Source organism: Pogona vitticeps, chromosome 6 (genome assembly GCF_051106095.1).
Source record: "Pogona vitticeps strain Pit_001003342236 chromosome 6, PviZW2.1, whole genome shotgun sequence".
Taxonomy (NCBI): domain Eukaryota; kingdom Metazoa; phylum Chordata; class Lepidosauria; order Squamata; family Agamidae; genus Pogona; species Pogona vitticeps.
Genome location: NC_135788.1, coordinates 4,557,891 through 4,614,134, shown reverse-complemented (window position 1 = coordinate 4,614,134; position 56,244 = coordinate 4,557,891). Strand labels below are relative to the sequence as shown.

Here is a 56,244-nt window from a genome sequence, read left to right as displayed (position 1 = left end):
AATACCATGGAGGGGAGTATGCTCATATCAACAAACGAACAGATTATCAAACCAGATGCATAGAATGACAGAAATCCTTTCTCTTTGGAAGTCCTCATGGTGTGTGCATCTGGGTTCATTTGTCTGATTGGCTACACCTACTGAAATGCCATCTTCTGTACCATTAAAGCTGTTGGTACCCTGTAGAATGCTTCAGAAATAAATAAACGTAGTGACGGAACAAGAAGGCTGTCCCTAGAGAGTCCGCTGACAGCCAGTGTGGTGTAGTGGGCAATATGTTAGGGTAGAATTCAGGACCCCTGAGTTTGAATCCTTGTTGGCTTGTTACTTTGCATTAAGGAACGATGCCATTTCCACTATACTACAGTGGGGTCTTGACTTAAGAACGGCTCGAGTTAAGAACATTTTGACTTACGAACCACTCTCATAGGAAAATATTGACTTGACTTACATACTTACAGTAGATTTGAGTTAAGAACTGAAAAAAACCCACATGAGAGGCAGGGAAAGTGCAAAAAGTGAACTTTCAGTTAACTGTTTGCCAGTGAAAAGGGTGCCTGTCTGCTTCCTCACTCCTCCCAGCGTTTAAAGAGTGGATTGGGAGACAGTCTTCGGACTGCCTGGTACTGGACTGCCTGGACTGTATTTTCCCTGCCTTCCCTGAACCTTTCTTGACCTAAGAAAAAAAGAAACAAAATATCCCCCTCTAGTGGCCGAAGGCAGAATAGCAGCTTCCCATTAGTTTCTATGGACGGAAAAGAGCAGATACGGATCAAATGGTTCTCAATGCATTCCTATGGGAAATGCAGATTTGACCTGAGAACTTTTTGACTTGAGAACTGCCTTCCAATACAGATTAAGTTCTCAAGTCAAGACCCCACTGTATTTCAGGACAGAATGTACTGCATTGTGCATTAAATGCTCTTTGGGGCCCTCTAGTGGCCAATTCTGACATTGCGTTGTACCACTTGAAAAATATAAAGGGCGTAGCAAACTGAAATTTCTTTTGCCGTTTAGGATGCGTTAAACAGTGGCCTTAGAGTGGAAACATTCCTGTCTCAGCGTCTTCTAACGATAACAAGAAAATATTGCTTGCATTCTCCCAAAACCCAGTAACACATTCAAGTAGGGTCAAACCCCACCCCATTAACAGTGTTCTCATCAACGCAATCCAACATTTTTGGGAAGGTCACCAATAAACTTTGGTCCAAAGACCAAAGAAAAATTCTTGCCCTTTCTTTCAAAGAGAAACTCCAAAGTAACCAAATATTTACTCCTTTCACCGGATCTGGGAGGAAAAAAAGGGTGAGCCCTGCCAAACGAAGTGTTAATTGCCCAGCAGTGTCCTGCTTTCTTTGAGATTTACTCCAGTTACTTTTGAGAAGAGGCATCTTTTATTACGCACACAGACAATGCAAATGCAGAAGACCTCTCTGGAGGCTTAAGGGCAGGAGGAATTGAACTGCACAGATTTTTCTTTGGAGCCGAGAAAGCTCAGTGCTTCCCGGGGAGTTCCTGGATGCCTTCAAGGGAGTGGGGGAGACGTTTCTTTTTTGAAGCCTGAAGAGTTGTCAACTCTTGCCTTTTCGAAAGTCCTTCACAGTGTCTATTTTGGGAGATAACCATGGGGTTTAAAATCATGGAACCATAGAATAATTGAGTTGGGAAGGACCATTAAATAGACGGCGATCAACTGATAAAGTAACAGCGAACTGGTGGTCTCTCCTATTAGTGCCAGGGCATTTTGCTAAACACCCATGCCTGATCCAATATCTGGGATGGACAAGGCAAAATTCTGTGCGGAGCTTCGTCAAATGCACCTGATGGCCAGTTTACCATGGCGGTATGTGGCCCCCGTGCCATGCATCTGTGCGCTCTCTCTGTGTTACTAATTCATATCACCGTATTTTTCCATGTATAAGATGCCCTGAGCTATAAGATGACCCCCACTTTTCTACCCCCAAATTAGAAAATTTATTGCTGCTTTTCCCCACCACTCCCTAAGCCCTGCAAAAATAGAATCAAAGGGCTGCGGAAGTGGAGGGGGAAAGCCGTGATCGAAGGGCTGCGGGATCAAAGGTCTGCGATCCTGCAGCCCTTTGCTCGCTGCTTATGTACTTCCGTGTATAAGATGACCCTCAATTTTTAGTCTAAAGATTTTAGACAAAAGTATTGTCTTATACCCGGAAAAATACAGTAATTAGATTTCAGGTAGGGCTGTGGATGGGTCTTCTCTGATCTGATTTGGAGGCCATGTTTGCACTTTGGAATGTACCCTAATTTGGTCCAGGGTGCCCCCTCGAGTTGGCTTTGTGCCCTGTATCCAAATTTCATGCTAGGCATCTTGTTGACCTGCAAGGCGAAAATGGGCATAGCATTTTTGATTATATACAGATACCTGTGAAATTGGGAGCTATGATTGATCCCAGAGAGGGGAATAATCCTGAGAAATTTCAGGCATGTACGTTTGTGGGTTTGTGGATTAGACACAGCTTCAAAGTTTACTTCCTTAGGAAAAAGCTGACATGACTTGTACTCCACTTGATTTCATCTGGATCTTTGGACACAAACTAGTTGGTCAATTCAGTTCACTCTGCTCTGAAACTGAATCTAGCCATCCCGCTTCAATTCAGACTTCATATCAATCAATTTGAATAGGACCAATTTGGTGAGTGAGTCAGGATTTCTTTGTGTCTCTTGCACCATCTGAGTTTGAAGGCAGTCCCAAATCACTAAGTTAAGCCTCTTACATTTGCTGAAGGTCTGAAACGAGCTTATACATGTGTGTAAACCTGCAATGCATCACCCCAGGTTTGCATCATTCGAGTTCTATGTTCATCAGTACAAGGAACTGGTTACCTGTAAGGAAACATCATAGAATCATAGAAAAGTGAAGTTGGAAGGGGGCCTACAAGGCCATCAAGTCCAACCCCATGCTCAGGGCAGAAATACAATCAAAGCATTTCTGCCAGGTGATTATCTAAGTTTTTCTTGAATGCCTCCAGTGTTGGAGCACTCACCAACTCCCAAGGTCACTGTTTCCTCTGTAGTACTGCTCTAACAGTTAGGAAGTTTTTCCTGAGATTCAACCGAAATCTGGCTTCTTGTGACTTGAGCCTGTTACTTGCACTCTAAGAGGATATCTGTAATTCATTCCTTTTGCAATAACAAAGGTAAAACTGAGTAATGTTACTATTGTAATTTAAGGAGGAATAGTTACATCCCTTTCACAATGTAACTGTAACTTGATTTACATTGATAGTTACAAGGTCTTACTATCATGATGGAGGTAAGATCTCACATTTTGAAGTATTGTCTCATGCTTTACTGTGGGTGTTGAGTGGTAACGAGGTGGACAGTAAAACAGCCTGTAGCATTCAGATTTTTTTTAAAAAAAGTCCCTAAACACAACTACTTTTATTTCGAGAGACAGGAAATCAAGAATTATCTCCAAAAGTTGGCAGCTATCACGAAAACGAATCAGTTGTTTGATTTTGGACTGAGGACTGTGGATAATTCCTTTCGAAAAGCCTCTTATATTTTGTTGACAGATTATTACAGCACTTCTCTCCGTTGATCGTGGATGTAAAATCCTGTTACATCGTTATCCCAATGACAGAAGGGGTCGTAACGGCCTACATGAAGCTGGATATTGACTCTAAAACCTCAGGGTGAACCCGTTGCTTCCTGAGCAAAATGTTCAGAATTTACTCAGAATTCAGCTTCCAATGTTGGGAACGGCTGCTTTTGTTTCCGCTGAAGTCCGATCATGATCTGGGTTGGGGTTATCAACTTTGCTTTCCCCTCATTGTCATAGTCTTTGGCTTGACATTGAACTGGCGGTCTGCTTCGTACTTGAGACTAAACAAGAAGAGGAAGTATCCTTTTTATCCTGCTTAAAAAATACAATCTCTGTGTCTGAAACAGTCCGGTTGATTTCTGGACAGTGATGAGGAGAAAATGGGTATTTGGGTTTCTGATCGTGTAAGCAAGCAAGCAAGTAACATTTTCATTACGGTTTGGAGACTGCTGCAAACATACAATATATTGCAATAACAGTCTAATCACAACATTGCATCGACTGTATATGTTCACCAGGAAAGAACTGTGACAAGCACTAACATTTATGCTGAAAGTTAATTTCAGCTCCATTCCAATCTCCAAGCACTAATTTCCTGTTTCCAATGAGGAGTCAAGGGATTACCATATTTTTCCATGTCTAAGACTATACTTTTGTTTAAACCTTTAGACTAAAACTTGAGGGTCATCGTATACATGGAAGTAAGCTGAGGAGAGAACAAAAACAAGTGGAGGGGAAATCAGGGATCAAAGTGATCCTGTAGTGCTTTGATCCCTTTCCTCCTATACTTGCTAAGCCCCACTTATTTTTCTTAATTTTGGATTACAAAAGTGGGGGGTGTCTTATTCATGGGTGTGTCTTATACATGGAAAAATACGGTAAATCAACATGGCAGCCACCATTAGACCTAATTTGGCCCTTGCTGGCAGAGCTGGTTCCTGACTTATAAACAATGTCAGATCTGAATGAATGCTGTTCCAAAGGTCAACCAAAACGAACGTCGGATCCACGACTGAATTAAAGCTGAACGGGTAGGGAAATACTTCTGCCTCCTCTGCTTGGTCTGACTGTCCTGCCTCAAAGGGAGGATTTTCTCTTGTTTATTTTGGATGCTGGACCTGTTGGTGTAGTCGGGTGGGCAAATCCAGAGAAAACGCAGCCAGTTTGAGATTCGTTTTTATTGGCCTGAGAGTCAAAGCAAGAAACAGCCCCTGAAGCAGAGTGGGAGATGGGTGAACGGTATATCCTAGTCTTGGCAGCTAATCATCATGGCCATGATCCTGCTTCAGCCTTTCACATGAGGTGGATGCTAACCATCCGTCCTTTGCAAAAAATAACATAATGTGACAGCTAGCTTCTCCTGGGAAGTAAAGTTACAGGGGATTATCTCATCCCCAACAGACTGCATTAAGGATATAACCGACAGTCGCATGTAGTCTTCCTCTTGGTAACAACAAGAAAAGGTTGACGGCAGCAAGACTGTTCGCTCTTGCAAAAAGACAACCGCTTTCTTTGACATCAGCAGCCTTCACGCAAAAACCTGTTTTTGTGTGGGTGTGGAAAAGCTTGCATGACATAAACACTTTGCCTTTTGCAGGAGTCACAAAGTTTTCTGTGCAAGATACAAAGGATTTTGCAAAAGAAAGAAAATCACATCCACGATTTTTTTTTCCGCCCAAAGTGCCGAAAGGTGAAAAATGAGCAACAGATACTTATTACATCAGCTGGCCAGGAAAATGAGTGCTTTGCCAGTGAAAACATGTGAATTGTTTTCATTCTCACTGGCGAGGATGAAGTAAGATTTGCACCCCTCCGCTGAGTAGACGGAAGTCTGGCGAGTGCTACCGACACCCAGATTCTCCTAGCCTGCAGGGCTGATGTGTGGATGAGAGGAACATGGGCATTGTAGCCCAAAAAAAGATAAGCTCTAGTTCAGGGAAGACACATGGTCCTTAGTTACAATCGTTGTGTATAGCATCAAAAAAAGGTCTTCCTTCTGAACACGATGTGAACGTTTTGTTTAATCGTCAAGACTGTAAAAAAACACAACAACTCCATAGTCTAGATTTCAAATCTTGTGCATGGGGAAGCTCAAATACATGTGCCGAAAAGACCAAGCATGTGGGAAAGAAATAAAGAGCTGGTGTGTGTGTGTGTGTGTGTGTGTGTGTGTGTGTTTTGTCTTTGTCTAAATGAAATAATGCACAGAAGGCAGGATTTGATGGACTGTCTCAGTCAATAAGAGAAGATGGAGCGATGGGTTTAGAAAGGAGCAAGGAGACATTAGATTAGGCGCACGGACATAAGAGGGAAGGCCCATCGTAATTCTGGAGACATTACGCCATGGATCCGGCCCACCAGGAACGGAAATGAATCGGCGCCAGGGCAAATGTTCTGCAGTTTGACAAGGTGTCCGTCAACAAGTGATCAAATTGGCTGCAGCTGCAAAGAAGGAAGAAGAATGAGCCAGTTGGCGTTTCGTCCAAACCGAACAATGAGCTTTGGGGATTGTTATGGCGACGGGGTCTACTGTTGAATCGACACCCACCACCCTTGGCTGCGTAATTTGTAGGATATTTTGGTTGGGATATTGGGTTTGCCAGAGCAAACCGACTCAGAAAACAGCATCCTTGAAAACGACCATGGTGTGAGCCACCCTGTATATTCCAGGGACGAGGATTTATGAGTTAAAGGAATCTAATTACCTGTACTGAGTTTTTCCTGTTGTTGTTTTTAATCGCAAGGAAGGTTGTTGTTGTTTTCCTTCAAAACTAATGTACTGAGTACAGCCTTTGCTGTTTGGCTATAAGGCAGAATGTAAACGGTCACTGCTTTTCCCTCTACAAGCAAGGGCCAGCAATTTCAGACTACGGAACTCACCACCACAAGATGTACCACCGTCCCCATTCCAAACATTGCAACACATCTAGCCGGAAAGTTGTTAACCCGGACCTCTTTAAATGTGTGATTGCATAAATCCAGGGAGGTTAGGACCACCGGTGTTCACTAGCCAGGGTGGCTTATGCCCCCCCCCAGGCGGTGTATATTTTGCACACCAGTCTCCGAGCAGCCCAGATGAAAAGGGGTTGTGGTGCTAATGTTCTGCTTGTGCATTTCCCCTTGTAGCCTAGGGTTTCCCTTGCCTGGAACCAGGTCAGATCCAGCACTCTCTTCCCATAATCTTCTATACTGCAGATTTCTGCCAGTGAAGCTTGAATGGGAAGCCGGAGAGTGAAGCTCCTGGACATTTTGCATTGTCCTGGTCACGCCGTGCTAGAAAAAGCATACCTTGTGCTTAGGTGGATTTGTTCCTTAAAAAAGAAGGGCCTTCGTGCTGCTTTTTCTGAGAAACGAATAGCCGTGTATTTTGATTAGACCTTAATTAGTCCAGATTGAACTGGCCCCGTTCTCAGCACGCAAATTCTCTAGGTCATTGTCGGCTTCAGCTTTTTATTCGTGTAAACAAAAATAAGCATTTCCTCTAGGAAATCCTAATATGCTTTGAATTGCTCCATTATTCCCAATGCTATTCGGGAGGCTTGTAAGTCTCTCAGGAACAAACAGATGCAATTTGGACAAAAAAGGAGAGAGACCTATTAATGGAGCAGGTACAGCTCAGGCGTTTTAGAAGGGTTCTCCAACATGGTGCTTTCTAAAGATGCAGGACTACACATCCCATCAATTCAGTGATTGTCATGTTGGAGGGGTTTTTTTTGCAACTGCACCTGCTTCCTTGAGTTCGTTTGTCTGGGTGGGACTTTTCTGTGCTGGGCTGCCTGTCAATCTAGACAGCCTTGACCAATTGTTTCTTCCATGCTTCTGAATTCAAAGAGAGCCCCGCCTCTCTGCTCTGTGTCTCTTTCTCTCTCTTCCGTCTGTTGGAAGCACTGTGAGTGACCACCAACTCCCGAGGTCACGGGTTCCACTGTCGGACTGCTCTAACAATTAGGAAGTTTTTCCTGAGATTCAACCGAAATCTGGCTTCCTTTAACTTGAGCGCATGGTTGCGTGTCCTGCACCCTGATCAAGAACAAATACTGCTCCTCCTCTGTAGGATCACCATTCAAGTCTTTGAAAAGTGTTATCATAACACCCCTCTGTCCTCTCAAGGTTCATCAATAGATATCTAAGAAAGCAAATAATGCCACAGAACCTAAAAGTATTGCACTAGAATCAATCCGGTCTTTAGGAGTTAAACTTTGCGAGTGTGTGCTCCGAACGGGAAAATATAATCCTGCCATTGGCTGACGCCAAGAAAAATTGCGATGACTTTGTGCCAGGAAAGAGCATGCTCTGCTCGTCTGTGGGATTGAGCTGTTGATGTGCTTCTCCCAGAGTCCGTTGTAATTGGCTGCAAAAAGTCTCTGTGTCAAAATTATCCAAAGTTAAGACTAGTTGGTGGCCTCACTTTCTCTTATCCCACAACCAAAAACTCAAGGCAGTTCTTGAGTTAGGGGCATTCATTGTGGGTTTCTGAAACTACAAATCCCATCATTCTCCACCTTTGAGACTCAGACCTTCCTGACACCTTCATCAGGGTCAACAGGAAATAAGGCTCAATTGGATGGCTTCATGCCTTGGCTGGGCCTAACTTCCTGTCTTAAAAAGAGCCGGTCCCAATGGCTGCTGGGAAACTTCCTTTTCAAACAGGAAGTTAGGCCTTTCCAAGGCTGTGAAGCTTGGTAGCTGACCTTTCTCTCCAGGTGAGCACAATTTAGGTGTCTATAAAGTCCGGCTCCAGCAGGTTGAACTCCCAGAAAGGAGAATTATGGGATTTGTAGGCAACCCCCCCAAACACAAAACAAAAACTGAAATGCACATCCTTGATTTTGACCATTATCTAAGCAAGGAAGCAAAGCCCTACAGGATTGTATCACCGATTGCTGTGCATTTGTGTGAAACCTGGACATTGAAGGAATCTGACAGGGGAAAAAAGAGAGATTCCTTTGGAATGGGGTGCTGGACGAGAACTTTGCAGATATTCTGGACTGCCAGAAAGACCAACGAGTGGGTCCTAGATCAAATCAAGGCTGAACTTTCCCTGGGAAGCAAAAGTCATGAACCTGAGGCTGCCCGCCTTTGGGCACATCATAAGGAGGCAGGGTTCTCTGGAAAAGACAGTAATGCCAGGAAAGATAGAGGGCCGCAGGAAAAGAGGAAGGCCAAATACGAGATGGATGAACCTCCTAAAGGAAGCCATAGGCTTGAGTTTACAAGAGGCGAGAAGAGCCGTTAAAGACAGATGTTTATTTTTGGGGGGGGGTTCACTCATTCAGAACTTGGGGCAAGTTGGAGTTGACCTGACATTAAACAGCAACTCCTTATTTGTATTTCTGGTGGTCCATAGCATCTGTGAAGCTTTCCTGCAGCATCGTACTTCCCAAAGAGTGCCACTGGTCAGCTTTTCTCCACTAAAATCCAGGCTTCACATGCAATTGGGGGTACAGTCGTAAGAATGATCTCAGCTTTGGTCTCCAGGAACGCAACCTTTACTCTTCAGGATGAGAGACGGGCATGAAGCGGAAAGCTGGGTAGTTCGGGATGGTTCGTAATTCGTGGCTAACCACGAACCCCCACGAATCCCCAGAAAAGCAAACTCTTTTCCGGTTGGTTTTTCTGGTTCGTGCCTGGGGGGGACCTACTTCTTCCTGCCCACCCCCACATCCTGGACTGCCCACCCCCCCTTTCCAATTGCCCCCATCACCTCTTCTGTTCCAAAAGCCAGGCTGGCGGCTTTTGCCCATGTGCCCACCTATCTTCTGGGTGGTGGGCGCATGCGCAGAGGCATCAGGCTCAGCTCCTCGGGGGTGGGGGGAGCCAGACCCCGCTGTCTCTGGGGATGGCAGTGCCAGTGGAGGAAGAGGTGGGGATGAAGGTGGACCACCACCTAAGGATGAGTCGGCCGCGTGCTGCAGCTGCCAAGAAAGCCCACGCCATCCTAGGCTGCAGCAACAGGGGAACAGCATCAAGATCATGGGAAGTGATAGACCCACTCTATACCACGCTGGTGGCGTCGCACTTGAAGTGCTGGGTCCAATTCTGGTCACCAAAATACAAGAAAAAGAGACACCAAGGCCTTGGAAGGGGTTGCAGAGAAGAGCAACAAAGACGATAAGGGGACAGGAGGCTAACTCCTAGGAAGGACTAGAAGAACTAGGTCTGTTTAGCTTAACGAAGGGAAGACGGAGGGGAGATATAAGAGCTGTCTTCCAAGATCTGAAGGGTTGCCCCAGGGAAGAGGGCATCGTTGGATTCTCCCTTATGCCTGAGGGTAGGACAAGAACCAATGGGTGGAAACTGTCAGAGGGAGATCCAACCTGGAAATAAGGAGGAATTTCTTGGCTGTGAGAGAACCATGAAGAAGTGGAACAGCTTGCCTCCTGAGGTGGTGGGTGCCCCATTGCTGGAGGCTTTGGACAGCTAAGGTCTGAGGTCTCCTGCCTTAGGCAGAGGGTCAGACTAGAAGACCTCCAAGGTCCCTTCCAACCCTAGGACGATTCTCTGAATCTCTGAGGTGGTGATGGTAGCAGCTGCAAGACCAGGTAGGAAGGCATGGGAAGGGGATCAGTGGGCATCTTTTTTGGCAAAACAAATTGATGCGCTGAGGGCAAAAAAATTGTTGGCGCTCTGTTTTGGTTTGGCAAAACGAGATCCCTGAACCAGGTCACAAACCGAACCTCAAATCAGCCTGGATGGTCTTTCACCCTCTCCTGATTCAGAGTTTTACTCATGCCCCTCTCTATCTATAAGGGTCTAGGATCTAGATGTTTGTTTGCTGTTAATCTGTTTGGTTGGTTGCTGATCTAGATCATAGATCATAGCTGCCCTTCTGAGCCTCCGTTTCCTTCGGATCCCTTGGCTACCGTCTCCCTTTTGCCTGATGATTGAACCAAGCTTAGAAATCAAGCTTTATTCATTGAATGCTCTGCTTCTCTGCCCAAAAGATGCTGAAAAATAGCAAGTAAACAAGCCAATTTGAGTTTGGAGAGAGAGAGAAAGACCATTGACCCATAAGGGAACATACGAGAACATATGACCCAGAGAACATACGACCCAGCTGTGCTGGAGTGAAAAATATTGCCAACCGCAGCACAGTCTCACAGACCCTCTCAATATGGAAATCAGCACTGCCAACACGAAACGGCCCTGTTTATAAGAACATCCGCGCAAACGGAACATTTTTGCATAGACAGAAGTGGCCCAAAGAATCCACGCCAGCCTTCAGCCAGGACGAAAACAAGCACAATCAATGCGCTGCGACAGGGCTGGCCAAAGGTATACACAAGTCCGCTCCTCCATGGAGTCTTTTAAAAATAACTAACTAATAGCTAACCAGGTAATTTGAATCCATTTCATGGCTGGCAGAGTAAATCTGTCCCGGTTCTGTTGCTGCATACCAAACAGATCTTTAAGATTCCTTGCGGCTCGCAAACTTCAATCAAGGGCCTGGGCGTCTTTTCAAAAGTGACGGCTGACATTTTTCATGCGCAACTCAGGGCAGTTGACGATCTTGGATTTCAGCAGAGGGCTGCATGTGGGCGTTCGTACCCCGTGTAAGCAGCCATAGCTGTCTTGTCTTTCTTGGTTACTCTCACACAAGCAGATATCTGCATGTGTACACACACACACACACACACAGAGAGAGAGAGAGAGAGAGAGAGGCAAAGAGTCAGCGTACTCAAAGTCTGACATGGGGTACCGATAGGGGCAGAGTTTTGAATTTCTGATAAAATTCTTTGTGCTGTAGCGTAGAAGTACAGAGATCCACCACTAAGCCTTGCTAACTGGCTCCGAGACATTTGTAGGAGAAAGAATAAAAACATTTCGATACTTACTGCAACGTCCACCATCCTCACCAATGGAACAGAAACGGTAGCCCAAGCCATGCGCTGGGCACTAGTCTGGGTAAGTCTGTTGTTGCCAGGATCTGGGTGTGAAGTTAGTCACCCCTCACTTAAGGACAACCACCATCTCTTTCTTCGTGACCTTCTCCTGACATCCTCTCTTGGCTAACTTCTCCTCTTCCTTAGATTCTCTCTGCCCCTTTCCTTCATCATGACGGCTTCCCTCCTTCCATGTTTGCGGCTTCCATTTCAAACCAGACTTTGCCCCAGTCCTCCTTCCTGAACCAGTCTTTCCATCTCTAAGCCATCATTCCACTTTAAATTTCACTCTCTGTTCTGGTCTCTTCTCTCTCATCTTCCAACATTCGTTAGTTCGTTCATTCGTTTGCTTATTCATTCGTTCATCCATCCATCCATCCATTCTTTCTCCCTCTTCCTCCCTCTCTCTTTCTCTCTGATGGGGTCAAATTAGATATCAAGAGGCTGCTATTGTACTCTCCCTTCAGGCATGTACAGTAGGACCACGTTATCCACTGGGAATAGGTTCCAAGCTTCCCAACGGATGCTGGCAAACACAGAAGTATCAAATGCTATACACTGCATCGTCTCTGGCTCCTTCTAGTGGCCCTTTCTGGTAATACAATATTACGGCAGCAGATGTGAACCAGTGGATACTGATCCCGCGGATAGGAAGGGTCCTACTGTAACGCTTTCCCAGTTTAATCAGATTTCTGAATGAAGCCCACGTTCCTTACGACCAGTCATGAGACCATTTGCGAGGCAAAAGCAAGTTAATTGGCAAGAGGCAAGAGGAGGCCAGGCCAGGCGCTATGCACCTCTCAGGGAGTTTTTCTTTTACTGACATGCTTCTCCAGGGGCCTGTATCCCTCCTTCTTCTAATGTTAGAAGCTCTTCAAATACCTTTTTTCCAGCTCACTGCTGTCTTGAAAAGCCACCACGCTCATGGACCTGCGAGGCAGGCCAGGGAGTAGCCAGCAGGAACCATTCATCATCATGCTTTTTGGAGTAACTGGTCCAGCATCTTCCTAAAGCGAGTCCTTCAGCAAGACAAGAAAGCAACACCAGCAGTCCACCACAACAGGAATGGGGACTCTTGAGTCCTCGTTGAGTTGGAATTAAGACACAGCCATCACTTGACTTAGACTCAACTCGGTGGTGTTTTTTTGGGGGGAGCAGAAGGACTTGGGACTTGACTTACAACCTGGGCTCATTGGTACAAGTGGTGTTGTTGAGTCCCTATAGGCCTGCCCCTGCCTCCCCCGCCCCTACCGCTAGCACCACTGCCATCAGCCTACTGTTGCCACCATGGCCACCATCTTCCGAAACAGGCAGCTGATGGGACTGCATATGCGCAGAGATGGCCTTCTGTTCCCGGAGCTGGCCCGCTATGTGCCAGATTATGAGCCAGCTGGTGCATGTGTGGGCAGAGAGGTCGGGGGAGGCCTGAGTCTTTGGTACCAAGTCATGAGTCCCAAAACTTGGACTTGGTACCAAAGATACACGCTCGGATTTGGAACGCAGGTCCCAAGACTTGGCCTGCATCCCTTCACCCCCATCATTGGCAAACAACACAAGGCAATGTCGCTGTGACCTGGATGTGACTCTGAAAAGGGATTGAACCAAGGTTCCCTGTAAAACTCATGGTTTCCTGAAGCTTGGAAAAATTACTTTTTTGGCCCTCAACTCCCAGAAGCCACCAACTGCCACAACCGCTTGCCCATCCTGGCTGTGGGATTTGGTGACTTATCTTTTTTTTTAAAAAGGTAACTTTTCTAATCTTTGGAACCACCCACTCTGTCTTCAACGCTCTCAACTACACGATGAGCTTCGTTCGGTTCCTTTCGCCTGTATCAGGTTCTTCTTGGGAGTTGCTCCAAAGTTGGAGATGCCAGTTTGACCCCCCCCCTCTCTTCCCCTTCTCTCAGAAACCAGAAAACTAAGCAAAGTAAATGAATTTGCTCTAGAATCGACATTAGACCTGGAATGATTATTTTTTTAAAAAAATTAACTTACAGAGTTTTAAATCTTGCAAATTTGTTTTTAAGCTTGAAACAGGTTTAATGGTTTTTTAAAAATAGTATTCATAATGGTTTGTTTTATAGTTTTAGTTTCAGTGGTTGTGAGCCACCTTGGGTCCCCTATGGGGAGAAAAGGCTCATAAAATAATAGGAAGGAAGGAAGGAAGGAAGGAAGGAAGGAAGGAAGGAAGGAAGGAAGGAAGGAAGGAAGGAAGGAAGGAAGGAAGGAAGGAAGGAAGGAAGGAAGGAAGGAAGGAAGAAAGAAAGAAAGAAAGAAAGAAAGAAAGAAAGAAAGAAAGAAAGAAAGAAAGAAAGAAAATGTGTAAAACTCAGAGAAATCGGTTCATCCTGAGATATAATGCTGGAAGTCTGACATGAAAGATAGCAAAAGACTGTTGAGGTCTCCAGTCAATCAGGATGTGAACCACAGTGTTGGCAGTTCAAGCCTAACACGGCTACATCGAAAAGACCCTCAGGTAGCCAGAACAAACAGCTGCCTACTCCCCTTGCGCCCTGCGCATGCCTCATGCAGGTTTGCCTTGATTTCAGGGAGCTCGGTTCTCTCACCCCGCTCTGCCCATCCCACATGTGAGCATTATTCATCATGCTGCTTCGGAGGGACGAACTGGTTCTCTTTAGCAGCTCCTGGCAGATTTCTGGGAACATCGCTCCAGCCCAGGCGCACAGGTGGGAGACGAGGCAATCACAGCCTCGAGACCTGTTTATACAGGATTGAACCTCTCCCAGTGCAATACAGAGACTCTCCTGTCCAGCAAGAGTGTTGGCTCTGTGTCTGCCGGGAAGCCAGTGCTTTCGATCAGCCGCCGAGAGGAGGACCAAGATCAATTTTCCAAGTAGGATGTTACTCTACCTTTGTACCATGAGTTCCTGGAGTCTGCGGGACTACCGGCTCTTCCTTTGGCTGGCTTTGCCATCCCTCGTAAGTAAACACTTCATCCGATTCACCTGCGTTGCTTTTGCACATCTGTCCACTTTGGCTAAGCGGGAGGCGGTTGTGTATGTCATCTTTCTAGTAGGCATGCTGGTTTCTCCAAAGATGCTCAGGCAGGGGCTGAGCGGTCCGGTCTGCGACCAGCTTTCTTTTCAAATCAAGCCGCTCGGTAGCGAACGTTTTCGCTGTATGAAAGCTAGGCAGCCGTGGCCGCCGGTTGCGTTTCTCGGAAGTGCTTGTGAAAAGAGAGACAAATGGAAATGTGGAAAAAGAAAGGGGGGAGAGGCAGGACCCCTTAACAGCTTGTTCTGGATTAATGATCAGATAGGGCGATTATATTGGGATAGAGCGTATGGTGCTTGAGCACCTAGCTTGGTTGAGTGTTGCTTATAAAATACTGCCTGTAAAGTAAAATTAGGGACATGGTGGCAATAGGGACGTGGTGGTGCTGCAGGTTAAACCGCAGAAGCCTCTGTGCTGCAAGGTCAGAAGACCAAGCAATTGTAAGATCGAATCCACGCAACGGAGGGAGCTCCCGTCACTTGTCCCAGCTCCTGCCAACCTAGCCGTTCGAAAGCATATAAATGCGAGTCGATAAATAGGTACCACCTTGGTGGGAAGGTCATGGCGTTCCATGTCTAGTTGTGCTGGCCACATGACCATGGAAACTGTCTTTCGGACAAATGCTGGCTCTACGGCTTGGAGACGGGAATGAGCACCGCACCCTAGAGTCGGACATGACTGGTCTAAATGTCAAGGGGAACCTTTACCTTTACTAAGAGAAGATTAAGTGGTAGAATGTGTGTTTTGTAGGCAGAAAAATCCAAATTTGATCATGAGAATTTCCACCTAAGACCAGGAACAATTTGCACCTCCAATTTTGGATCTTTGCTTCTATTTGGCCACAACACCCTGCAGGATTGATGGACTGTCTGACTCTCCACAAGAACGATTCTGGTGCCAGCAAAGGTAGACGGTATCTCAGAAATTAATGCAAGGGTTGGAAACATGATCAAACTTCTCTACAGAATTTGCCTCTCTTTTGGGCTCCAGAAGAATGATCTTTTGTCCCAATTTGGGAGGACGCAATCCTTGAGCACATGAGTTCGGCGAAATGCAAAAACAGAACCCTCCTCTTGCTTCAGTTTCATCCCAGGAGCTGTGACAGTGCTGGGAAATTCATGGCTCAACACTTTCTTCTAGAATGTCCCCCAGATAAATCTGAGAGGCAGATTTGCAGAGGATAAAATTGGGAACAGGTCAGAGTCTATGTATCTCATTTTGACATTCTGACAAATGTTGGAGGCATTTTTTGTTCTAACTTGGCTTTCCATGGGAACAACTAAAATCAAGAAGCCTTTGCATTTTCGGCTCTGATTTTAACTTGAATCTAGAAATTTTGGTAGAATAGGAACTTCTGAAAAAAACACAAACTTTTGGAATGTGTCAGCTTCAGTGTGGTTTAGCACTGTGTCATGCTTGGATTTTTTCCTTGTTTGAGATCCCTGGTTCTTTCGGCTGCTCCTTTGGCTGAGGGTTTGATCTGGACATCAGTCTTGGGCCATCAATAGATGAAATGGACAATGCAAGAGAGATTTAAAGAGAGGTGGAATCCAAAAAACAGTTGGGTGGGGAAAGACCTTGTTACCAAAGAATCTCCTGAGAAAATATATTCTTCTTGGTTCTCCTCTTATGTGTCCCCCAAACCAGGAATTCTTTCTTTCCAGACATCAAAAATCAATCAAAACAAAATGTATTAAGTCTCGTTTTCCACCGTTGACTGGGGATACGGATAAGCTAATGATTTCCTGCTTGCACCCTGCAGGAACTTCGCTTCCGTATAAGAGAAGTATACAAACCTTTGGCCCCATCGTGATCTGATTTTTGAAGTAGAGCATGATTCCCTTGCCAGAGGCAAAGACCTTTCCCTTCTAAATAACATTTTTGACAACAGGGCAACTTCTGAACCGAAAAGCCTGTATTGGGGATGCAGGCATTTTTAAAAAACACTTTACTAGTTTTAAGTGAGTGGCTGTTGTTATTATCTTTTAACATTCCAAGCATTTGAAGTCAGACTGTATGTCTTCTTTTCATGCAATAGGACTTAATTCTCAGTGGTTAGGTGCTGTCGAGTCACCTCTGACTTCTGGCGACCCCGTGGAGGAGCGATCTCCCCCATGTCCTGATTTCAACAGACCTGACCAGCTCTTGCTATTTTACAGTGCAACATTTTGTTGCAGATCCTCTCTGCTCCTCTTCTGCTTCCACCACTGCCCGGTTTTGAGACCTCTCTGAGGCTTCTGACCGCTTTGTAAACAACCCCCCCCGACAATACAGGGCGCGGGGATGGAGTCGCCCGCCAAGCAGCCGGTCAATTGGTCAGGAGGGGATGTTAATAAGTCTTCCACAGCTGGAAAATGCAGCCTTTCGGGGGGGGGGGCTGCCTACGTGCATGTACATGGGAAAACATGACCTGCAGAACTGATGCAGGGGTACACGTCTTGTTCCATTTGCTGTTTAGGGTAAAGGGCAGGGGAGGAAATCGAAGGAAAGGTCATGTGGATGTCCCAGCCTGGAGGGAAGAAACTAGAACAGATCTGAGCCACTTTGGCGGCTTGATACCTTGTTTTAAAGGGGGCTTGTGGGAGCTTTCCCAGAGTGTGAAGGTGCGATCATATGGAAACAGATCGCAGTTTGGGCTGCTGGTGGAGCCATCCGGAGCGGTCCATTTCCTGGTGATCACATGGATGTATGGGGGACATCAGGAAGGGGTACACGAGTCACGCGGCCCGCTGTCCAGGCGGACCGGCAGCTCGACTTCTTGGATTCAATTTTTTTTTTTTTAATATAGCGATTCGGTTTTGACTTGTGATTCTTTTCAAGTGGGGGAAAAGTTTGCTTTTAATAGGGACTTGAGACTTGGGACTTGGTAGCAAAAACCAGGTCTCGGACCCAAAGACGTGCCACATCCTTGGGGAAAATCCACAACAGCCTGACCCTGATTTTTGCCCAAGCTGGATTTTTGGGTCCACCATTTTTTTTTTTTTTAGAAAGCTAGCATGCAAATCTCACCACCCTTCCTGTAGAAAGCTTGCGCGGTCAGCATGACCTTGTCTGTGGTTTGCGGAATAAGGAAGTAAAACATGGAAAGAAAAGGAAATTAATGGAGGGGACATTGGAAGTACAGCAGCCTTAAGCAGGAGAGGGTGGAAGAGAGTTATGGAATCAAAGAATTACAGGATAATGGAGTTGGAAGGGGTCTAGAAGGCCATCGCGTCCAGCCGCCTGCTCAGGGCAGGAATCCCAAGTCAAAGCAGATCTGACAGAGGGTGGTCCCATGTTCTCTTGAATGCCTCCCGCGCTGGAGCGCTCAACACCTCTTGAGGTGGTTGGTTCCACTGTCGTACTGCTCTAACACTTAGGAAGTTTTTTCCCCTGATATTCAACCATAATCTGATTTCCTGTAACTTGAGTCGATTGTTGCATGTCCTGAACTCTGGGATGATCGAGAACAGATCCTGCCCCTCCTCTGTAGGATGGCCTTTCAGGTGCTCTCCTATCTCTCCACAGTTTTCTTTCGCAATGCTAAACATGCCCAGTCTTAGGGCTTAGTTTCCAACCCCCTGATCCTCCTGGTTGCCCTCTTCTGAACTTACTCCAGTTTGTTGGCCTCCTTCTTGAAGTGTGGTGTCCAGAACTGGACACAGTCATCTAGATGAGGACTTGTTGTTGTTGTTTAGTCATTAAGTCATGTCCGACTCTTCGTGACCCCACGGACCAGAGCACGGCAGGCCCTCCTGACTTTCACTGCCTCCCAGAGTTTGGTCAGATTCATGTTGTTCGCTTTGATGGCACTGTCCAACCATCTTGTCCTCGGTCGTCCCCTTCTCCCCTTGCCTTCACACTTTCCCAACATCAGGGTCTTTTCCAGGGAGTCTTCTCTTCTCATGAGATGGCCAAAGTCTTGGAGCCTCAGCTTCAGGATCTGTCCTTCCAGGGAGCACTCAGGGTTGATTTCCTTCAGAACGGATAGGTTTGTTCTCCTTGCAGTCCAGGGGACTCTCAAGAGTCGCCTCCAGCACCACAATGAGGTGGTGCTGGAGGTTAGTTGAGGCCTAACCAGTGCTAAAAAGAACGGGAGTAGCACCTCACAGGACATGGAGATGGTGCTTCTGTTAATGCAGCCTAAAATAGCATTTTTTTGGGGGGGGGGGGTAGCTGCATTGTACTGTTGGGTCATATTTACCTTGTCGATCAGAAATTCAAAGGAATCAGGGTCCGGGTGTAAGCTTACCAAATGACATTTGGTGTTATGTACTCTTACATAAAATAACATGCTCATGATGCAGGGTGCTGGAAGGCCGTGCGTATGAATGGTGTGGGGAATATCCATGTGCAAGGCTTGCCTTCTGCTGACGGTGCGACTCCAAGATAAACAAGGAAACGATTTTGAAACTTTTGCTGAATATTTATACTTTCGGTGTGGAGATCATCTGAGCGGAATAACCTGGCCACCTGTTTTATTTTGCCATGTTTTGATCTCTCCGGGCTTGTTTTGTTTTTCCCCTCCCTTAAATAGTGCAGATCCACAGGTGGTGATACCCTGCCGTAAACAGGTACGAGAAGAAGAGGAGAGCGTAGAGACGGAAAGGAGGATTTAGCACTATATTCATCTCTGCTATTTATACAGGGCTTATTTTGAAACAGACTAGCAGAGGCGGAAATTATGTTCCTTTCCAAGAAAGTGTTGTCTTTAAATGCAGATTTATGCATTTCTGAAGGGATAGTTCATCTGATCACAAGGGAGCAGCTGTGTTGGAAATGCTTCGATGCAAGGGAATAATCGGGAGAAGTCACCGCGAGGTTTTATTTTACTGCGTTATGGTTCTTGTACATAAGATTTCCAGAAATGTTTCTTCTTTGTAATTAGACGAATATTATTTGAGGGGGAGAAGTGTATCTCATATAGATCAAAAAAAGAGCATTTTATGTAACACATCAACAAAGATTTTATCTATCTATCCTGTTTTCCTGAAAATAAGACGTAAACTGAAAATAAGCCCTAGAATGATTTTTCAGGATGGTCGTCATATAAGCCCTATCCCCCAAATAAGTACCAGTTAAGTGAAACTGTGTCCTAAGCACACTCCTGTACCGCCGTGAGTCCTGGACCCTTTGTGCACGGCAGGAGAGGAAGCTGAACACCTTCCATATGCGTTCCAAATAGAGTAGACCTAGAACGAGCTGGAATATTCAGCATGTATACATTACTGAAACAGCGACGTCTACGTTGGCTTGGGCACGTTGTGAGAATGGCTGATGGTCGGATTCCAAAGAATCTCCTGTATGGAGAATTAGTGCAGGGAAATCGCCCCAGAGGGAGACCACAGCTGCGATACAAGGAGATCTGCAAGCAGGATCTGAAGGCCTTAGGAATGGACCTCAAGAGATGGGAAACCTTGACCTCTGAGCGTTCAGCCTGGAGGCAGGCGGTGCATCACGGCCTCTCCCAATTTGAAGAGACCCTTGTCCAGCAGGCTGAGGCAAAGAGGAAGTCACAAAAGCAGCAAAACCAGGGAGCCGGACAGAGGACAGATTGTCTTTGTCTTCAGTGTGGAAGAGATTGTCATTCTCGAATTGGCCTCCTCAGCCACACTAGACGCTGTTCCAAGTCCTCCATACAGAGCACATTACCATAGTCTTTCGAGACTGAAGGATGCCTAACTAACTAAGTGAAACCCCACCCTACACCCTTGTGCAGCAACCAGAAGATGATATGACTGTCTTTGAATCAACGTAGTTGGTTGTGCATGAAAAAAAGAATTCCCAGAAAATAAGTCCTAATGCGTTTTTGGGAGCAAAAATTAATATAAGTCCCTGTCTTAGTTTTGGGGAAACACGTTATCTATCTATCTATCTATCTATCTATCTATCTATCTATCTATCTATCTATCTATCTATCTATCTATCTATCTATCTATCTATCTATCTATCTATCTATCTATCTATCTATCTATCTATCTATCTATCTATCTATCTATCTATCTATCTATCTATCTATCTAAAAACCGTGTTGATTTATTACACAAAATGTTCTTTTCTGATATATCTTTTCTTATAGCTAGCTAGATAAATAGATAGAAATGAAGAATTTTTTTTGATGTGTTACTTAAAATGCTCTTTTTTGATATCTCTTTTGTTGCAAATATGGGGCATAATGTCGCTTATCTCTTGATTGTGTGAAGTACACAAGCCAAAGAAATGTAAGCTGTCTCCAGGCTCTTGATCCCTTTCTGGTTCCAGGTGCTTGGACAATCTCATCCGGAATGTGATTCCCTGATAGAATGGAAGAAAAACGAAACGGATTGTCTAAGGCAGATTCACCAGCACGGCAATGAAACTGCAGGTACCCCAGGAACGCTGAAGGGTCAAGAGAGAGGGGTGGCTAAACACTGATGGATCTGTAGAGGTCTACATGCACACTTGTGTCCACACACACCCACTTACACACACAGAGCCTTCATTTCCATACCCAGTAGGACTGTGGTATCTGCAGGGGATTGGTTTCAAGCACACAACAGATTCATATATGTACTGTAGGCAAATGCAGCCTTTAAAACCTCTACGCTGTGTAGGGGTTTACACATCATGAAGTCGAATAGCTGGCAGAGCTGTTGTGACAAAGGAGTCAGGTGGAAATCGGAACTCAGCGTCTGGCAATTGTCTTCTCATATCAGGTTGCAAGAGAATATGGGACCGGTTACTGTGCTGGCCTGAGACGAGTCCGGGACAAACGCTCACTTTTACCTGCCCGGGGATTCTCCTCCACTTCACAAAGCAGCCAGGTGAGGAGGGTTGTGCTTGCGGTCGGCCCTTGTCGTGATGTCCGGGCAATACGCTACACTGATGGAACGCAGAAAGCACTGCAGAGTTTTGAATTTCTGGTCTAATTCCTCTGTACTGTGCAGTAAACGTACAGGAACTCACAGGGAATAATAGCTACCAGTTCCCCATGTAGTCCAACCCTTTTCATTCACTGGCGCTTAGGGTCTCAATGACTCACTCTGAGACATTTGTAGGAAAAAGAATGAAATGTTTCAATACTTACGGTTGCGAACAGATCAACAGCAAATGAACAAGCGTGACTGACTTCAACAGAGGAGGAAAAGAGGGAAAGGCACAATGGTCAGCTAAGAGGAGGGGCTGGTCTTTGAAACCAGAGGTGGTTTGTGCTGAACAGATGGACAACCACCCCGGCTCAGAAAGGTCCCTCCCTAGCTGTTTGGGGGATTTTGGGAACTGTAGTCCAAAATGTACCTTTCCCAGGCTCTCAGAATCTGCATGAAGATACGTATGCAGTGGGACACAGAACATCCGTGTACTGCTATTCCATTATGCATTGCTTCCCCCTTTCATTACGTTATTTAAAAAGGAAAAGAAAAATCCATGCCCCGAATCACAGTGACAAAAACAAAAAAACAGCTATCTGGAAATCAGAAATTAATTTGATCTGTTGACTCTTCCCTCCCCCCCCCCAAAAACTAGGCACGATTAAGAGAAGCTGCACAGCTCAAGGCTGGTCCGAGCCATTTCCACCGTATGCCATCGCTTGCCCAATGGAAGATGAGGTGACTCTCAGTGAAGTGAGTAGAGCTACATGAGTGATGAAAACAACAAGGGATAGGAATTTGGGGTTTTCCTGACTGCAAATACTGTAATTCTCTGTTCTGGGAGTTCTACCTGCTGTACAGGCTACTTTACAAACACCTAAATGCGATGCACCTGGAAGGAAGGCCTAAATCGGAAGATTCTGAGGTTTAGCTAGTTCTAGTGCCCCCTAAGCATCGAGTTCCTGCCCCCGGGGCTAGCCGGGAGCTTTCTTCCTGAGCCCAACGCTTGGGCAACCCTAGGCCTAGCTAAGATTCCATATTTTCTAGGTGGATCGTGTTTAGGTATTCCAAGTTGTCTCCAAGGTAGCTAGAACTCCCATGAAGGAGAAGTATGGTCTCTGTCGTTCAGAAAATCCAAAACCCCCGTTCCTATAAACACCCCACCTTGAGATTAGAGGAAGGAGGCCGAAAGAGGACTCTCTTCGTCTGGCGATCAAAGGGCACGACATTTGGTGGCTAAGCGTTGTGCCCCCAAAGGTGAGGTCTTGAGGGCTCATTACCATTGACCAGTTGTGCATTGGGCTGGCATGTTTGGGGTGAGTGAAGGAATCATCTCCCCACTTATTCGGGGAACATACACCATTTGATGGTGGGTTGAGATTTAAAAAAAGGAAGCGAGAGACAGAGAGAAAAAAAGAAGAGAGAGGACGTCTCGTGGGAAGACATGCCTTTGAAGGGCCACAGAGCAATGTTCTCTGGGTCACTAGATGGCCATCTTGGTTTCCAAAGGTGTGGTGGACCACATTGGCTACCCTGCAAGTGAGCAACATGGATGTTGTTTTGGCTTCTAAGAGAGGCCGTGCTCCGGCGCGTTCCTATCTTGGAACCTCTGACCTATTCTATACAGGCTTTCAAGAGCGCCTTGGTCTAGAGGGGCGGGGTATAAATAAATAAATAAATAAATAAATAAATAAATAAATAAATAAATAAATAAATAAATAAATTGTTGGCTATTCAGAGTACGATAAAATAATGGAGTTGGAAGGGGCCTCTAAGGCCATCGAGTCCAGCCCCCTACTCAAGGTGAGAATCTACGGTCTGCTTGCTAGGTCCCAATGTTGTGGAGTCATGTTATTTCTGACTTACGTCAACTCTGACTTACGCCCAAAAGTCCTGTTGCTAATAACCCAACTATGGTCTTGCAAGCTCAATGGCCATAGCATATGGAGTCAATGAATTTTTTTTTCCTGCTGCCTTCTTAGTTCATGGGCTTATTCTGTGTCTGTTGCAGCTCTCCTACTGGTCCACCATCAAAACCATCTACACGGTGGGTTACAGCATCTCTACTACCTCTCTTGCAATGGCCATCACAATCCTTGTCGCGTTCAGGTAGGTTCGTAAGAGCCTAAAAGCAGAATTGTGGGAGGGGGAGACAATTCAGTGAGAAGTAGATGAGGCTTTTAGTAGATGTGATGAAGTTCCTTAGCCTGATAGAACGACTAATGGAGGTTGTTTTTGAGAGGGCTTAATGTTTTCATCTTCCCCATCTCCTTCTTCCTCTTCGGAGCCTCCTTTCCCCCAAATAATTTCCATTCTGCCTGAAACAGACGTGCAAATCGTCACTTCTTTCATTTTCACCGATGAGAAAGAGAAATTACTAACATTTTCTCCCTGTTGGGGAAGATGATGCAATTTTTTGTGTCTTCCCCCCCCCCCCCGGCATTTCAGGAATTTTTAATTGTTTTTTGGTGAAGAATCTCTGAAAATAGTTCCTTTTCCATTTTTTCTTGCAAATGTTGTTGCTGATTAAAGAAATACTGCTGGTCTTTTTGCTCTTGCATTAAGCAGGGAAAATCTCTCAGCAGTTGCTCTTTTTTTAAAAAATGAAGTATCTTGTAGTCCTAAGATATCCTTTCTTGTCAAGGATGAGAAATCTGCAGTTATACCCTGTTTCCCTGAAAAAAAAGCCCTAGTAGGATTTTTCAGGATTGCTCATCATATGAGCCCTACCCCAAAAATAAGCCCTAGTTAAGTGAAACCCTGCCCTTCACCCTTGTGCAGCAACCAGAAGAAGAGGACAGGACTGTCTTTGAATAAACGTAGATTGTTGTACACACAAAAAAATAAAGCATCTCCTGAAAATGAGCCCTAATGTGTTTTTGGAGCAAAAATTAATATAAGACTCTGTCTTATTTTGGGGAAAATATGGTATGTTTCTTTACTTATTATGATTTTTATCCCACCTTCGTCCTACAGCAGGGCCTCAGGCAGTACAGAAAAGCATCTAAAAGCCACACATCATTAAAAGCATCCCAATGAAATATTTACAATAGACCGGTTTTTGAAACTATAAATCAGATGTTTAAAAATAACCACCACCACCCGTCTTGACTGATTGCTGATTTTCAGAAAGCTTATCCAGAGTGGTTTGTCTTCAGAAGGAAGGGAGGGAAGGAAGGGAGGAACTGGAAAAGTCCACCCCTGTCACCCATTCCCCTCGGATCATGCTCCCTGAGGTTGCCACACCAAAAAAGGCCAGGAGGTCATTAACCAGAAACGGGGCCTTCTCAGTTTGGCCCCATCCCGTTCGAATGGGCTCCCAATGGAGCTACACCTGGCCTCTTCCCTCACACCCATCAAGAGGATGCTCAAAACAAGGCTCTTTCCCAAAGCCTTTGAGAGCATCCGCCCCTAAAAGTCGTATGACTAACTATCATCAGATTGCCTTTTTCGCTGGTCATTGGGATTTTAATTTATTGGAAAGCTGCTTGTGGGGTTTGTCACTTACTACCTTTATGATTTGTTGTATATTACGGTTATTTCGCTCTGAATATAAACCAGCCAGAGTCATGTTTAGCACTAATCAGTGTGGGATAGAAGAAGCCCAGCCATTTTCGACTAGAGTACAGGGTCTTCTTGGTGGTGGCCCCTATGTTATGGAATCAACTCCCAGAGAAGCAACACCAGTCCTCCTCCCTTTACTCATTTAAGGTGCGGTTAAAAACACTACTTTTCAGGGAGCTTTTTCACACCGACTCCTGTTTTCCATTTCAGGCGGAAAATTGGCTATGCTGTTGATTTTTAGATTAATATTTTACTATTTGTGTGATTTTAGTATTTTCTTTGCTGTCATTCTATTTTAACGGTCTGTAACTGCCCCAAACAATGCTTCAGAACGAATGGAGGGATATATAAATTAAAGTAATAACTAAAATAATAACTGAATACATTACTGCATTTTTTCGTGTATACGACGTTCCCATTTATAAGACGCCCCCACTTTTCTAATCCAAATTAAGAAATCCAAGCGGGGCTTAGCAAGTGTAGGGAGAAAGGGATCAAAGTGCTACAGGATCGCTTTGATCCCTGCTTTCCCCTCCACTTGTTTTTGTTCTCTCTTCAGTTTACTTCCGTGTATAAGACGACCCTCAATTTTTAGTCTAAAGATTTTAGACAAAAGTATAGTCTTATACATGGAAAAATGCAGTTATAAAGCCAATAAATAAAGTGTACCTCCTGAGAGAAAGGATGCTCCATAATCCGGGATCAGCCAAAGAAGAAGCCCTCTCTTAAGTCCCCGTTATATTCATAGCTGGAAATAAGGATAAAGCATAATTGCAATCTATTAATGACAGTGCTTTGACAAATTGCTATTCATCGATGGGTTCCAACAACGTTGTAAGGTAGGCCAGTCCAGTTATCAACACGCTGTAGTTGAGAGATAACCACCAGGATGTCTCCTAACGGCTTGTTCTCTTCTCTCTGCAGGAGACTCCGTTGCCCGAGAAACTATATTCATATCCAGCTGTTTATCACCTTCATCCTGAAGGCCATTTCTGTCTTCATTAAGGATGCGGTTCTCTTCCAGACTGAAAACATGGAAGATTGCAGCATTTCCACAGTATGATCATTTCCCATAGTTATACAATCGTAACTGAGTCTCTGAATGCCTTTTTAAAGTTAAGCCAGTTTTCATGTTTACCTGTTTTACATATTCTTTTAATTAGCCTATAGTTTAATTTTTTTTAATGTTTAACTTATTATGTTTTTAATTCTCTTCTTTTTAATATTGCGAGCCGCCTTGAGCCTCATTATCGGGAGAAAGGCTGTCTATGAATCAAACAAACATATAAATAAATCGCCCCCCACACACCCCCTTTAAAAGTTGGATTTTCATCCTTGGGTCTTTAATGAGAACATTAAATTCGTTTTGATGTCTTTTAGGGATAACATTAGTGCTTAGTTCAGATTGCCAGAGGGGAATGTCATCAAGTATTCCTGGAAGGGTCCTTCATCTTGGATATTTGCACGGCCAAGAGATAAAACAAAATAACTGCTATGTCCCAGAGCGAATGGGAAAGATGTTTGTTTTTGAAGAATTTAACAAAATTTGCTAATTTCGTCATTCAGAGAGAAAGAGTTTGAGATTTAAAAAAATGTTAATCTGTCCCTAATTGCCGCTCAAATTCATTTGGTCCCTCCACCCATTTTTATCCTGAGAGATGTTCTCGCTTCCCTAACCCAGCCTTGACGGGGTTCAGTCTCCACCAACACACGAAGCAAACCAGCCTTACAAACTGGGTGATCTCCTGCGGTGTGTCTGTGGTTGTAGTGGCTGGGGATGATGGGAGCTGTCATATGTGGAGAGCTGCAGGTCAGAGAAAGCGGGTAGAGGCCCAGTTGGACAGAGAGACGAGGGACCCCCAAGAATCTAGATTGCTTTGAGTCACACTGGTAGGAAGGATCTCGATCGTGACGTTCAGAAATCATTTTTTTTCATGCAAAGAGATTGTCCTGTGACTGAACCGCCTGAACTTATAGCTTCGTGTTTCCTCTTCTTCAGACAGAGTGCAAGATCTCGATGGTTTTCTGTCACTTCTTCACAATGACCAACTTCATGTGGCTGTTGGTGGAGGCTCTGTATCTCAACTGCTTGCTGCTCTCGTCTTTTCCCCACGGAAGACGCTACTTCTGGTGGCTCGTTCTCTTCGGCTGGGGTAAGGAAGAGGGACTTGCCTCCTCCTCTTTGTTCATGGTTGAGAAATCTAGAGAGGTCTAACAGGCATGGGGAGAATGGGAAAGCAGCTACGCCTTCCTGAGCCCTCAGTGCACGAAATTCGAAGTTATTTCTTTTTGCCAAATATATGGGTTGCTCTTCCAGGCTCTGCAAAATTGGCTTTAGGATGCAAATGTTGTGGTGTGTTGCTCCTATTCTATCTATCTATCTATCTATCTATCTATCTATCTATCTATCTATCTATCTATCTATCTATCTATCTATCTATCTATCTATCTATCTATCTATCTATCTATCTATCTATCTATCTATCTATCTATCTATCTATCTATCTATCTATCTATCTGTCTGTCTGTCTGTCTGTCTGTCTGTCTGTCTGTCTGTCTGTCTGTCTGTCTGTCTGTCTGTCTGTCTGTCTGTCTACAGTGGTGCCTCGCTTGACGAGGATAATCAATTCCAGCAAAATTGCTGTTAAGCGATATCCTCGTCAAGCAAAATAAAAAATTCCATTGAAATGCATTGAAAACCCATTCAATGCATTCCAATGGGCTGAATAACTCACTGTTCAGCGAAGATCCTCCATAGGATGGCCATTTTCAGCTCCCTGTAATGCAAAAATGCCTTCCTAAACACAGCAGGGAGCCATTTTGTACACCCAGTGGCCATTTTGAGACCCGACAATCAGCTGTATTTGATCGTCATAATGCGAAGAATCGGTTCCCAAAGCAGGGAGCCGATCATCGCAAAGTAGAAAAACCCCATTCAAACATCGTTTTGTGATCGCTTTTCCTGCATTGAGCAGGGGGTTGGACTTGATGGCCTTGTAGGCCCCCTTCCAACTTCACTTTTCTTTATTTCTATGATTCAATGACTACTTCTTCAGATATATGAGTCAGAAGATAGAGACTACATGGTAAAACATTCATGCAAAACTCTAAGCTAAAGGGACCGTGATACCTGGTTGCATTCCACACCTAGTAATGATTTCAGTCCCCTATTTGGTACTCAGTTCTTTTGAAGCTTGGTTTTCTAAACAGCAACAATGATTAAAAGAAGCAACAGTAGAAATAAGATTTGATAATATAGAGAATAACATACTTTACATTTTAAATCTTATTCTGAAAAGATGGGTCTGATTAGTTGGAATGGAAAATAACCAGCGATAACAACATAATTGTCCAATTTGCAATGGTTTAAGAAACCTTGGCTAGTATTTAATCCATTAAGATGCATGTCCAGTACACGTATATATCTTATCTCAGTTGTTTTCATCTGGATTCTTGTTCTATAATTTAAGATACAGGGGGGAAATATGCATTGCTAAACATTTTTTTCAAAAAACATTTCATCCTCCAGGTGTTCCAACCTTCTTTATAATACTATGGATCTTACTTAAGGTGCATTTTGAAGACAATCTGTAAGTCGTGTTTTCTTTTTGAAATTATAATGTGGGGAGTGGGTTTGACAGCTTGCGCTGATGTTTAAAGAAGGCAGGAAGTCTAGGCTTGCACAAATTCTGGGCCATTGACACACATCCATGGTGGTTTAGTGAGGATGGGGGCAGTTTCTGATGCCAACTTGGTGATGACAGCTAGCCTGTTGGCTGTGTTCAGTTTGTGAGGAATTGTGAAAACATGCCAGAAAATCTGTCCTGGGGGGATTTTGTTAATATCTATCCAAAAAAATACAAAACAAAAAACTCACAACTATGGAAGAAGTACACAACTTTAGTGCTGACAGTGAAGACACTGAAAATAGTTATAAGTTTTGTACATCTTGGTTCATCCATCCATCCAAAGGGAGACTGCAGTGAGGAAATCAGGAGAAAGGGCCGCCATGAAGGGATTAGAAAAGATCATCCAGCGTAAGGGTGTCTCACTGGAGACCAAGACTAAGATCAACCACACTCTAGCATTTCTGACCACTGTGTACGGGTGTGAAAGCTGGACACTGAAGAAAACGGACAGGGAAAAAATGGATTAATTTCAAATGTGGCGCTGGAGGACAAATTTCGCAGATGCAAAGAAAGACCATTTATTTATTCATTTGATTTATATACCGCCCCTCTGGCAACGCGGGCCATTCTGGTTGTTTCACAAACCCCAAGACATAGGATGAAACAAAACGATGCAATAACAAAACAAAGTATAAATCAATCAATACAAAATTAAACGGACCAAAATAATATCCATGAACATGAACATAAAAAGGAGAAGAAATTAGACGGTGGTGGTGGGGGTTTGAACCCTAAGTTGAATCAAGATAGAGTCGAGTCCGGGAAAGGCCTGTTTGAAAAGGAACGTTTTAAATAACTTCCTGAAAGATCAACACGTCGGTCCTAGATCCAATGAAGCCTGAACTCTCTCTCTCTCTGGAGGCCAAAATGCTGACGCTGAGGCTGTTCTGATTTGGAAACCTGCTGAGAAGACAGGATTCTCTGGAAAAGAAAATAATGCTAGGAAAGATGGAAGGCCGCAGGAAAAGAGGAAGACCCCAATACGAGAGGGACCGACTCCCTCAAGGAAGCCACAAGCTTGAGTTTGCAAGAGCTGATCAGGTCCATTGAGGACAAGACATTTTGGAGTTTGCTCATTATTATAGGGTTGCCATAAGTTGGAACAAAAACAGAGCCTCCATAGATCAAGACAACCTTTTTTTAAAATTTGAGAGTGAGAAAACAGGTGTATTTTCTTTACTGTTTTACAAATGGGGGAGATGATCAGAAAGATGCGGGCCCTGAAAATGTTGTTTTCTGAAAAGATGGAGGATGTCTGTTTGCCTTTAATCACCCTTGGGTTACTTCCAGGTGCTGGGACGCCAACCAAGGTTCTCCTTACTGGTGGCTCATCAAAGGACCCATTATCCTTTCGGTCGGGGTGCGTATCCTATTTCCAGTTGTGTGGACAGCATTGGTATGGAATGATGGCTGTTGCAGCAGTGTGCGAGCGTGCGTGCGAGCGTGTGTGAGAGAGCAGACGTTCAAGAGCCAAGCTTGCACAAGACGGAGAAAGGAAGCCGATTAACGAACGCGCAGCCTTCCCGTGTTCCTTCTTTAAAGAGCGTTGCGATTGCCCTCCTCACGATGGTTATTTGCTACGACCGCTTCGGTTCCCAAAATGGGACAGGCATATAAGAATAAATGGGAACCTCTTTATACCTGGATGAAATCTACACCTATTTCAGTAAAACAGATTAGATTAATTTTACGTTAGAGAGTATAAGACGAGATGAAATGAATGGAACATATTGCAGAAAATCACTCTGGTTGCAACGGATAGAAAAGTAGAACAAAAATACAATAAATATTTATTTAAAAAAATTGGACCGGCAAGGGAATGGTAGCAGCAGGCCCTCCCTCTTTAATTTTTTTAAATTTTTTTTACCCCACCTCCTCAACAAGAATCCAAGCCGGCTTACATCCTTAAAAAAAGACAATATTTAAAGGTAAAAACAGGAAGGGTGCCAATACTAAAAATGCCATACTAAAAACGATAAACGAAAGCCAGACCCTAACACAGTCAAAGCAGTAAAGGGGCAATAATTCGTTTAACACCCCCTCTCGAACAGTGAGTCCCTCAGGGAAGGCTTGCCTGAAGAGAAAGGTCTTGGCCTGCCTGCAGAAGGACAGCAAAGACGGAGCCCCCGGCTGGTCTCCAGTGGCAGGGAGTTCCAAAGTCTGGGAGCTGCCACCGAGAAGGCCCTCCTGGTTCCCCATCCAACACCCCTGTCTTGCACTTGGTGAAACTGTTTTCACCCTTACCAGTTTATTAGCTCTTTTTTACATATAGTTTTTCTTTTGCTATCAGTTGTCAAATAAACGGAACACTCCCACAAGAATTTTCTGAGGCCGTTTCTAATAATTTTCTTTCCTTCCTTCACCTAGTGAGAGTCCAAACTCTCTCCATCATCTCTCCCTCTATCTCTGATCCAGGTCTTCCCAGGTTCATGCTTATGTGGTGAAAAGGGTTTTGCCCATGTGTGCATGAGGTAACCACCTCAAACTCAGGGAAACTCTGAGGTTCATGGAGTAGGAAGAGACCTCCCCTTGTATAATCTCCTGGGACAGACCGAGAAGCCATTTTAAATCTCCCCCGTCCCAAGAAAGAAAGAGTTGTGCAAACATATCCATGGAGGGGAAAAAAAGACATTTTACTGAATCATGGACTGCGCAGAAATATATATCCACCTCATCTGCTCAAACTTCAAATCAGAGAGGGAACCATCAAAACAGACCAATGTAGAGTTAAAAAATTGTGGAAAGGTGTGTGTTAGAGCAGCAGTCCCCAACCTTTTTCGGTCCGCGGACCTGGGGTGTGTGTGCTCCATGCACGGACCGGTTGAGGGGTGGGGACCCCCCGCTTACTGGTGCATGTGTCATGTTTGCTGGTGGGTGTGTCACACTTGCAGGTGTGTGGCCTTCATGCTAATGCTTCCCCCAGCGCCCATTCCCTACGGGGAAGCTGCCGTGGGGCAGCCAGCCTGGGAAGTGCCCTGACGCATGGCTTTGACTCTTTGCTGGCTTGTTAGGGAGGGTGGGGAGCGAGCAAGCCAGCAAGCAAAGAAGCAAAGCCGTGCATCGAGGTGCTTCCCAGGCTGGCTGCCCCATGGTGGGGGGGGGGTGGAGATCTGTGTCCGCGGCCCAGTTCCAGCTAACCCACAGACCGGCACCGGGCCACGGACCGGGGGTTGATGACCCCTGTGTTAGAGCATGTGTGCATACATTTATGTCTGTTTTGTGTAGGTGTATATTTTTGCAAAATGAAATACAGTAGGATCCCTGATCCGTGGATCAGTGTCCGCTGATTCACTTATCCATGGCCTGAAATTATTTAAAAATATTAAAATAAAAATAATAGAAATATATATATTTCTAAAGGTGATGTTACCAGAACAATCACTAGAGAGAGCCAGAGACATGCTATGTGTACTGTTTGCTAGAGTAATACACCGTATTTTTCCATGTATAATACACCCCCATGTATAATATCCCCCCACTTTTCTAACCCCAAATTAAGAAATTTAAGTGGGGCTTAGCAAGTGCAGGGGGAAAGGGATCAAAGCACTGCCGGATTGCTTTGATCCCTGCTTGCTGCCCTCATGCTAAGTCCCGCAGGACTTAGCAAAAGGAGAGGGAAAGGGATCAGAGCAATCCCATGACTGCATGATTGTTTGGATCCCTTTCCCCTTATACAGCCATGGGATTGCTTTGATCCTTTCCCCCTACACTTCCTATGTCCCATGGGACTTAGTAAGCAGAGGGGAAAGCAAGGATCAAAGCCATCCTGCAGCGATTTGATCGCTGCTTTCCTTTTGCTAAGGCTTAGCAAGGGGAGGGGAAAGCAGGGATCAAAGCCCTGCAGGATCACTTTGATCCCTGCTTTCCCCTTCACTTGGTTTTTCTCTTCTCAGCTTACTTCCGTGTATAAGACGACCCTCAATTTTTAATCTAAATATTTTAGACAAAAGTATAGTCTTATAAATGAAAAAATATGGTATTTCTACAGATGAAATTACCCGAACTGGCCAGTAGAGAGAGCCAGAGACCATGCTATGTATTTCATTGGCTATTAAAATAGCATTTGCAATCTGCGTGCTTCAGCATCTGCGGTAGGGGGAGGGGGGCTTGGAACTGTTGTCCCAGAGATACGGGGATTCTAGACAATGAAATTTCAGTTGCACTTGCTAAATATGCTCTCCCCCCCCATCTCCTCTCTCCATCATCACTGTGGCTGCATCATCGATGTCTCCGGAATAGGCCTGCTTTGTTCTTTTTATCAACATCATCCGCATCCTCCTGAAAAAGCTGGACGCGAGACAAATCAATTTCAACAACTCCTCCCTATACAGGTAACAAGATGAGAGTCTGCTAACATGGGGTCAAAAAAAGGCCCCGCGACAATATGTTGTGAAATATCGAGTGGTGTGTTCATCGTGCTTGTGCTGCTTTGTTTGTTTTATTTAGAATCCATTTTAAAAAATTAGTTGTGCATGTATTTTTTTTTAAAGGACACTTGAAATAAGAACTCTGGTTTGCAAAATATGAATAGCATGGAGACAGTTATGCTAGAAGCTGCCATGATTCATGATAGGTAATGAATATGGGAAATTCATTATAAGTAATTTCGGAAAGTCATTATAATTCATGATAAGTAATGCATTTCAGAAAGAGAAAAAATGAGTTATTTCAGTAAGAGCAAACAATCAGTGTTAGGCAATATGTCCATACAACCTGTGTTTGTCGAGATCAGTTTGCACATGGTGATTCTGCCATCTACTGGACATTTATATCTATTGCATTAAGAGTCAATTTGAAGTTTGGTTCTTTTTAACCTTTCTCATGTCTCTCTCCCTCTGTTAGGCGTCTCTCTAAGTCGACGCTGCTTCTCATCCCCTTATTTGGAACCCACTACATCATTTTCAACTTTCTTCCCTATTCCATCGTGGGAATCCGTCTGTACTTGGAGCTCTGTATTGGTTCATTCCAGGTGAAGTATGGAACGAAGGGATATGTTAGACAAGCTTTCTCTAACCTGCTGTCACCCAGATATTTACAGTGGTGCCTTGCTTAACGAGCGCCCCATTTAACGATGAATCCGCATAGCGATGGCTTTTTTGCGATCGCAAAAGCGATCGCATTGTGATGTTTTATATGGCCAAACATCGCTTTGTGGTGATCGGTAAGCGAAACGCTTACCGATTTTCCCTTAACGATGTTTAAAAAACAGCTGATCGGCAGTTCCAAAATAGCCGCCAGAAAAAAAATGGCCACCCGCAGCGTTTTCGCGCCCTTTCCTTGCTTACTGGGCAGCGAAAATGGCAGCCGGATGGAGGATTTCCACATAGTGGTGAGTTTTTCCCCATAGGAATGCATTAAACACATTTTAATGTGTTCCTATGGGGGTTTTTTTTGCCCCGTATAGCGACGAATCCGGATAGCAACGGTTTTTCGGCACGGATTATCGTCACTATGTGGGGCACCACTGTATTTATTTATTTGCTTGTTGGTTGGTTGGTTTGTAATTGATTTACCCCCACCTTTCTCCTTTAAAAGGACGTGAGGCAGCTTACATCATTAAAAGACAATATTTGAAGTGAAAAACAGCAGGGTAGAAATGTTAACAAGGATCCGAGAAATACCACCCTTTTTTTAAAAAGGCAAATAAAAGCAACATCAAAAACACATAGAAAGCAGTAAAGGCACAACCATTTATTTTTAAAGAAACCCTTTCAGACTGCCAGTCATACAGGGAAAGCCTGCCTGAGGAGAAAGATTTTTTTTCATGGCTATTTACCTGTTACAGTACATGTCTCCTGCCTATGATTCTATGATATGATGACCCCCTTATCTCCAGGATCAGTATTTGCTGATTCACTTATCCACTATCTGAAAATATTAAAAATATTAAAAGAAAAATCCTAGAAATATGTATTTCTAAAGATGAGGTTACTGGAACTGGCCACTAGAGGGAGGCAGAGACCGTGCTATATATAATGTTCGTTATGAAAGGAGCGTTCACCTTCTTCAGAGCATGAACCTTTTCCAGCACCAAATACAGTGGTGCCTCGCTTAACGAGCGCCTCGCTGAGCGATGAAATCGCTTAACGAGGCGCTCTGGGCCATCGCTGGAGCATTCGCTCAGCGATGGCCCCTATGGCGATTTTTCGCTTTGCGATATTCGCTAAGCGATTCGCTTAGTGAATATCGCATAACGAAGCGGGGGAGAACAGCTAATTGGCGGTTCCAAAATGGCCGCCGGAAGGTCCGCGCCGCATTTTCGTGCCCTGCCCTCGCTTACCGAGGGCGCGAAAATGGCGGCGCTATGGAAGAACCTCGGACAGCGTTGAGTTTTCAGGCCATAGGAACGCATTGAACGAAGCTCAATGCGTTTCTATGGCTTTTTTATTTCCGCACAGCGATGTTTCTCTATAGCAAAGGTTAATCCGGAACGGATTAATTTATTTTATTTATTTATTTAATTTATACCCCGCCTATCTGGCCCACCGGACCACTCTAGGCGGCTTCCAAATATAAAATCAAATAATAAAACATAGACAAATACATAATAATCAAACAAGAACAGCAGTAAAGATAAAAAGGAAAAGTAAGAAAAAATCAAGAGTTGGCTGCAGGGAAGGCCTGAATAAACAGCCATGTTTTTAATTGGGTTTTAAAGGTGCCCAGCGTGGGGGCCGCGCGAATCGCCGGAGGGAGATTGTTCCAGAGGCGAGGAGCCACTGCCGAGAAGGCCCGGTTTCGTGTCTTCTCCTTCCGGGCCTCTCTCAGCATCAGGCTCCTCAGCCTCACCTCCTGACTCGCGCGGGTGATCCGGGTAGACCTTGGTGGGAGGAGGCGTTCCGCCAAATATCGAGGTCCTAAACCGTTTAGGGCCTTATAAGTAAGCATTAAAACTTTGAAGTTGACACGGAAACAGATGGGCAGCCAATGCAATGCGGCCAGCGTTGGAGAGATGTGTTGATATTTTCTCACTCCTGTAAGGAGCCTGGCAGCCGCATTCTGCACCACCTGAAGTTTCCGTGTCAGCCTCAAAGGCAGCCCCACGTAGAGCGCGTTTCAGTGATCTAATCTTGAGATTACGAGCGCATGCACCAAGGTAGTGAGCGCCCCCATGTCGAGATAGGGTCGCAGCCGGGCAATCCGCCAAAGATGGAAAAATGCGGTGCGGACTACCGACGCCACCTGAGTTTCCATGGTAAGCGTCGGGTCCAAATATATGCCGAGGCTGCGGACCCCACTCTATGCGAGGCACCACTGTACTGGTTTCACCAGGGTCTCTCGTTTTTCCTGATATTCAGCCTAAATCTGGCTTCCTGTCGCTTGAACCCATTATTACATGTCCTGCACTCGGGGATGATCGGGAACAGATACTGCCCCTCCTCTGTAGGACTGCCTTTCAAGTCTTTGAAAAGAACCATCCTATCTTCCCTCAGCCTTCATTTCTAAGCTAAACCTGCCCAATTCTTTCAGCCTTTCCTCATAAGACTTGGTTTCCAGCCCCCTGATCCTCCTTGTCGCCCTCCTCTGAACTTGTTCCAGTTGTTAAGCATCCTTCTTGAAGGGTGGTGTCCAGAACGAGACACAATACTCAAAGCGAGGCCTAACCCTTGCCAAATAGAGGGGAGTGAGCTGTTACCCTCTAAAAGCTACTACAGATGCCAGGAAGCAGTCCTAGATCCTCACAGTGGCTAGAAAATGGAAAGGAAGTTTGTCCAAAAGAAGGAAAAACTCAGTTCTCTCACAAAACAAAACCAAGAAACACCCATTCATCAAATCCTTTCAATTTACACTGCCATGCTGCAATGCTTGTGTGTTACTTTGCATGAACTAACTATTGCATTTGTGTGTTTTTGGTAGGGCTTCCTTGCAGCGGTCTTATACTGTTTCCTAAATCATGAGGTAAGAGAGCCTCGTTAGTGCTCCAAAATCTATTCGTTTGCTTTACGATTCTTCTTTTTTTCATCATGCAAAGTTTGCCCTCTAGTGGTTATGTAAACAATTGTTATTAGAGATGGAATATTCATATTCATAGAGGAATCCGAATCTCCCTGACCCAGGTGGACGGGATCCCCAGTCCCTCCTCCCCGAACCCACCCACCCACCCACTTACGGGTCCCCACGCACCACGCAGGGCTGGCTTTCTGCTTGTCGTGCCAATACGAGATGAAGCAACCGGCGCTGCTCCGCCTTCATGCTCTTCTGGCCACTCAGCAGCTACGTGGGGAGAATCGACATCCCGCCCCCTGGGCTGGATTGGCCCAGAAGAGCAGGAAGGCGGAGCAGAGTCAGCTGGGCTTCATCTGGCATTGGCACCATAAGCAGGACCTCGGCCGTACACAGCCTGTGTGGCAACCCATAAGTGGATGTGTTGGTTTGAGGGGGCAATGACTGGGGACCCTGGTTACCTGGGTCTGGAGTATTCATAGCCGGATACGAATCAGCTACGAATACGAATCCTGCTATATATCCGGCTACGAATACAAATCCAGCTATGAATCCGGCTACGAATCTGGCTACGAATACGAATCCAGCTACAAATCCAGTTTTGAATAGGAATCCAGCTATGAATCCAGCTACGAATACAAATCCAGCTACGAATCCGGCTATGGATATGAATATCACATCTCTAATTGTTACGTCAACCCAGGACACTCCACTACGGTGCCATCTGAGCAACTGTCACCCAGCAACTGTCACCCAGCTTCCGAGAGTGGCAGGATTGGGAGCCTCCCTCGAAGATCTCAAGTCCTGCCTTAGCTCCTCTATAAGTATATGGTTTTTGAAAGAGCCTGGTCCCAAGCCATATTCACCAAAGGAAATTGAAATGAGACCCTATATTGGAGCCCTTCAAAGGCTCTTTGAGGGCGAACTTTCGTGAACCAAGAATCCACTTCTTTAGACACAGGGGGTACAAATGCATGTCCCTTATATCTATTTCTTGTTGGTGAGATTTATGCTTAGGTGGAAGTGCAGATAACAGGCAAAGTGGCAATGATTTATTAACATGGGAATGGGGCTATCCTGTCAAGCTGTAAATGTGGCGTGTGTGGATCTGTATTTTTGGACTATGACCCCCAGAGAGGCCAAACATTTCTGAGCACTTTCCAAAGGCAGTGAAATGCAGTAGGGGCACCCTATTCACAGTATCTGCTGATTCATTTATCTACCATCTAAAAATAGTAAATAAAATAAAATAAAAACCCGCCAGGGTGCATTTACCAGACCTGGCCATTAGAGACCTTGCAATGTATAGCGTTTGATGCTACCATTTTTCCGCATCCGCAAGGGGACTTGGAACCAATTCTCCATGGGTTGCTGTGGTGGTGGTGGTTTAGTCGTTAAGCCGTGTCCGAATCTTCGTCACCCCATCGACCGGATCACGCCAGGCCACCACATTCTGGTCTTATCAGTGCCAGCTATTGTGGCCAGAACCCTACTGGCCATTTATATCCACATAAGAGAAACGACTGAAGCCATAGTGGCCAGTTCTTGCAATTAATAAATTAGCTGCATGTCTTTGGCACCTCTGGGTGTTCAGCCAGGAATACACCCGGCGCTTTGTTAATGAGCAGCAACTGGCTGCCAGAGCTTCAGCCATTTTGGTGACCCTGGGGGTCAACCGCCGAGAGGATTCTGGCGAGCAACAACAACATTTCTTCTGTCCTTTACCACGTCTAGAAAGTGACCACAACTTTTCAGCAACTGCCATTTTTCCCCTTTTCCAGGTGCAGGCGGAAATTTGTCGGAAATGGCGTGGCAGCAGTTACGGATTTGCCGTGATGTGGAGGAGGAGGACGACGAGGTGGACCATGCCCTCGAGTTCTGGAATCAAAATGACAGCCTCTGTATGCAAAGGATAACCAATAAAGGAAGGCACCCTAGAGTTCAAGGGCGTGTGGAAATCCCCCAGATTCGTTCAACGTGCTTTGATGGGTGATTCCCACACCCATCTAAATCTCTTCAAGACTCTTCAAGGAGGGCGTCTGAGGGCAGAGAGTAACAACCTACATAGCCTATAATTAGAACTGAAACGCACACACAGTACAGTTAACATGTCATTAGAAACAGAACTCATGTAAGAGGGGGAAAGACTGCCTCTTTATTCTAGCATGAATGTGCCTTGATCTGTGTTTGGCTGATTAGGCTTTTTTCTGTTTGGTGGTTGGTGTCTTGAGAGATACGCTTCACTTTGTTCTCATGTTCGATTCTTAGGCACGGAGCTCTGAAAGATGTGTGTGCCTGGAGGGATAATATTGAGAGAGGATGGAACAGGTCTTTCCCATTATGTAGAATTCAATCTTTTGTGTTGTTGGGAAGATGTAATTCGGGCAAACCTTAGGGTTTGAGAACTTTGGGGGTTTAAGAAGTTAGGTTCCAAAGGGATCCCGTGCTATTAAGTCCTGAAGTCAACAAAGCAAGCTGATTAGCAAAATAGGAGAGATGAGGGAAAAAAAATCCTGCCGTGACAATCACATACAATCAACCTTTAGTATCTCCCTCTTCTAATGACGGGTTGTCTGGAACATATCTGTTTCTGCCCCCACCTGAACTGTTCAGTTTTTTTTAAATTCAGAACCATCTGGTCTTGCTTCTGTAATTGAACTGTTTATTTAAAATTCTCTTATTCTTAATTTTTTGTGTGTGTTGGGGGGGTTGCATCGTTCTGCTTCCGTGTTCTTATGGGGAAGGGAACTTAACCTCACACCTAGTATGAAGAACGCCCAAATTCCAAGTTCAAAGTGGAGCAGAAATGGGCAATACACGGCACAAAGGATGGAACGGGACTTTCCAGGAAGCTGATCTGTGTTCATTTCTAGGGGTGGCATTAAAGATTTTCCTAATTTAACCCAATGTTCAGGCTAAACAATTGTGCATGGGATGAAACAGCTAGGGGCATCCAGCATTCAATCCTAGTGGTGGCTTCTGTATGCAGATGAAGCATCGTAAGCAAGGGTTGAGTTGACGTTTCGCTGCCTTTTTTTTAATCTGGGAAAACTGCTGTGATTTTTTTCTCATCCCTTAAGCCAGTGGTTCACAGCCTTGGGTCACCCGGGGGGTTCTTGGACTGCCGTTCCCAGAAGGCCCCACCACCGGCTCTGCTGGTCAGGGTTTCTGGGAGTTGAAGTCCAAGAACATCTGGGTTTGGGAACCACTGCCTTCAAGCCCACTCTGCATGGTTTCCTCCACCATCTGGTTTGGCTCGGCCACCGTCGTCTCCCGGAAATGCTACCAGAAGGACACGGGGCCGTGGCGTTCTGGACAGAGCAATAGGGAAATCCCTACTCTTTGATGGCACCTCCCAGAATACTAGTTTTCTGGAAGCTGTAGCTCCCTCAAAGCTCTGATGGTGGAGGTTGTGCATCGGTAGTGTGTTTGCCACGATCTGGCTCTACACACTTAAAGTCACACGGTCAGCTCCAATGGATGTAAAAGGGAATCAACTACAGTTTAAGACCATTAGAGAATCATCTACAGGGCATTGTTGGGGGGGGGGTGGAAGGATGTCCTCACTCAAGACCAAGAAGACCATCGATAGAGGTGTGTGGCTACCAAACCCCTTGTCTAGTCAGTATCCCGGTTCCATCCTCTCTCTGGTCCTCTGTAGCATGGAGTGGAAAAAAAAATGTTGCAGAGTTTTGAATTTTGGTGAAACCCCTCTACGCTGCACAGCAAAAGTGCAGGGATTTGCAGTGCAGAATAGCGTCAGATTCCACAGAGTCGCCCATCTCTTTTCTTACTCACTGGCACTTACAGTCTCAGTAACTCACTCTGGGACATTAGTAGTGGGAAGAACAGGAGGTTTTGTTACTTACAGTTGAACAGATCCAACAGCAAAATGACAAACGCGACTGCTTTTAGCAACAGATCTCACCAGATCTCTAGAGAAGGAGAAAGCACTCAGTACAGAGACGGGTTTTTTTTTTTTAAGTCAGAAGCAGGGAAGGAAGGATTGGTTACTATTGGATAGACTGAAAAGTCCCTCCCAGCCGAACCTGCCAAAGTCAGCATGCGAGGTTGCAAAATTTCCAACAAAAATTATTACAATGTGATTCCAGATTTATCACACTGAACAGGTCATGGCACATCTTAAGCTACCACGGGATGCTCTCGAATCACAGGTACCTTTTTGCTTTCTCCCACATTCTCAAGTTGCTTCTGTTCCCTTTTGTAGGGGGAAAATATGCAATGTTTTCGATATCCTTTGGAAACAGTGAACCAAGCAACATTTTCAAACCACCTTTCAGTATGGATGTGAAGGCTTCTCACGAGGCATCTTGTTTAATGCACTGGTTCTTAACCTTTGTTACTCAGATGTTTTTGGACTGCAACTCCCAGAAGCCTTCACCATCAACTCTGCTGGCTGGGGTTTCTGGGAGTTGCAGTTCAAAAACACCTGAGTAACAAAGGTTAAGAACCACTGGCACAGACAAGTCTCTTGATCTAGTGAGACAATCTGGCGAAGATTGTCAAACCCTTGTGAGAAGTTTTGCCACTGGGGTGAGACTGAAAATCTCATTACACAAGACGCTGATTCCGTATCTACAAGGAGGGAGCTCTTGAGAAGAGAATATGATCTTTTTATTCTAACATGAGCTTGCCTCTATCCATATTTGGCCAAATAATCGCCTTCTGTTATGTAATTGGAAAACTGGGATATACCAGATTGCTGGTTACATGTCTCAGGCAAGAAGACTTGCATGCCGAGAGGGATAATGATGTTAAGAGCAAGAAATAAAGATTACCTTAACATATGAGACAGCTTTTCGTATGTGGTTTGTATGACTTGTGTAAAATGTCTCTTTCATGTCTTTTCCCATTCTGGGGCTAGAAATACACAAAAGGACAGGTTGATGGTTCACAAAGATACAAGCAACTCATTCCGTGCTATAGCATTTTAATACTCCATGAAACAAGGCAACAGTTCACCTTGTACGTTTACAGACGTGTATGCACCAACTGATCGCACAAACAGACAAATTCTCAGCAAGATGGACCGATGAAACCCTCATCCTTCTGCAGGGAGAGGAAGAACATTTGTGCTTTCTTAATTTTCTGGGCAAGGGTAAACCTGGCCATTTTGTACAGCCCTACTTGGAATACTGTATAACCAATTGTGTGACCCTCGGCAGTGGACCCTTAGCCCGGGTCAACACGGTGCCACATGGTAAACAATAATCTACATTATCGGAAGAGCCACTCCACAAAATGGACTCTGTGTTAAAAGTTGCCATGGCAACGTCGCTCCTCACAATTCCCTCCAGAGGGCTCATTATTTCTCCTGCTGGAAGGAGCATCATCATCATTAATGATAATTAAAAGGAGTGTTTGGGGTTAATAGGCGCTGAAAAGGTGGAGGATGTTTACCTGGGGGCACCTGAGAGAGAAATAAATAAATAAAGGAGAAACGGGTGTTTTAACCGGGTAGGAAATACAGGAGCACCTCCATCACATTGAGATAAAGAGATGGAGAGGAAAGGGTCCCTGTATGTTTTTTTTTGGGGGGGGGGATCTTAAGCGTGGCCGTGTGAAAAGGGAGGAAGGAAAATGAATTCAGAGACTTTGTGAAGACTCCGACCCCAAGGCCATTAATCGAGCTTTAAAGCCAGACAATAGAAATCATCCTGCTCCGGTATGATTCCCTTTCCGCTGTGAAGTGCTATGATGAAGAACTTGACAGGGGAAGCATTGGGAAGAACAAAGCCGGCCCAGAAATGTGTTTTGGGGCCACGTAGGGAGCGTTGGCTTTGAAATGCAAAACCATCCAGATGCATGTTGAGGATCAGCATTGCGTTCCCCCCCCCTTTCCATCAGAAGTGGCACGAGGTCCCCGTGTCTGTGTCTCTCCTCCCTTCGCCTCTTGAAATGCATTCATCCTGAGGTGTACGTGCCTATGCTGAGGTTGAGCGGGAGTTGGGACAGCTGGATTGTAGCTTAGCTAGGACCTGGCGAGAGACATGGATCATCTGAGAAGGTGGAATATGACTCTGCTTGGGGGTTATAACTCCCCAAATCCTTTAGCTTAAATATGTTTTTTTGGCTTTCCTGACTCTCCATTTCTGCTCTTGTAGGCCTCCGACAATTGCTGCTATTGCATCCTCTAAGACAGTGGTTCCCAGTCTGGGTCACCCAGATGTTCTTAGGCTGCATCTCCCAGAGCCCTACACCACCAGCTGTGCTGGGCAGAGTTTTCAGGAGTTACAGTCTAAGAACACCTGGGTTACGCATGAAGATGGGGAAACCAGAAGGTGTCTAGTAGAATCATGGAATCCTAGAATGATGACGTTGGAAGGGGCCTCTAAGGCCATGGAGTCCAACCCCCTGCTCAAGGCAGGAATCGAAATCAAAGCCGACCTGACAGACAGTGATCCAGTTTTCTCTTGGATGCCTCTGGAGTTGGAGCGCTCACCGTCTCCCCTTGAGGTCATGGATTCCCTTGTCGTACTGCTCTAACTGTTGAGAAGTTTTTCCTGATATTCAGTCTTGCTTGTGTGCTTGCAGTGACCAAGACCATTAGCTTCTTTACCTAACTGCCCTGTCAAATTACATGCTGGTACTGCTGTATGGGAGCCTCAAGCCAGAGGTGCTGTTGCCAGCTGACTTTGCAAAGTTCTTTTTGCAGAGACCTGCTTGAAGGTGGATGAAACATTACCAATAATCAAGAACAGTGGATGCTGCAGATGAACTTTGGAGATGTCCTGGTTGCAGAGAAAAGCAGAGCTGGGAATTAACAGGAACTGCTGGATAGCTCAGTGGTTTATATTTTAGAGATCACTCATTCATGGAGTCACCACGAATCAGGCCGATTTGGCAGCAGTTAACCACAACAAGAAGGCTGACCGCTGAAGAATGGATGCTTTTGAACTGTAGTGCTGGAGGAGGCTCTTGAGAGTCCCCTGGACTGCAAGGAGAACAAACCGATCCGTTCTGAAGGAAATCAACCCTGAGTGCTCACTCGAAGGACAGATCCTGAAGCTGAGGCTCCAATACTTTGGCCATCTTATGAGAAGGGAAGACTCCTTGGAAAAGACCTTGATGTTAGGAAAGTGTGAAGGCAAGAGGAGAAGGGGACGACAGAGGACGAGATGGTTGGACGGGGTCATTGAAGCAACCAGCATGAATTTGGCCCAACTCTGGGAGGCAGTGGAAGACAGGAGGGCCTGGCGTGCTCTGGTCCATGGGGTGACGAAGAGTCGGACACGACTTAATGACTAAACAACAGCCACAACCCCATAATCTTGCTGGATACTTCATTGGCTTTAGGTCTTTGGCTGTGGGGCCAGAGGTTGGGAGTTCAATCCCCCCTGCTTCCCGGGCCTCTTTGACAGGGGCTGGACTCCGTGATCCAGAGGGTCCCTCCCAGCTCTGCAATTCTGAGATGATGATGATGATGATGATGATGATGATGATGACCTTGTTTGGTTCAAAAAGATATAGAAGGGGGAGAAAAATAACCTGCTGTCTGAAGTCCTGGAATGGTTTATTATTTTAGAAAGAAATGTGGTTGTTCAGTGTCTCGGCCACGAGGTGGCAGGCGGTTCCCGGAAGCCACGCTCTTATTTTATGAGGTTTGGGTGGAAGCCACAATGCTGCCACGGCAGCTCGAATGGCTCAGCGGCAGCTTGTTTGTTAACAGCTCTCTCAGCCAGAACTTTAAAGAGAAAATGGGACAAATCAAAGCCGTGGCACAATAACAAATCACGTCCTGTCCAAAGCAGCCCACACACACACGGTCCCCCCCCTCCGGAGCCTCTTACGAAACAATGCCGTGTTTTTATTTATCTCGAAACTGTTCGATTGGACGGCACACCTTCAAATCCTGGTCCCTACGGGAGATGGCACGACACACAGGGGGTGAACGGGCCTCAAAGCAAGGGGGAGAACGAGAGACACCGTTTTTCTTAAACGTTGATCATCTATTTGTTGCTCTTTTGTGCTGTCAGGTTGCTTCGAACTTAAGGCACCGAATGAATTTGCGTTCTCCAAAATGGCCTCCCCTCCACGGCCTTGCTCTGCTCTTGTAGATTCCGGCCTGTGGCTTCCTTCTCTCAGTCCATCTCATATTTGGGTCTTCCTCTTTTCCTGTCACCTCCAACCTTTCCCAGCGTTATTGTCTTTTCCGGAGAACCCTGTCTTCTCAGGATGTGTCCAAAGTCAGGCAGACTTGTTGTTGTTGTTTAGTCGTAAAGTCGTGTCCGACTCTTAGTGACCTCATGGATCAGAGCACGCCAGGCCTTCCTGTCTTCAGTTTCAGACAGCCTTAGTTTCAACATTTGTGCCGCCAGAGGGGATTCAGGCTTGATTTGATCTAGGACCCCACTTCATGGTCTTTCTGGCTGTCCAGAGTATCCACAAAGCTCTTCTCCAGCACATTTCAAACAAATCATTTTTCCCCCTGTCAGCTTTCTTCCCTGTCCAGCTTTCACACCCATACAGATAGGTATTTTGGAAGTTTTAAACAGAAAGAAAGAAAGAAAGAAAGAAAGAAAGAAAGAAAGAAAGAAAGAAAGAAAGAAAGAAAGAAAGAAAGAAAGAAAGAAAGAAAGAAAGAAAGAAAGAAAGAAAGAAAGAAAGAAACTCAAGATCAGGGTTACAAAATTGATGACAACTATACAGAAGTGAAGATAAGGGCTTCCCAGAAAGGTTGAAGGTTTGGGTTGAAGTGAAGTTTGAAGGGTAAAAGAAATATGATATGGCAGATGAAGAATTGCAGATCAGACAACAGCTCTTTAATGACATAATGGTTTCCTGGAATTCCCATATTTTTCAGTGTATGAGACACCCCCATTTTTCTAATCTAAAATTAAGATATCTAAGTGGGGATTAGCAAGTGCAGGGGAAAAGGGATCAAAGCGCTGCAGGATCGCTTTGATCCCTGCTTTCCCCTCCACTTGTTTTTGTTCTCTCTTCAGCTTACCTCTGTGTATAAGACGACCCTCAATTTTCAGTCTAAAGATTTTAGACAAAAGTATAATACACGGAAAAATACGGTCAGTCTAGAGTCTGGAGAACCTTAACTCATTGGGGCAGCCCTGTAAGCTGTCGCCAGAATATTCTGGTCTGGAATCCACCTGGAGAAAATAGCCAGGTTCAAATGCAACTTTAGCTCTCTGCCCACCAAAGAATCACAACCTGGAAGGTCCTAACACTGTTGTCACGGGAAACCTCGGTAAGATTTTGTGGCGCTTAATGGGTAGTGGTTCTTCTGCTCTTTGAAAAGAGGTTACCCTTTCAGAGGAAGAATACAGAGGGACAAAAAAACAGAAGCCACAGGCCATGCCTTCTGGGTTGGATGGTACCCCACCCCCAATGGACGTACAGCAGGGAGAAGCAAGCAGGACTTTGTCTACACGTCCCCTTTTGGCCAACAGGAAGGGGTGCTTTGGATTTGAGAGGGCCAAGGTGTGTCAATGCTCGGATATTTGCCAGGAGATCAAACAAAGGCCTGTTTAAAGGTAGCTGAGGCTTGCAGTCCAAATCCAAGGCTTAGAAAAATTACCTTCTTCTTCTTCTTCTTCTTCTTCTTCTTCTTCTTCTTCTTCTTCTTCTTCTTCTTCTTCTTCTTCTTCTTCTTCTTCTTCTTCTTCTTCTTCTTCTTCTTCTTCTTCTTCTTCTTCCTCCTCCTCCTCCTCCTCCTCCTCCTCCTCCTCCTCCTCCTCCTCCTCCTCCTCCTCTTCAAAAACACCAGGCACAGTCAATGAAAATTATATAAAAAAAAAATTGACCAGTAATATATAACAATTACAAATTCTAACCAAAAACCTAAGTATCTGTTAAATATAGGTAGAGTATGTATGCTTTCCTAATATCGCCATTTTTTATAGCTCTGTTGTTGTTGTTATCTTGGAACTGCAGAGCTAAAAGGGACCCTACGGATCATCCATTCCAGCCCCTCTCAAGGAGGCCCAGCGGGGAATCGAACTCCCAACCTCTGGCTCCCCAGCCAGAGACCTCAACCCTTGAGTTACCCAGCCGTTTGTTAATAATCATCTTAGAATGACACAAACCCAGCAAGCAGCGCAGAAGGACGGGTGGTTGGATCACAAAGAAGCAAACCACCCATGATGCAACTGCTTCCAGACAAAAACAGCTTCACTCGTCATTGTGCAACTTGCACACTGGCAGATCCATGCCATTTGTAGCGTTTGAAATCGGCACAGACCCTTTCCATCAACCTTAGATTGCATACAGTGGACCCTCGACTTACAGACACCTCCACTTACAGACTTTTCAAGTTACAGACTTCTCTGGCCGCAAAATTTAGGTTCGACTTGCAGCCGGAGAATCGACCTACAGACCGGAAAAAAAAACCCCAAATGGAACAAAAACGGACGGTTACAGATTAATCGGTTTTCAATGCATTGTAGGTCAACGGAGCCTCGACCTACAGACTTTTCGACCTGGAGCCACCGTTCCAATACAGATTAATTCCATAAGTCGAAGGTCCACTGTATTACTACTGGCAGAAAACCCCTTGCCATGTGGCCAGGGAAAATAACCCCCCCCCCCAGGGTTTCTCCTCCTTGCCTACTGAAAAGAGACGAGCGGAGATTGATCTTCCCAGTGCGAAGCAACCCAGACTCAGATTGAGCCGACCACGAGTTCGGGTCCTGCCTTATGATTGCATTCCATCTCTGATGCTCTCTCTATCCAAAGAGGAGATGAGGGTATTTTCCAGCTTTGCAGAAAAGGTGGCCGAATTCTTTTTTCAGTCGATCTGCGGAAGGAAAGGAGGAGAGGGAGAATTTTTGCTGCATCCGAGTTGCGAATTGGTCCAATTAAATCATGTTCTCGGCGGCCACTGAAGAGGCGGCGAGAAGAGGGGGGGGGAATGATTACCGTTGCAACGGCCTGCTCTTTATTAAAAGCTGCTCTTTAGGCTTCTCCCTTGCTCTCCCTGCCTCCTCTCCCCAAAGCTTTTAAAGCTCGAAGAGGTAAATTAAAATCCAGCCGGCAGTTAAAAGCTACTTACAGCTTGCCACTGAACCAACAGAGAAAGGGCACTTATGAAATTAGACCCATTAAGAATGGCAAGAGAGGAGGAGGAGTGAGGACTTTCACCCTAAAATGAAAAAAAGAAAAAAAATAAGAACCCTAATCTTAAGGTAGAACAAGAAATGTCAAGAAGCACCGGGGCCCGAACAGGATTTATGTAATTATCTGCAATCCATTTGCTGAGTTATCTCTCCTTTCTGTCCATTATGTCTCATTCATGACGGAAATCAGCCTCGTGATGTCATCCCAATCATCCTTCCTGTCCGCCACTGTTAACAAGCACAAGAGCTGAGCGAAGAAATGAACATGGCAAGATGGCACCCCGATTCATCACGTCGTCTTGTTGGAGACACGAAGATTCTCCATCCGGAAACGCTGTTAGTCCATTTTTCTGATCTGATTTGTGCTCCCACACTGGAAGTAAAAGGGGGCCAGGGAATGCCTGAAACCATGGGGTGCAGCAAAGTACAGCAGAAGGAAAAAAAAACAAATTTAAAAATAGACCGCCTCTCAGTTTCTTAATTTGCATGAAAATAGGGCAGGCGGATGAATAAAACAGGTGCCACTTAACCATCATAGATCTCTTAGTCATAAAAAAAGGTAGACTGGAGACTCTGTAAACATTGGCGATAGCATTTTTCAAATACTTGAAAAGTAGTCATAAAGAAGAGGGGCAGGATCTGTTTTAGATCGCCCCTGAGTGCAGGACATGTAATCATGGGCTCAAGCGACAGGAAGCCAGATTTCCGTTGAAGATCAGGAAAAATCTCTTGACTGTTAGAGCAGTACAACAACGGAACCGATGAACTCAGGAGGTGGTGAGCGCTTCAACGCTAGAGGAAAATTGGACAACCCTCAGTCAGAACTGTTTTGATTTGGATTCCTGCCTTGAGCAGGGGGTTGGACTTGATGGCCTTAGAGGCCCCCCTTCCAACTCAACTCTTCTACGAATCTATGGAATGTTCTTGATCCAGACTGATCTCCACCCAGAATGACCACCCTTGCTTCTGTCCTTGGCTCCTTAATTCATGGGCAACGGCGGAGAACTATGCTGACTGCGTCTTTGTGAGGAGTGGATGGTGCTGGTATTGGTGGATGGAGCAGCTGTGAAGGAAGGTGACCAGGCCTTCTTTCTTGGCCAACCATGGGCAATCCTACCTCCTCTAGAATCAAACTTGTGCTCCATAGGATCAGTATAGCACCCCTTATTGCAATCTGGGGGGAAAGAAAAGAGGGTGATTAATGGAAATAATAGAAGCGAAGAGTCGAAATGCTTCTTGCTATTACATCAATGACACATTGGCCTTCTGTTCATGTCCCTCATTCATTTCCTTCAGGGTTGGCTTCAAATTAGACATACCCACTGGAAAAATGTCTTCCCAGGGTGGCTGCCTCCTATGGCAGAGCCAAGGGTGGCTATTTTAATGCCCTTGAATTCTCTGCAGGTGTGTCTGGGGCATTGTGGTAACATCAGTGACAAAAGGGAAATGAAATATCTGGCTAAAAGGATGTTTATTGGTAAAAGCCACTGTTGTTTAGTTGTTCAGTCATGTCCAACTTTGCATGACCCCATGGACCAGAGCACGCCAGGCCCTCCTGTCTTCCACTGCCTCCTGGAGTTGGGTCAAATTCATATTGGTCGCTTCGATGACACTGTCCAACCATCTCGTCCTCCGTTATCCCCTTCTCCTCTTGCCTTCACACTTTCCCAACTTTAGGGTCTTTTCCAGGGAGGTAAAAAGCCATAAGGAGTTTCAATTCAAGGTCTGTTCTAGGGCAGAAGTAGCACACCGTTGGCATTCCAGGTGTTTGTGACTACAACTCCCAGGATCCCCAGCACATATTGACAATGGGATTTGTACTCAACCATCATTGTTAGCCATAGCACAGAAACCACGTTGACTCTCGCTATTTGTGGGAGCTAATTCTATCCTAAACCCTACAAATTTGATGACATCACTGTATTTGATAGGAAGATCCCCCCTTTATAGATCCACGTGTAAACCTTAATAGAGATTCGCTTTATTAATGCTTCTTTTGTCTTGAAAGAAACGTGTTCTGCATTATACAGCCTTGTTAATTGTTTGCAGTGTCTTTTAAAATTGAGAGAGAGAGAGAGAGAGAGAGAGAGAGAGAGAGAGAGAGAGAGAGAGAGAGAGAGAGAGAGAGGTGTCTTTAAGAAATTTTCAAAGACCCACAATATTGCACACCAACAGGGGAGAAATGAGCCAAGGAGTAATTATTTCCCCCTCCTCGCGGCCTCTGTTTATGCCAATAAAGGTTGCTTTGCTTTGCCTCTGTATTTTGTGCAAATTTGTTTGGCAAAACTAGACATCTTTCCTTTTGAGAAGCAAACACAGACTTTGGAAAAAGGAGCAAAGAACCTCTCTGAGGTTTCTAGAAATTAACAAAAATCAGTTGCCCTTCTCCTTTTTGACCTGTGCAATTTTCCTGAATTTATGCAAAAGAAATAATTCGCACCCATCTTTGCTTGTCAAAAAAAACCCCACACACCAGGACATGCCTGCCTTTTCACTGGGTGAGGAGAATAATTCAGCAGTTCCTCATCACAGAGGAAGAGCAGAATCTGCTCTCCTTCGTCCCAGAGGGCAGGACAAGCAACGATGGGCTCAAGCTGGAGGCAGCCAGATTTAAAATGTATATCAGGAAAAAACGTCTTAACTGTTAGAGCGGTATGACAATGGAACCCTTGACTTCTGAGGTAGGTGAGAGCTTTGGTACGGGAAGCATTCGAGAGAAAATTGCACCACCCTCTGTCGGATCCTCTTTGACTTGGATTCCTCGTTTGAGGAGGGGGTTGGACTGGATGGTCTTAGAGGCCCCCTTCCAACTCCATTATGATTTTTGCTAGGAGGGTGAAGAATTAACTTCACCTTAAGCTTCTGTTCACACAGGAAACCTGCAGGGGCTTATAATTCATTCCGTCCAACTTTCTCTCATTTCCTCACCTCGTCTAAGGCAGCCCAAAAGCATCTGCTTTTCTCCTGATGTATACCTGATAGCTCATTTCAGGAAGACCGTTGTGTGCTCAGATGTGCTGATGGTGAGTTAGCCACCTGGTGTGATCCTCCTCGCTGTCGCCTTACTAGCTTTTCTCTCCCCTTTGACTTATGTGAGTCACGGAGAGAGAACCAGGGGATAAAAAAGAAATGGAAGGAAACCAAAGGATAAATTGTCCTCTCTCAACTAATAATTCAAAGCAACAGCACTGGAGACAAGGAACCCTGGATTTACATGAATGAGCCGGCTTGTTAGCTAGACAGCTAGAACTGAGAAAATGCTGGTTTCTCTGCACGCGTTATGACAGACGTTCAGTGGGGGTGGCGTGATTAAAACCCAATCTAGAGGATTGAAGGCTATGGAACGTTTGCTGCCATCTTATTAAGTCGACAGCCAAATAAGCCTGCCATTACCAGGAGCAGAGAGAAGGGACAAGCATGCAAGCCTAAGATAGTTGTTTCCATAGAGCCGCCCAAATCCTGTCATGTAGTTATGCCCGTAAAAGGGAAATGGCAAATTACCACTAATGAGTGAGTCACTCACTTGGCAAATGGCCACTAATTGATGAGTCCCCACTTGGATTCATTGTTGGATGCCAGTTGGGTGGGTTGGCTGATTAATTAGCAGCAATTTTCTGCTGACATTTATGCCATTTCCCTCACACTGGTGTAATTATGAAGCAGGATTTGGCCAGAGTCACTGACCTACATAGACCTCCTTAGAAACCTTCCAGCAGAATCTAACTGTTTGTCTTGCTGTGGTATTGTAAGTATACACAGGCACCATTCTAGTCCTGCGGATAATTGCCCCCAGTAGAATCATTGTTCTAAACCTAGTTCCTAGTCTGAACTAGCGTAGACCCACTGAATCACTGAGATTTGCCCCAGTGTTGGCTTACCATTCAGCAAGTGAGTCAAAGGGTCCACTACTCTTCTTGGGGGGCATCTATTGGTTTTAGGTCAAAGATGAGGATTTCTTTATGGCAGGGGTGAGCAACCAGCAGCCTTTTAGATATTGTTGGACTACAACACCCATCGTCCCCGAGCACCAGTTGTGTTGGTGGGGGGCTGATGGGAGCTGAAGCTAGACAATATCTAGAGGGCTACCCCTCCTTCATGACAACTTTTCGTTTGTTGCATTTGAGTTTGTAACACTGAAATCCACCATCTTCCTAACGAAATAATAACACTTGGAAATTATTCCACATTGTCAGTGCTGCAATCTTGCTGTAATTTTATGGTGATTAGATTTTTCTGTTGCCTAACAATTGTACTAACCGGCAGCAATGTTGAGCTACACAGCTATGGCCCTCTCCGTCATAAAATATCTGTAATTTCAATCTTGCCTCCCTGCCACGTGGATAAATCCCACGTGAACCATTGCAGGAGTATTTGGGAAGCTCCCTTGAGCTCCCGAGAGCTTATTAAAGCACGGTAATGGCTTCCCTGCCTTATGTATGGCTTGCTTTGCCCAAAGGAGTACGGTTGAATATGTCGGCTTTTGCGTAGTCAGGTGATGTTTGAAAGAGAAGGGATCGAATCTGACTGGAGCTCATGTTTTCATACTCCGTTTCTTACTTCCCTATGAGCGGGAGGAAATGTTAAGTGGAATAAGGGGCAGCTGAAGAAAACAGAATTTCTGGGCAGAGGGGAAAAATAAATGGAGAAAAAAATTTCAAGAACATCTGGAGTGAAAAACTTTGCCATGTGGGTTGGTGGTGACGTAACGCTAGAGATGGGCATGAACCGGTTCGTCCCGGTTCGTCCAAGTTCATCAAGGCGGCCGCTTGGCTGCTGCTGCTCCCCTCCCCGGCCTCCTAGGGTTCAATCAGCACCAGGCCCAGCCTCCGTGATCTTCAACTGATCTCCCAGTCACCAGCAACAGCTCAGGCTTCTCTGCCCTGCCCTCTCGGCTGATCTCCCAGTCAGAAACGGTGTGGGCTCTTGCTCCTGACTGGGAGATCAGCCAAGGAGGTGGGAAAACCAAGCAAGCTGGGCCTGGTGAGGGGCTGTTTAAGGCAGAGGAGGTGGGGGTCCCTTTACGAACCGGGACGAATTGGTTCGTGCCCATCTCTACACAACACCATTGTTTAGAGATGCAGCATCAATAGGGCACAATGCCATCCACCACGTGGAAGGAGAAGAATTGGAGGGAGAGAGGTCCCCAAGCACACCGGAAGTTAAAAACAATAGTCCGCAAATTGCTGATGCTTGAGAGTCACAATGTTTATTTTGATCTTTTTTAAAAAAGAGAGACGATGGAGCTCAATTCGAGGATGAAACACTTGATGGAGGGTAAGCCCTTCTGTCTCCTGCAGGCTGTTCTCGTTGCTTTTTCCCTGGCATCCATCCACTTTATTAAAACCAGAGGAAATCATGGCCATTCCATCTGGGTGAGTGGTTAAAAAAAATGCAGAGATGCTGGGATTTCATGCCGTTTCAGTGCTGGGTGTGTGGCAGCCCAGCCAAAAAGCATCGATTCATTCCTTAAAACAGCACAGCGGATTCAAATCTCTCTGATCGCTGCCCTCTTCAAGCAGAGATGGCTTGGCCATGGTTCTCAGCAATTCGAGGTCTTTTCGATGTTGCTTCTAACCCCCAAACCCCGGGGGGGGGGGAATCTTAAAACACACACACTTGTGTGTATATGTGTGGTTTTAATTGGCTCTCTCATTAAAATCTGGTTGCCAGTGCTCACAAACCTCCTTTTCTTAATTGAGGAAAGGGAGTTGGTTTGGATTTTTTTAAAAAGAAAATCTGATTTGTTTTTTTCTTATTTATGTTGCCCCCCCCCCAGATGGATTTATATACTGTTTCACGTCTAAAGGACTGAAGAATAGTCCTTCAGTGGTGCATCAAAGGTGAAATGAGTCTAAGATTCAGGATTTCCCATCCAGATTCACCGAAGATTCAGGATTTCACCTCCAGATTTGCTGAAGTGGGTTGGATTCATTCCAGCGTCTATAAAGGAGATGTGCACGTTGTTGAAGCTATAATGTGTGTGTGTGTGTGTGTGTGTGTGTGTTATGTTGTGTTGTGTTGTGTTGTGTTGTGTTGTGTTTGTTGTGTGGAGAGGACAAGGTTCAGAGGTGTTGATGGCTGCTTTAAAGTTTGGACTAAAACCCAGAATGGATTCATTGCTTCCTCGCCTTGACACGGGAGTGGCTAGCCTCTACTGCTGAAACCTTAAAACAGCATTCCGTGGAGAAATAGATCCGTCTACGTAAACTGCAGCCTATTTATGGTTGAATCATCTGTAGGTAGGACTACTATGTACAGCTGTGAAAGCTGGGAAGTAAAGAAAGATAGATTCCTTTGAAAAGTGGTGCTGGAGGAGAGCTTCGCACAGGCCCTCAAAAAGATGAACAAGGGATTCCCAGATCAAAATCAGCCATGAATTTTCTCTAGGGGCAAAAATGAGACAATGGGAAAGTGCCATGTTCTGAGCACTCCATGAGAAGAGGCTTAATGGAAGAGAAAAGAGTGCTCAGAAAAAGGGAAAGGAGTGGGAAACGAGGAAGACCAAACATGAGATCGAGGGAAGATCGAGATAAAAGAAACCATGGCGTTGGAGTTGGCAAGAACGTGAGCAGGGCTGTTGAGGACAGGACGTTTGGGAGAAGGCTTGTTCCATAAGGTCACCCTAAGACAATTTCACGGCACAGAAGAACGCCAGGATGCGTATACAGTGGTGCCTCGCAAGACGAGGGCTTCGTAAAACGACAAAATCACATCATGATGCAGTTTTTGCAATCGCTTTTTCCTATGGGTTTTTTTTCGCTTTGCGATGATCAGTTCCCTGCTTCGCTAACCGATTATCGCAAAACGAAGATTTTCGCACAGCTGATCGGCGGTTTCAAAATGGCCGCCGGGTAAAAAAATGGCTGCCCGCTGTTTTCTGGGACGGATTCCTCGCTGCACAGGCAGCGAAAATGGCCGCGCTATGGAGGATCTTCGCTAGATGGTGAGTTTGAAGCCCATAGGAACTCATTAATCGGGTTTTAATGCGTTTCTATGGGCTTTTAAAAATCACTTTACGATGTTTTCATTCTACAGTGATTTCACTGGAATGAATTAACATCGTAATGCGAGGCACCACTATAATAGCATGTGCCAGAGATATTGGCAAGCCAAGGGCCGAGTCCGAATCTTCAAGCTCAAGTCCACCTTCTCTTCCTGCGCATGCACCCACTTGGTCAGCAATTATGTGGATGGAGGCAGCCTCCGGCTCCTGGAAGGGAAACTGGGTCCACAGCCTCTGAGCAGGTCAGAAGGGCCATCCCTAATGGAGATGCGAAACACGACTGGAAAAATGGGCCCAAGTTGCCGTTCGAGTCTGCCCCGAAAATGCTGGTTGAAGTCACCTGTGCGACTCAAGTTGGGCCCAACCGGGAGTTGTGATTTGGGAGCTCACCGTCCCCGACCCACGTCCTTAATAGGAATCAATTCCCTTCAAAAAGTGGTGCCGTTAGGGTTGCTCGAGCGTTAACCTCAATACGATTCAAGCCGACGATGGATGTAACGCCGTTCTTCTTCATTCGACATCGTTAAACGCCTTTCCGTGCCTAAAACTGAAAGAATACGCATATCGCTCAGGTTTGCTCCTTCTCTGTCGCTAAAAATAAGTGGCTATCAATTTTAAAATGCTCTTAGGTAATCTAATTAATTTCTTGATTTCTCTGAAGCGGCGCAGGTTTTGCCAACTTCCCCCCCGAGTATTTCAAATATGCCCACACGAAATCTTAATCCCATTTTGTTCACATTAAGCATCGCTGGAACGATCAAAACTTTGTTTCCGGAGAAACCATCAAGGGAGCAAATCTTAAGCCTGATTTAAAAATAAAATCAAAGTGCTATGTGGTTGTCTATCGAGAGCAAAGTGCTTTTCCTTCTTCTGCCCCCACATGTCAGTCAACGTACGAGAGACTGACACGCTCAGAATAATCGTTGTGGAAGTCATTATCCAATCTATCAAGGTATTGTTCATGACAGGGTAATTAATTTTAAAAAAACAGGGAAATTCTTCATAATAGCGGGCGTCGGTGAAGGCTTTGTGGATTGCATTGTGCGGTGGAGGCCTGCATGCGGTGTGCATCATGACAGGTGGCTGATTTGAGAAGCTGTAAACCACTGACACACTGTGTGTGGGAGGATCCACAACCAGAAGCGGCTGCTATATGTCATCAAGTCTCTCTCCATTTGCAGTGACCGAAATAGTGCTTTCAAGATGTGTGAAAAGTTCAAGCAGTGCTTTGCCACTGATGCGCACATCCCACGGAGTTTCCATGGACCACCGGGGTTTTGAACTCAGACCTCCTGAGTCCAAGGCTGACTCTATACCCATGACAACACACTGCCTCTTTATAAACAAGGTAAAGGTAAAGGTTCCCCTTGACATTTAGTCCAGTCGTGTCTGACTTTAGGTGATGGTGCTCATCTCTGTTTCCAACCCACAGAGCTAGTGTTTGTCCACAGACAATCCTCCGTGGTCACATGGCCAGCACGACTAGACGGAATGCCGTGACCTTCCCACCGAGGTGGTCCCTATTTATCTACTCGCATTTACATGCTTTCAAACAGCTCGGTTGGCAGGAGCTGGGACAAGTGACGGGGGCTCGCTCTGTCACGTGGATTCAATCTTACGACCGCTGGTCTTCTGACCTTGCAGCACAG

At 45.3% G+C, this 56,244-nt stretch overlaps 1 protein-coding gene across 1 annotated transcript; it reads left to right on the top strand.

The window, feature by feature from the left end:
* The first annotated feature begins 13,885 nt into the window (after positions 1-13,885).
* On the top strand, positions 13,886-38,639 carry GHRHR (growth hormone releasing hormone receptor). Its single transcript, XM_078378305.1, has 13 exons — positions 13,886-14,403; positions 20,719-20,821; positions 21,153-21,260; positions 21,961-22,058; positions 23,317-23,414; positions 25,794-25,926; positions 26,869-27,022; positions 28,399-28,459; positions 29,849-29,918; positions 32,798-32,889; positions 33,401-33,527; positions 36,416-36,457; positions 38,284-38,639. The coding sequence occupies exons 1-13, from the start codon at positions 14,323-14,325 to the stop codon at positions 38,416-38,418; spliced, it is 1,302 nt and encodes a 433-aa protein (XP_078234431.1). The 5' UTR covers positions 13,886-14,322; the 3' UTR covers positions 38,419-38,639.
* Positions 38,640-56,244: the final 17,605 nt, after the last annotated feature.

Coding starts and splice junctions, on each gene's coding strand:
- GHRHR (XM_078378305.1), top strand. CDS start 14,323: ATGTTACTCTACCTTTGTACCATGAGTTCCTGGAGTCTGCGGGACTAC. Junction 25,927..26,868: donor AAGATTGCAGCATTTCCACA/GTATGATCATTT, acceptor CCTCTTCTTCAG/ACAGAGTGCAAGATCTCGAT. Junction 32,890..33,400: donor AACAACTCCTCCCTATACAG/GTAACAAGATGA, acceptor TCCCTCTGTTAG/GCGTCTCTCTAAGTCGACGC.